We start from the raw sequence: 72,089 nt of genomic DNA, 5'->3' as shown, positions 1-72,089 counted from the left end.
GGCAGGACTTAGGTTGGGCAGACTGGGAGGTAGCGGTCGTTGAGCTACAGCAGGGTGGATTGTACTGTATCAGGTTTCCATTTGTGAAATTTAGTGTTACTTTCCATGGAGTTGCATAACATTTTGGGGCCGGTTGTATTCTTTCCAGTAGTTTTAGTTGAATTATTTAAGTTCTCGCTGGTTTATTTTGATTATTGTGTTTAAGTTATTTTGCATGCTTAAGCTTTAATTGGTTAGTGATTCGGGGAAGGATCACTACATAATCTTCCACTTTCTCCGCAACTCAGCATTTTGTGGTGTATCTTCTGGAATTTCAACATCATCACCAGAGATAAGATCCCACAAATCCTGCCCTTGTATATATATAAGCTTCCATGCATAGCTTCCAGCAGTAACTATAATTGTTACCAACAAGCTTGACTACAGAGACACAATTCCCACCATTCATCTTTGCTGAGTAATTTAATCAAACACTTGATAGGCAACCTGGTACCATGTAAGAAATTATAAAAAAAGAAAAAATCAATGAGAGAAGATGTGAGATTTATTAATCTAAAAAACTTTATTATTCTCTAAAAGTATAAACCAAACTCTGTAGCTTACGTAGTAAAAGATGTCCTAAGAAAGCTCAATAAACTCTAACGTGCATATAGAACACCAAAGCCACTAACTCCTAAATAAATGGAAATACTATCAGAAAATGAAAACTAATAACAAACTAGAGTTATTTGTAAAAACTAATTCAACAATATAGATTTTACCGTAAGTTTCACTCATTTTCAACATTTGGTTCGACTCTCAACCTGTTTAACGAATCCCGGATCGAATAGGACTGAGTTCGGATCAATCCGATATAACCATCAAGAGATGAAGAAGAATATAAATCAGTCCACCTTTTTTGTCAATTATTTTGTGGTACTACCACCAAATTGATATGTATTACTCAGATTCTATGCAGTCAGTTTCATACTTTGCGCGATTGTCTTCTTTCTTTCTTTCTATTTATTTATTTTAAAGTGACGTTGAGTGTCTTCTATGTAGTACTATATTCTAGTTACTATTGAGCGAACGTGTGTATACAAACAAATGTATGAAAATTATTTTTGGTTAGATTTTTATTAAAAAAAAATTAGCGGTTACGTATAGGATAATCATATAATTTCAAGTGCAACATGTAACCCCACGTGTAATTCTCCGTGTACATGTAGCATTATCTTTTTACAATAATTGTTCTCCCATCATTGTCGCCTTTATTCCAATGTATGGAATCCTTGCAAAGGACCACGAGGTGAAGACCAGCGAGCACATTCAAGATGCTGCCTTGTCGTAAAACCTGCACACTATAAAACCTAAGACGTACGACTCCCTTATTTCCTCGTACCAACGCATTAAAGCTAGCTAGCTACTTAAATTTGCAATTACCAATTAAAAAGCAAATGGCTCAATTAGTGAAGGTGGAGTCAGAAGCACAGATAAAATCTCCCCCTTCCAAATTCTATGGTTTCTTCAAAGATAACATGTCTCAACTCATGAATGTTTTTCCTGAAAGTTTCGAAACCGTTCAGTTGCTCGAAGGAACTGATGGTTGCGTCGGGAACGTCAAGCTGTTTAAAATGCTCATGGGTACGATCTTCATCAAAATCATAGATTAATTCTGTTCATATATATCGTTATTTAGAATTAATCGCCCCTACTAATTATTGACTGGACCGAATAATCTGCATGAATTAATAACCGAAAATTATGTATGTTCGTATATATATACCATATATGTCTTATTTCAATACTAGTAGGTCGATATGTCGATCGAATAATACTTGTACTTGATCACAGGGAAGAGAACAGTTACCATGAAGGTGAGGGCGGAAGAACTAAACGATGAAGAGAGAATCATAATCTACAATGCCTTCGAAGGGAATCATACGAAGCTGTACAGCAGTTTGAAGTCCATAATTAGTGTCCGAAATGGTTCGGTGAAATGGGCCATCGAGGTTGAGAAAGCTAACGAATCAGCCCCAAACCCAGATCGTTATCTTACATTTTCGATTCAATCGGCTATGGCTGTGGATGCTTATCTCCTCAATCATTGAGAAATTTTATAATGTTTGTGCATGCATGCATCCAGTCGTGGCTCATGTACGCTGCGATTGATTAATAAAGGCTATTTGTATATATGTTCTGATTAAGTGTATGTGCGGTGCCTAATCTTGTGTACTATTTTCATGTAATAAAAGTTATATTTGGAAAATGGACGTGTGCTGGAAAAATGATTATATTTCCAACAAGGATGTAAACGAACCGAATGATTCGCGAGCTATTCGTCGGTAAAAAGCTTGTTTGAGCTCGTTTGTTAAGCTTATCGAGCCGAGTTCGAGCTTGATTTCGAGCTCGATAATTTTACGAACCGAGCTTGAGCTTAAGGATGTACTCGGCTCGTAAGCTCGCGAACATGTTTGTTAATGGACTTAGGAACTCGAGCTCGGGCTCGGCTTGTTTAGGAGGCTCGCGAGCTCGAGCTCGAGCTCGGCTTGTTTAGGATGCTCGCGAATATGTTCATTTAATTTATATGGTTTGCAAGCTCGAATTCGGTTTTTTTATCTAGTTTGAGATTGATTCTTATATATATTCTGAATATGCTATATGGCTAGTGAGAAAGCTCATGTTCGGCTCATATGTTGAATATACAAATAAAAAATATTATTAATATTAATTCAATGACATGATTATAACATAATATATAATTTGTTGAAAGAAATATGAATTTACAACACATAGGACGTAACCACAATTTGCAATTTTTTTTAACTTGAAAATCATTGTATTAAAGTACTCTTAAAAACACAATAAATAAAATATTTATACGTGCACCAATTCCTCTCTTCTCTCTCTATTCCTAAGTCTTCTAACTCAGATCTAGGGAGATATAGGCGTCCTACGGGAAATCCGAAAGTGGCACAGCAATCTAGGCGTCGTAGCGGAGTTGTGGTCTATTTTTGAGGCTATCAACAGCAAAGACTAACGACGGACGCATGTATAGCTTTGGCATCCTAAAAATATTTAGGAGTATGCATTAGCTTAGATAAGGCTTTTAGAGCATAATTAATGATGCATGGGTATTTGCATTGTAGTAGCAGTAGACTGGACTAGTATGCTTGGAGTCTAGACCAGCGGAGCTAGGTTTGACCAGCAGTATTAGAGGTACGTAAGTACTGACCGAGATAGCCGGCATGATATATATACTTATATGTTGCATGATTATGTGCTACGTGTTTTACCATGTTTTACGGATTTAGCACATGCATATTTTTACGACAGACTGCATCTGGTATGATTTGAGTCATGACAAGTTTCCATCGGTGATGAGTTACTCCTTATGGATTCTTGTATGGGGACACTCAGCCCCTGGTTTTTCTATCACTAGGAGCGACCACGACGGTGGAGTAGATGCTATAGTGGATAGGGGAATACACGTACGAGTACCCCGCGGAGTAGCTCTCTTAGCACGGTACTGTGTGTTCATGGCGCCCTGAGTAGATTGTTTTACCTAGTGATTTTAAATCATTTGTTTGCTGCATATTAGTTTATATATCATTGCTTCGTATTGAGCGTTTTCGCTCACGCCCCTGTGTATGGTATTTTTGGTATACCTTGTGGCGGGGCAGGTTTGAGGATGGACGGTCCAGGAGGCTTTCAGCAGGAGTGAGGTCCCGAGAGTGTGGAGTTTTAGAGGGTATAGATTTGTTTACCCTGAACCTTCAATTTGGTTGTATAATGGTATTTATACACTTGTGTTATCGTCGGTTGTATTCTGCTGACTGGATTTGTTGTACTTTTATCTATCCGCTCCTTACGCTTTATGTTTTATGCATGCGCTTAATTATAACTCTGATTGGATAGTGGATCCAGGTTGGGTCACTACACTTTTTGGTATCAGAGCGCATTGCACTGGGAATTTTGTAAAGCGGATTAAGTAATTATCTGTTCTCATGCAACAGATGGCAGATTACGATGAGAGCCACGATAGCGGAGGCGGCGGTCGATGGGGCGATCCGAATGAACGTATACGTCGTCGTGGACAGCCTGAGGAGCGCAAACGAGTGAGCATGCGCAGGTTTAAGGAGGTTAGCCCGAAGCCCTTGATATGAGGTGAGACGCCTGAGGAGGCTGAGGATTGGCTTGAGAGGATGGAGCAGTGTTTTCAGGAGTTTTGTTGCATAGACGAGGATAGGATGGAGATTCTTGCCTTCATGCTTGAGGGTCAAGCGAGGAAGTGGTGGAGATCTACTTTCGCACCATTCATAGCGGCGAGGGGAGCAGCTACGTGGGCCGAGTTCCGTACTACTTATCAGAGGTTGTATTTTTCTCCAGCTTTGCATCAGGTGAAAGCCACCGAGTTGCTGAGTTTGCGACAGGGTACGATGACGATCGAGGAGTACCAACAGAAGTTTTTTGATCTGCTACCTTATTCTCCTCACGTTGCTGATAGTTCTATGGCAAAGTACGACCATTTTCTTCAGGGTCTGAATCCGGAGATTCATTGGATGGTTGCTGTGGGCGGTGATGGGACTTATGAGGACTTGGTGGACCATTGTCGCCAGGCCGAGGACAGTATTCGGAGGAACATGAGAGTCTTCTCTTCTTCTTCCAGGCCAGCGAGTTCTAGTCCTTTGGGTTCGAAGGGCCAGTCTTTCAAGAAGCCAGAAGGTACTTCTTCTTCTTCATATGGATCTGGAGGAGTGCATAATTTTGGTGGACAGAGATCGAACCGATGTCGTCAGTTTAGGCGCAAAAATCTTGCAGGCCCATGTCCTCGTTTGAGTGGAGCATGTTTCCAGTGTGGTCAGGAGGGTCATAAGAAGAGGGATTTTCCGTTACTGATGGGAGCAGCGAGTGGTTCTGGAGGTTCTCATGCAATTGTTCAGCCACCTCAGTTCCAGCAGCCACCTTATCAGCAGCAGTATTCTCAGCAGCACCAGTAGCCGTAGCAGTCTCAGCGACAGCCTACTCAGACTCCTTCTCGGGGTCATTCTTCTTTGCGGCCACGTGCTCAGGGTCAGGTTTTTGCGCTTAAACAGGAACAGGCAGAGGCTGATAGTGATCGGATGATCGCAGGTATATGTAGTTTATGTGGTTTTCCTGCATATGTTTTGATTCATATCGGTGCATCACATTCTTTCGTATCAGCACATTTTACTAAGAGGTATAAGTTTCCATTTATTCTTTTAGACGTCTTTCTAGTAGTTTTTACTCCTATGGGCAGCGAGGTTTTAGCCAAGCTTCTAGTTATGGGTTGTATTTTGGATTTTGAGGGGCATCAGCTTAGTGCTAACCTGATGATTCTAGCCATGGAGGATTTCGATTGTATCATTGGGATAGATCTCCTGACTACCTACCGAGCGAAAGTGGATTGCTATCAGAGATTTGTTCAGTTCCGTCCCGAGGATTGCGAGTTTTGGTATTTCTATGGTGAGGGAGCGCGACCCCCGATGCTAGTGGTTTCTTCTATGAAAGCCCGACGTGCTTTAGAGTCTGGCGGGGAAGGCTACCTTATCTACGCCATTTACTTATCCTTAGGAGAGCCAGATATCCAGGAGATACCAGTGGTTCGTGATTTTCCAGATGTGTTTCCGAAGGAGATTCCAGGTTTGCCACCAGTGCAGGAGATCGAGTTTGGCATCGAGTTGCTGCCAGGGACTGCACCGATTTCCAGAGCTCCTTATCGTTTGGCACCGTCAGAGATGAAAGAGCTACAGAAGCAATTGCAAGATCTTCTTGATAAGGGCTATATTCGACCCAGTGTTTCGCCATGGGGAGCACCAGTGCTGTTTGTCAAGAAAAAGGATGGTTCGATTTGGTTGTGTATCAATTACCGTCAGTTGAATCAAGTGACAGTGAAGAATAAATATCCTCTTCCGCGGATAGATGATCTCTTTGATCAGTTACAGGGTACTTCTGTCTATTCAAATATTGATCTTCGGTCTGGGTATCATTAGTTGCGAGTTCGGCAGGAGGATGTTCCTAAGACAGCATTTTGTACGCGGTATGGACACTACGAGTTTCTAGTGATTCCGTTTGGTATGACGAATACTGCAACTATTTTCATGGATCTGATGAACAGGGTATTCAGTGACTTTCTGGATAAGTTTGTGGTTGTGTTCATCGATGACATCTTAGTGTATTCTCGCAGCATGTATGAGCCTGCCTACAATATCAACACTGTACTTCAGGTCTTGAGAGAAAGACAGTTGTACGCGAAGCTGAGCAAGTGTGACTTGTGGATTGACCGAGTTGTGTTCCTTGGTCATGTCATTTCTCAGGAGGGCGTATCTGTTGACCCCAGCAAGACAGAGGCAATTCTGAATTGGTCGCGTCCGATTACAGCTTCTGAGATTCGTAGTTTCCTTGGTTTGGAAGGATACTACCGGCATTTTGTTGAGAACTTCTCTAAGATAGCTAGGCCTTTGACACAGCTGACGAAGAAATATGCTTCTTTCGTGTGGTCTGATGCTTGAGAAGATAGTTTTTGCGAGTTGAGACGTCATTTGATGACAACTCCAATTCTTGCTTTGCCGTCTGGATGGTGGGTTTGTAGTCTTCACTGATGCTTCTCTCTAGGGTTTGGGGTGCGTGTTGACTCAGAACGGCCACGTAATCGCGTATGCATCCAGACAGTTAAAAACTCACGAGGAGAACTATCTCGTACATGATCTAGAATTAGCAGTCATTGTCTTTGCTTTGAAGATATGGCGTCACCATTTGTATGGAGAACGATTTGAGATCTTCACCGATCATAATAGTTTGAAGTATATGTTCACTCAAGCTGATTTGAACATACGATAGCGTCGTTGGATGGATCTGTTGAAGGATTATGATTGTGAGATCATGTACCATCCAGGTTTTTCGAACCCCGTTGCTGATGCGCTTAGTCGCAAGGTCTATGTGAGTTCCCTTCGTACCAGTTCGGTTTCGAAGGCAGTGGAGGAGTGTTGTTTTTTGGGATTCACTTTCCGTCATAAGAAAGAACAGCAAGGGATTCGTGTTTCTTCTGTGCTTGCAGAGCCAGCATTGTATCGACGAATCCGAGAAACTCAAAATTCTGATCTCAAGACTCAGAAGTTGGCCCGTTTGGCTGAGGGTGATAATACTTCTGGTTTTCATCTGTAATAAGACGGTCTATTGTGTATTTCTGGTCGAGTTGTGGTACCCGAGGATTCTACTTTGAGGGATGAGATCTTATCGCAAGCTCACCGCAGTCGATTCTCTGTACATCCAGGCAGCATGAAGGTGTATAAGGATCTTCACACTCGATTTTGGTGGAAAGGGATGAAGCGCAGCGTTTATCGATTTGTATCGCGATGCCTTATGTGCCAGCAGGTCAAGGCAGAGTTTAGATGACCCGGAGGGTTACTTCACAGCTTAGAGATTCCTTAGTGGAAGTGGGAGCATGTTACGATGGATTTTTTCACCCACTTGCCTATGTCTTCCAGGAATTGTGATGCTATTTGGGTTGTCGTGGATCGATTATCAAAGTCAGCGCATTTTCTTCCCTATAACCGCGACTTTACCTTTGATTGGATGGCGCAATTTTATGTGCGGGAGATCGTTCGATTGCATGACATTCCGTTGAGCATTGTCAGTGATAGAGATCCGAGATTCACCTCGAGATTCTGGAGTAGTTTCTAGCGAGCCCTTGGTACTATTTTGAGCTTGAGTACGGCTTATCATCCAAAGACGGATGGACAGTCCGAGCGTACTATTCGCACTTTAGAGGATATGCTTCGCGCAGTGGTGATAGATTTTGGTCCAGCGTGGCATGACCATTTGCTATTGGTGGAGTTCGCTTACAACAATAGTTTCCATTGCAGCATTGGCATGACACCATTTAAGGCTCTTTATGGACTTCGTTGTCGTACCCCTCTCTTTTGGGACGAGGTTGGCGAGCGTCAGGTTGAGGATCCTCAGATGATTTAGCAGATGACTGATGCAATGGAGTTAATCCGACGCAGGTTAAGGCGGCCCAGGATCGACAGGCTAGTTACGCAAACGCTCACCGGAGGCCGTTACACTTCGAGGTGGGAGAGCATGTATTCTTGAATGTGTCACCTTTTTGAAAGGTGATGAGGTTCAGTCGCAAGGGTAAGATGACACCGAGATTTATTGGTCCTTTCGAGATTCTCGAGAAGGTTGGGGACGTGGCTTATCGTCTAGCTTTTCCACCAGATCTTTTGGGGATCCATGATGTGTTCCACGTGTCCTTGTTGAGACAGTACGTGGCGGATGAGTCGCATATCTTACATCCGACCGAGGTATAGTTAGATCAGGATCTGTCGTATGTGGAGAAGCCCCTGCGGATTCTAGACAGGAAGGACAAGGTACTTCGTAACAAGCGTATACCATTGGTGATGGTACAATGGCAGCGAAGAGGTGGAGAGGAAGCTACTTGGGAGCTAGAGAGCCGAATGCAAGCCGAGCACCCCGAGTTATTTTGAGATTTTGTATTCCATTGCATCAAGTTTGTACTTGTTCAGTTGTAATAAAGAACATTAGTGTTGAGTTCTGTACTTTTCCTCTGACTTTAATTTCGAGGACGAAATTTTTTAAGTGGGGGAGAATGTAGTGACCCGTATCCAAAATTATTGATTAATGAGTAATTAATCATATGATTATGTTAAAATTAAGTAAACTTGGTTAAGAAGATTCCAAATGGATTAACGGAGTCCAGAAATGGATTCACGACACTCAAAAATGGTGGGCATGGTTTGGGAGGTTCGGACGCTCCGAACTGGAGTTCGGAGGACCCGAACGTGAACGGAGTCAGGATCGGAGGTCCAAGGAGTTCGGACGATCCGAAGAGGAGTTCGGACGATCTGAAGAGAATCGGAGGCTCCGTCGGTGAGATCGGAGGGCCCGAACAGAGTCAAGGTACACGTCATCGACTACGTTAACAAGGTGACGTCATGTCTGACAAAATAAAGGGCGATCGGACGCTCCGAAGGTGGGATCGGAGGATCCGATCGTGTTCGGACGGTCCGAACCGGGTTCGGAGGATCCGAACATCGTCTATAAATATGAGGGCCGGGAGGTCATTTGAGGTGCACCAATTCCTCTCTTCTCTCTCTATTCCTAAGCCTTCTAACTCAAATTTAGGGAGATCTAGGCGTCCTACGGGAAATCCAGAAGTGGCACAATGATCTAGGCGTCGTAGCGGAGCTGTGGTTTAGTTTTGAGGCTATCGACAGCAAAGGCTAACAACGGACGCATGTATAGCTTTGGCATCCTAAAAATATTTATAAGTATGCATTAGCTTAGATAAGGCTTTTAGAGCTTAATTAATGATGCATGGGTATTTGCATTATAGTAGCAGTAGACTGGACTAGTAGGCTTGGAGTCTAGACCAGCGGAGTTAGGTTTGACCAGCAGTATTAGAGGTACGTAAGTACTGACCGAGATAGCCGACATGATATATATGCTTATATGTTGCATGATTATGTGCTACGTGTTTTACCATGTTTTACGGATTTAGCACATGCATATTTTTATGATAGACTGCATTTGGTATGATGTGAGTCAGGACAAGTTTCCATCGGTGATGAGTTACTCCTTATGGATTCTTGTATGGGGACACTCAGCCCCTGGTTTTGCTATCACTAGGAGAGACCACGACGGTGGAGTAGACACTATAGTGGATAGGGGAATACACGAGTACCCCGCAGAGTAGCTCTCTTAGCACGGTACTGTGTGTTCATGGCGCCCTGAGTAGACTGTTTTACCCAGTGATTTTAAATCATTTGTTTGCTTTATATTACTTTATATATCATTGCTTCGTATTGAGCGTTGTCGCTCACGCCCCTGTGTTTGGTATTTTTTGTATACCTTGTGGCGGGGCAGGTTTGACGCTGGACGGTCCAGAAGGCTCTCAGCAGGAGTGAGGTCCCGAGAGTGTGGAGTTTTAGAGGGTAGGGATTTGTTTACCCTGAACTTTCAATTTGGTTGTATAATGGTATTTATACACTTGTGTTATCGTCGGTTGTATTCTGCCGATTGAATTTTTTGTACTTTTATCTATCCGCTCCTTACGCTTAATTATAACTCTGATTGGATAGTGGATCCGGGTTGGGTCACTACAAATTCAATCAATAAATTTCTAACAAATTGAAATAAAAACTTTATTTAAAATATCTTACAAGAATTAGAAATATATATAATAGATGAATGATATTCAAAATTTTAGTTAAAAGAAATTATGAAATTATCTAAATTAAATTTGTTGAGTTAAAACTTGTTAACTCAATATATGTATATGCACAACATTTTAATTAAGTTATAAAATATCATTAAATAAAATGTTTCATATACTGACAGATCTTGTCACAGGTAATGCTTATATCTCGTTAAAAAATAAGAATGTAGTGGTTTTTTTAAAATTTTTAAAACATATAAATTAAAATTTTTATGAAATTTAAAATATATATATTATAATAATTAAGTCATATAATAAATTTTTATATACTTGTGAACTAAACATATACATTGTTGATTTTTTTTTTCAATGGTAAGTGCTCGAAACTTGAGTTTAGCATTTTTAGTTGGGAGTTTAAGATATTATTTGAAAGGTATTAAGAAAAACGAAGCTTTCATTTTGAGTTTATTAATTATTTGATCGTGTGATGAAATTTTTGGAATGATAAATACTACTTTATACTATGTAGAATAGAAGAATGCACATTGAACTTATACAGTTTGGACTTATACAGCTTGGAAGCAGGCGAAGGTTTGTGGCTAAAATTTCATCTAGAATTTGATCTGTAATAAATTCAGATATTTCGGGATATGACATGATTTAAACAGTTAGTAATTATGTTGTAAATTCATAATGATTGAGAAATTTGATGAATGAAATTGGTGGATTTTTTTGAAATTGGGTTGGGTTGGAGGTTGAAGTTTTAGATCATGGTAAGGTTGTTGGATATAGTCAATTTTATCGAGAAATTATAATCCAAAAAATCAAATTCAAGCTCTGTTGTAAGCCTGACGTGCTATAACAAGAGTTTGAAAACGATCATGTTATAACCGTGACCTAATTTATCGATTTAACTAAACTAAATGAAGATTTTATTTTTGGTGTCTAAAATTTGGTACTTCTAACACATATAATAACGGTTTTTACAATATATTTTACATTCAAACAAAGTACATTGTTTAAAAATAATACTAATTTTGTTAAAATTAATTTCTAATAACAATTATAATATAATATTAATGATTTTTAATTTGAGATTAATGTCCTATTATTAGTTTTTAATTTGAAACATTTCTTTCATTAATCATCTTCAATGATAAAATTAACCTCATGTTTTCAATTGAGATTAATGTCCTATTATTAGTTTTTAATTTGAAACGTTTCTTTCATTAATCATCTTCAATGATAAAATTAACCTCATGTTTTCAATTGCATTATATCTAATTATTTTATATAATTATTGTTTAATTATTAATTAGGTTTTATGCCTCAATTAATCATAAATCCCCACATCTTTTGAAATTCCTAATTCCTCCAACCATGAACCTCACGTTAGAGGTTACCATTGTATTCATTAAATTATATTATTCCTCCTAAAGGGTAGGAAACCATTCTTTTATATATATATATATATATATATATATATATATATATATATATATATATATATATAATATGAAATTATTACTATTTAAAAGTTGTAATGCATTTACATAAATTCCTTTCATTGTGATAATAATTTCTCCTAATTAAATTAGCAACCTTTCATGTCCTTTTGTATAGTATATAAATCATTCCCAACCCAATTTTGTCTAACAGCCTAGAAAAGCAATAATCTTAGAAATCAAATAAAATATCTTTTATATTTGCACTCACATTGATCGGTTATCACAATTACAACTCATGAATTTTGAATTAAATGATTCATCATGTTGCCAATAAACCTAATTGGTAACTACCGATTAATGGCCATTATAGGTGACCCCATTCTAGCATCTATAAATAGCATATAAATTATTTTAGTTTAATTCACTTAAAGTAAGGTAAAATCGAACTTGTTCAGTACATAAGGAAGGAAATCTAGGACTTTAGAGGAATTTCAAACCGATTCTTATTCCAGAATCTGAAATTGATGTAAGTGGGATTTAAGTTTTAAAATCTTATGTATGCTTTAAAATTTCGATCATTCATATATATTTTGAAATCCTTGTTATGCACTTCTATTTGTGATACGATTTTTTAAAAAGTGTTATTGGTACTGTTATGACTCGAATTAGGAGTGGTAAGGAAATTTTTGAAACATGATAAGATATGATAAGTCCCTGATGCAGTGGGTTATAATAATCGATTAAGGCCTCGTCCCCTTAGAGGAGTAACAACTAGGGACTGATTAGTTAGCCACGAATAAGGAGATGAATTTAAGTGTCAGGCCAAGTTAAGTTCAGTCATGTCAAGTTTCGTTATGATGTTTTTGCTATGCCATGTGTTATGATAATACATGTTATGATATGATTATGTTTTGAAATATGAAATTCTTTAATCCAAGTATGAGTTTTTCAAATGAATATACATATATATATATATATTTTGTATGATTGATCGGCCCCCACTTGCTAAGCGACACCTAGATCGCTCACCCCTTACTCAACTCCCCGGATAAAAATGAAGAAGAACTTGAAGATGAAGAGCCTAGCTAATATTGGACTGATATATGAAAAAGGAGAAATTTAGAAATGCTGCTATCATTTGAGTTCTTTGTCCCTATGATGATAAGTTTTAGCTTCCGCTGATGTATTTAGTTTATGATTTTCTTTATGGGATGCAAGAACAAATTTTGTCATGAAATAATATACTGGTTTTTGGTTAAAGTCTGTACTATGAGGCTTGTTATTTTTTAATGTTATTTGAAAATAACGCCCATGTCGACCAACCCCTTTCGGAGCATTACATAAGTTAGTATCAGAGCCGATCTCTCTTAGTACGGTATGGTTCGGGGACAAACCAGGTGGAAGCTTGTGGACATCTGATGCCCGGGGCTAATAAGAGGGCGGGGAGTGATCGCCGGTGCCCAAGAGGTTGCACAGACAAGGAGCGTCTCCTGGCAGGCTTCTATGCGAAGGGAGACATGAATGAACCGAGCCCGTGCCGAAATGAGAGGGATTTTGAGACTGTGTAGGTATAAAACTGCACAGTTGAGGAGGGTTTAAAAGATTTGATAGGTACTACTCATATCACAAAGGTGCATCTTCTTTTCAGGAGCTAATCATATAAGAACTCCAAAGCTAAGCGTACTTGACTTGGGACAATTATAGGATGGGTGACCCCCTGGGAAGTTTCTCTGGGTGCATGTGAGTGAGAACATAAGCATGCTGGAAAGACTCGTCTTGATACAGTGAGGATAGTCGTCGAATCTGGGATGTTACAGATCCTGCTTAACAAGTTTGGAAACGAGCTCGCTAACAAGCCTGCTTAACGAGCTCTCTTATGAGCCTGAAAATGAGCTCGCTTAACGAGCCCAAAAACAATTTTACTTAACGAGCTTGCTTAATAAGCCTAAATACGAGCTCGCTAAGGAGCCTGCTTAACGAGTTTACTTAATGAGCCTAAAAACGAGCTGAACTCGACCCAGGTTCGTTTAACATGATAAAAGAGCCGAGCCCAAGCCTTTATATATACTAAACAAGTCGAGCCCGAGCCTTATGATAAAAGCTCGGACCAAGCTTGTGTCGTGCCCTTATATATATGAAACGGGCCGAGCCCCAGCTTGATACTGTTTGGCTCGGCTCAATTACATCCCTAATTTTATATGTATTTTAAATTAATTTTCAAGTAGTAACAATGTAACATTTAGAATCTGCTCTGCACGAAATAATCAAACAAAATCCTGATATTTGGAAATTTATTTGGAAGTAGTAGTATTCTTACATTTATGATATGTGCGCGGAAATTATCAAAGAATAAATTTATTTTAAGACAGGATATACTGGGTCAACTAAATCAGTCCTGCTCAAACTAGGAGCCATGAGTGAGTACCATCTGAGGTCCAATCCGCTGGGTAGCTCACACACTTGTCTAGATCAACGTAGTGTCAGTACCAGTCATACAACGAATCGTGATATCAAATTATATACCGCAAGTGTAGGGTTGAGTGACCCTACTAAAAAGCTATCTTGAAGGAGATATTGACTCAACATGATATATACACATACAACATATGATGGCACATAAAATATAATACATAAGTATGCATACTCAGTTGAATATCTCATTCAGTACTCACGTACCTCTAGTAGAAAGGTCTGGAAAACAGGTTCTACTGTCTAAGCCTATAGTCAAGCGAATAATATATCACTATAACTTGACTAAAAGCCTTTATGTAACTAAGCTAATATCTACTTCCAATAACTACTAAGAGTTCAGACTTATACCTATGTCTATAGTTAGTCTGCTGATGTCGAAGACCCCGAAGCTTAGAAACAGCTTCGTTACGACCTTGTAAGCATCTCGTTATCACCCCACCCTCAATTATATGGCTATAAAAGCTCAATATAGACTGAATGACATAGAAACCTCTAAATTTGCACTTGGAAATGAAAATCCTCACGCTTATATGAAGGCTGAGTTTGGACAGTACGTTCTAGGGTTCGGATAGTACATTCTAGGGTTTGGACATCTGATCTTGCATGTCTTGACACATCTCTGGACACCTATCTTCGGACGCTCAGATATTTCTTTTGGACGGTCCCGGGCCCCGTAGCCTTCTGGACGTCTGGAGCTAATTTTTTGACCTATTTTCATCTAATTATGCCCCCTTATCATGTTTCACCAATTTAAATATGTAAAATAGAACTCGGATCACTACAAAAACATATAAAATTACAATGGAGAGAGTTGAGATATGTTATGTAGTTTTTCATTTTCTTCATATTTTCCTTCCATTATTGTGTAGTTTTCAGTTTTTACACACAATGCATATATGATTTATTGCTTCTATAAACTTTTTTAATTTCGTTTTGTGTATGGAAGGAAAATCTTGCAAGCTAACAAGATTCACTGTTTTCAAGTGATTTTGAGGGTGTTTGGCTAAACTTATTATAAGATCTATGGGTTTATAAGCTTTTTCTGGAGAAGTGGATCTTATAAGCTGTTAGGTCTTATTTCAAAAATAAGTTGTTAAAGTATATGGATGAAGTTATTTTAAACGTACAACATAAAGATTTTGATGTATTTGATATTAAAAGATCTTTTACTACCAAAATTACCAAAAATAGTATATAATACGATAAAAATAATGTAAATAATTATATATATATAGAAAAATTTTCAGCTGCCCAACCAATGATGTTCAACTCGTCCCCGACCACTAAAACCCTGTACCGTGTTTTAGTTATGCGAAAAATAAAAAAAACAACTAAAACCCGATACCGAGTTTTATTGGTCGGGGACGAGGTGGGAAAATATTATTGGGCAGCTGAAAAATCCTTATATATATATATAGTAGGGTGCAGGGGAATTTGGGCGCCAGCTGAGCTGGCAGCCCAGCTGACGCCCCATCATTTATTAATTTTTTTTTGATTTTTTTTTAAAAAAATTTGGGCCCAAATTTAGGCCCAATTTATCAATCGTCTTTCTTCCTTCTCTGGAATTCATTCATCGTTCGCACATTCCCCTTTTCAAAATCGAGCGGCCGGGGTGATTTGTGGTGACGGGTGGCTGGCCGGGGTGATTCGTGGTGCTGATGGTTCTCGGACTGGCGTGGTTGGGAGTAGTCGGCAAGGCGTGGTCGGGCATGAGGTGGTCAGTCGCCTTCGGTGTCGGGATTGGGGTGTCAGCTGAGGTGGAGGTCTCGGTGGTGGTGCTGGTTGGGGCGGCGAAGAGGTGTTGGTTCAGGTGGTACCAAAGGTGGAGGTGCTGGTGGGGCGGCGGGCATGGTGCTTCAATCGGCGGAGGAGGTGCTGGTTCAGCGGCGGCTCTGGTGCTTCGACTGGTGGCAGAGGTGGAGGAGCGGGTTGGGACGGTGGAGGAGGTGCTGGTTCATGGGCGACGGTGGTCAGGCTTGGAAAGGCGGCGGCGGCAGATTTGAAGATTGGAAGGGAGAGGATTGGGAAGAAGACGATTGCTTTGGGCCCATATTTTTTTAAATAAAAAATTAAAAAAAAGAAAAAGAAAAATACAAAAAAAAAAAAAGAAAATTTATGTGGGCGCTAGGGGTGCAGGGGAATATTTCTCGTATATATATATATATATATATATATATATATATATTGGTGAAAGTAGTACTCTAGGATGGGTGACGAACTTTGATAACCGATGGTGGTGTCTACATTTTATTATAATTGATGTAAATGAAATTTTCTTGTTGATTGTATTATATAATCTAAGGAAAATAATTTTTTTTGTCTAATAAGTTTTCAAAGTTTGAGTTTGGTACAATGACTTTGATTTTTTGGGCTTTCAATCTTATTCTATCGGAGTGCTGACGTGACACTGAAAAGTGTTGAAGTGGTGTCGGAAATTTCTAACTTGTTCGATGCCAGTTCGCCAATTGTTCAAATACAATAACTCCTATATATGAGACTGTCTCACAACCCTATTTTGTGAGATGAATATCTAATCTGATATAACTTATGAAAAAATATTAGTTTTTGCTGCAGATATGGATAGGATCGAAAGGTGAGACCATCTTAAAATAGACATTATATATAAAATGAGAGTGGGGATTTACTTAAATTCAACCTAACTAACTAAACAACCAAGAAACATATGAGATTTGAACCCAGATTAGGGGTGTCAATTCGGGTGGATTCGAGTCGAGTTTACGCATTATATTACTGAAAAATTCATCAATCCGAACCCGAATCAACCTGAAAATGGGCAACCCGAAATCGAATATGTCTAACCTGATCAACCCGAACCAACCCGATTTTTTAAAATTGTTTTATTTTTAAAAAAATTAATTAAATAAAAATTCATGTCACACAATAATAATATTAGTAATATGTAATTTAAATACATACTAAAAATTTCTAAGCTTATATATAATTTTAATTTTAATTTTAATTGTAAAAAATTTAAAGTATATTTAATACAAAAAATAAAAAATTATTTTAAAAAATCAACATTATCTTACTATCTTATTAAAGAAAATTATCATTTAGTAATCGAATTAAAATTAATTTGGTGAAGCCAGTAGAGATGTCAAAATGGGCTAGGCCCGTCGGGTTGACCCGCTCCGCCATACAAAATAGGTGGGTTGGGTTGGAAATTTCCCAACCCGCCTTAAAGGTGGGCCGGCCCGCACCGCCCCGCCTAATGGTGGATTCGGGTGGGTTGTAGGTTGGCCCGCCAAAACCCACCAAATTATACATAAGCCCGCCGGATTGGCCTGCCTCGCCACTTAAAATAGGTGGGTGGGTTGAGGTTTTTTCAACCCGCCTTAAAGGTGGGCCGACCCGACCTGACCTACCTAATGGTGGGTTGCGATGGGTTCCCGCCAGCCCGTTTAACACCTCTAGAAGCTAGCGACGAAATTTCTAAAATATCCTAAAAAAAGCAAAAAACGAAAAAAGGGGGTAACAAAATCTCTCTCTCTTTTCAAAATTTATTTATCCATGATTTTCTCCATTTTTTGCCTTTATTTTATTTTCAAATGATTTGAAACAAAAAAGTAATATATGTATAAAATAAATAATATTCATATTTTAATCACACACGCAATGCGTGTGCAGGCGCGACTAGTGCAAAATAAAATTTAAATGATGAAAATCTATTATATCAACATACAATAAATATTTTTCAAACATACAATATATATAAAATATATCAAATCTTTCTTAATTTTTTTATAAAAATAATACCCGATCTATTAATTTTTCGGGTTAGCTTTCAGATCAAACTCGATTCAACCCAAAACCAAAAACCCCCAATCCAAATCCAATATTTTTCCGATCGATTCATGCTGGGTTGACGAATTGAGTTTATTTTTAACACCCTAATCCAGAGTCCAGACCCACCCATACCGCCACGGTAAGGGATTCTCGACAAAATGTGGAATAATCAGTGGACCAAAAATGCATAAAAAAGTAATTATTATTTTTTCTTTACACAATTTTGAAAATTTTACTTAGAAATGCCCATAATAATATTTTTAGCATTTTCACACTATCTAAATCAATTTAATTGTTATAACCATATAAATCTGTATGGGTAGTAAATTATACAGAGCATCATCTATGATATCCATATCATATGATATGAAGTAAAATAGATGAGATAGAATATTAATCCATAAATATATATCTCCTTATATTATCATCGCATTTTCCACCTGTCAAAAACATGATAAGATTCCACTTTAGGGGGAAAAAACATGATAAGATTCTGATTCAACTTCATTTGAGTAGCTAGTAGCCTAGTACGAAGTTGTGATGAAAATGAAATCTCAATATGAGGTTTATTGTTGGTGATTAAATTATAAGTTTTGGTGATAACAGATCAAACAAAACCAAGTGCAAAAATAAATAAGATTTTAAGGACAAACGGAAATTGAAGTTCAGATCAATCGAAACAAATGGATTCATACAGATCGAACTTAACAAAGTTGTCCAGATCAAGTTTCCGGCGAAATTGGATTATTTCGGAAAAATAAAGCATTTCATCTATGTTCCCTCGAAACTATTTTACTTCAACAGATCAAATGACCATCCTCTAGAAGAACAACCCAGATCAATCAAAATCTTATATCTTATGCCAGATCGAGTTCAAATCATATTCAGTCAAGATCAAATATTTATATTTCACCCAGAACAAGTGTAAAAATCTTCAATCCAAATCAAATCAAACAAATGGTTGAAAGCATCAGTTGCCGAATTTGTTGAGCTAGAAGACAAACTCATTAAATGAAGTTTTGAACGTTGGCTAGATTTTCTTAAAGTCAAGATTTGTGAGCCAATTTATGAGATATGTTGGCGGCTCATTCTCAAAAGATGTTGGCGGGTCACTGGCTAGTTTTGAAAGCTATAAATATGTGATGATTCAAAGATTCAAATCAAGGAGTGAACAATACGAGAAATCACGAATTCAAAGTTTGCTTTCTAATTCATCCGAAATGCCAAAAATCCTTCACTCTGTATTCTAACTCAGAAACTTACATCACCAGATCGAAGTTTTGAAGCTCTGAGTTAGATAATATATCAAGATCGATCGAGCTCAAAGAGATATACTTCATATCAAGAACGATCCAGATCAAAGCCATCTATAGCTTTCCAAATCAAAGTTCCCGAAGCACATTTTGTGGCTTCATCTTGTAGCTCAAGCAGAGTGTTTGATCTGCTTTGAGAGAAGTGTTGCTAGGAGTTTCTCTCCAAAGGGTTGATAGGATCGGATTTGTACAAAAGTTGTATAAATCAAATTCTTCTAGTAGAATCCTTCTGGAAACGGAAGAAGGGATGACGTAGGAAATTAATGAACATCCATAAAAATTCTGTTTCTTTTACTTACTGCACTTACGTTATTTTGATCTGCCTTAGCTTTCTCAAAGTTCAAACCTGCGAGGAAGATTCTTTCGCCTGATCTTATCGGATCTTTCGAGCAAAACAAAGTTTTTAAGCAAATAAATCTTCTGTCTAGTTTTTCAAAAATCAGATCGAAGTAACTTTAATTTTTAAAATAGTGTATTCACCCCGCCTCTACATATTTTTCGATCCCAACAAGTGGTATCAGAGTGGTTCTTGCTTATGACCTGAACCGTTTCTAAGCTATGACATCTTTTAGTAAAATTCCTATGTTCTAAAAAAAAGACTATGACGATTGGAAAATTCGTATGCAGACACACTTATCAGCACAAGATGATGATATGCGGTTCATGGTTACAGATGGACCCATGAAGATTATGAAAACCAACACTTTCACTGCCATCTCTGCTGGTGCTCCACAAATGATAGAAAAGTCTCGAGTTGAATGGACTTCTGAAGAAAAAAAGAAAGCCAATCTAGATAATGTTGCCAGAGATATCTTATACAAAAACATGTTTAGCAAAATCAAGAGCTGCACTACGGCCAAAGAAATATGGGAAAAGCTCAGACAACTATGTGAAGAAAATGACCAAACAAAGGAAAAAAAGCTTATGGTGGCCATTCAAAAGTTCGACAACATAAAGATGAAACTAGGAGAAACAATGAATGAATTCGATGAAAGATTCAGCAGCATTATGATCGAGCTAAATGCACTGAAAAAAAATTTATAGCAACAGAGAAGTAGCTCTAAAAAGTCATGAGATCTCTACCTCGTGAATGAGATGTGAAGACAGTAGCCATGCAAGAATCCAAAGATCTCAATAAGATCGAATTACATTATCTATTTGCATATCTCAAAACATATGAATTCGAGCTGGGAGTTCGAACTGAAGAAGAGACATCAATATCACAAGTTACCAAAGCTCTCACTACAGCAGATGAAATCCCAGCAACCAAAACCACAAAACAAATCAGTAGTGATGCATTGTCACTATTTATTAAAAAGTTTGGAATATTCATGAGAAAGAATCACAAGAATTTCCAAAGAACAAATAGATCAAGTTTCAAACTAAAAGTACCAGGTCGATGATAATCGAGCTTGCTACAACTGTGAAAAAGAAGGACACTTCATAGCTGATTGTACCAAACCAAAGAAGGATGAGAAAAGAACATCACACAATAAAATTTCCAGAGAAGAAAGGAAGAGATTTAGTAGAAAGAAAGAACAAAAGACCCTGTTAGCAGATGAAAGAAACAGTAAGTGGGCTGAATCAGACTCTAACTCATCTGATTCAGAGACATCATCAAGTGAAAGTGAAGATGATGTTGTTAAGTGTCTAACAGCTGATGATTCAGATATTCTAGATGATGGAGAGGTACTTGACTTTACTTCTGATAAATTTAGTAGAGAAGATCTTATTAATGTTTTAAATGAGATGGTTAATGAATATCGTATAGTATCTCACAAGTTTGATGAATTCAGATTAAATGGAAAAATTCAAACAGATAAGTCAGATCAAAATAACTCAGATGAGTTAAATGACAGTATAAAGACTCAGATAAATTTTTTAATGATTGAGAACAATGGTATGAGAAGTAAACTTCAAGAAACTTTATCTGAAAATCAGAGATTAACAGATCTAGTAAATTCTTGGAATAAATCATCGATATCCTTAGATAAACTTACTGAAATGCAAAAGCCAACTTGAGATAAATCAGGCTTAGGCTACAACATAAATGAAGGAAGTTCATGTAACTCAGCAACCCAATCCTGTCTAGAAAAGAACAACTTTAAATACATGAAGTTTGTAAGATCCAGCAGGATATATGAACCAGAGATTCCTATTACATATTCAACACCTCAACAAAGTAAACTCTTACACAGAGGGCTGGGATATGTTGAGACAGATAGATCTATGTCAAGATGGACTAAACCTAGATCAAATTGTTCTAGACATAGTCTTAAAAGACAAAGAACTTCATCAACCCAGCATAGACCACATTTTAATAACTCTCCTAGAAATTATTGGAAGTCAAGCAGGAACAATCGATCTGATCACTACACTTGGCACACACATCACAATGCACAAAGAGCATCAGATAGAACTGCCACTCCAAAAGAACAATACCATGGAAAGTTTGTAAAGATAATCCAAGTATGGATTCCAAAGGGATTAATCCAGCGTGGACCCAAGTTGGAATGAGTACCATAGTTATTTTATCTTGTTTTTGCAGGTAAAAAAGAAGTGAACTGATTAAACAATCAGTCTGGTACTTGGACAGTGGGTGTTCAAGGCATATGACTGGAGACAGAAGAATGCTATCTGAATATATACAAGGACCAGGACCTAAGATCACCTTCGGAGACAACTCTAAAGGTACAACATGGGTAAGGGTAAGCTTATCCATGAAAATATTAGCATTATTAAAGATGTTTTACTTGTAGAAAATTTGAAATAAAGTTTAATTAGTATCAGTCAATTATGTGATTATGATTATTGTGTAGAATTTCAAAATAAGACTTGCACCATAAAAGATCAGTCTAGACTAATCATTATGATAGGAGGAAGAAGTGGAAACACTTACAAAGTAAATTGGTCAGATCAACCAATCACCTCAATCTGTCTGGTTGCTACAAAGAAGAACCAGAACCGGTTATGGCACAAGAGACTCAATCACTTTCACTTCAAAGCTTTAGCCAATTTGAGTAAACATGAATTGGTTACAGGTCTGCCTAAGATCGAGTTTTCAAAATATAAAGTTTGCACTGCTTTCCAGTTACGTAAACAAATCAGATCAACTTTTAAAAACAAATTTTGTAAATCTTCTTCCAAAAGCTTAGAACTATTGCATATGGATCTTTTTGGTCCTATAGCGGTAATGAGCTTAGGGTGAATGAAATACACGTTAGTTATTGTTGATGATTTCTCATGATTTACTTGGGTGATATTTTTAAGATTCAAAGATCAAACTGCCACCCAATTGATTAAACTTCATTTAAGACTTCAAAATGAGAAATCTCAAACGATTGTTAAAATTAGAAGTGACAGAGGAACCGAATTTACAAATCAAACTCTGTTTACTTATCTGGAAAGTCTTGGAATCAAGCATGAATTTTCTAAAACTAGAATGCCACAACAAAATGGTGTTGCAGAAAGGAGGAATAGAACTCTAAAAGAAGCTGCTAGAACAATGATTGCTGATTCAGGTATTTCACAAAAATTTTGGGCAGAAGCTGTAAAAATAGATTATTATACTCACAACAGATCAATGATTAATAAGAAAATTGGAAAAACACCTTATGAGATCTGATATGGTAAAGTTCCAGTGATATCTTACTTCAAGGTATTTGGTTGCAAATGCTTCATTTACAACAATGGAAAAACTCATTTGACTGCTCTAGATGTCAGATGAGATGCTGGTTTGTTTCTCGGATACTCATCTGTTAGTAAAGCTTATAGAGTCTTTAATTCTAAAACTCTAACAGTTGAAGAATCAGTTCATGTTGTTTTTGATTAAACATCTGTTACTAATGAATCTCCAAGCTTGAATGATCTTAACAATAGAATAGAAGATTCAAAGTTAGATACAGATTATGAAGAAGAGATCCAGATCAGATATAATAGAAAAAATCCATGCGAACCAGAACAAATTGAAGAACAGAGACAAGAAGAACCACCAATTGATAATGAGGTTCCAACAAATATAGATCACGTTGAAAATCAAGATCTCACTAGTAGAAAAGTCGCAAAAGACTTCGGTTATTAACTGAATTCGTAGGTAGATAATTACCGAAGTAGTGTCACGTGAAGTAATAGGGTACTATTTTACTTTGCGTTATAACCGAAGTCTTAGCCATGAAATTACCAAAGTCTTTGACCGGTTCATGGAGCCAAAACCGGTTCATGATTGGGTCGATGCCGAAGTATCTTTTACTTCGGCAATTTCATTAATTAACGAAGTAAAATAGAGTCGTTTACTTCGTTAATTTCATAAATTCTCGAAGTAAAAGATATGATTGTACTTCGTCGATTATTGAAATTGCCGAAGTAAAAGCTTTGCTTTTACTTTGGCAATGACACTAATCGACGAAGCAAAAAAATGTTTTGTACTTCGGCAATTTCACTAATTGACTAAGTAAAAGACATTTGTTTGCTTCGTCGATTAGTAAAATTACCGAAGTAATAGAAGACATATGACTGCAGCATTTACATTGATTGATGAAGTAAATATTCTATTTAACTTCACAGGTTATGTATTGTAGTGAAGTAATTTATTCGAACGACTTCATTGCTACGGATTTATGGGGAATTAAATTATTTATTTAACTTCACCATTGAAATTTAGTGAAGTAAAAACATATTTTTTACTATATTAAAATTTAGATAATAATGCCACAATAAATATATTTTTGAAACTTAAAATAAACTATAAATATTCATAAATTATTCATCCCAAAACGACGAACATCCATAAATCTACAAGTATATCCACCAAAATAACTCAAAAATATGCATGTATCCACAAGTATTTCCACAAAACTAAAATTGTATCCGCAGAGACAAAACAAACTATTATCCCAACGTGCATTACACATTTAAGCACCTACATAGGAGTAGATGAATTCAGTAAATTCACTTCTAACTTCATAAAATTGATCTTGGCTGTAACGTTGGTTCTTGATGGATCATGCAAGATGAAATGTAAAAATGGATAGCTCGATGTCAATAAGAATGTCATCATCACAGGAAATAAGTAAACAACCCTTGTTTTCTTGGTGAAGTCACTTGAATGTAAAAACATCTATGATACTGCAGGATTGATACAAGCTATTTAGCAAACAAAGAATTGGACAAACAGAGTTGAAGATTATGTTCCATAAAAACACATAAAACCAACTATACTATTATAATCAATGCACAAGTAAAATGCAAGAAAGCACTCTTTGAAAAAGACATTCCCTTGAAGGAGATTGAAAATCAAAATCTTTGTACCTAAAATATAATCATTAAATAAAGCCTTTAGTCATTGACAAAACTAAGAAAATTTCATCAACAATTATACCATTTGCAGCATAAGCAACACACAAAATGTTTCTTACAAAATTAGGAAGTGAACCAAAACTTGCTCGACTCCCATGAGTTTGACTCAAAACCAAAACTTTCTTCCCCGATGGACCTAGACATAAATAAAATATTTCAGCAAAACTAAAACCCATTCCTCAATTCACTATAACAGAAAGACTCTACTTCCACCTCACTCCCTACTTTAGTGTGATAACATTTCCTCATTATCAAGAAAATCCAGACTCTGGTGAAAAGAATTAATTTTTTTTTCAGATACTTAATTTCTAAATAAAGTTTTGAAACTTACTTTCATGATCCATGATCCAGCCTCTGAGCAAAACGCTTGGGAATTGGCAAGATCCATGACCTGTTTGAAAATAAAATGGGACATAATTTCAAGTTTACAATATGCTTTGCTCCATCCAGTGAAAACAAGAAGAAGAGAATGACAGTTAATAAACAAAAACAGAGGTATTCATCCCCTTTCTCCTCAAACAAAACACTATGAGAAATAGTAAACAAACGATAGCATACTACAAATTAAAAAACCGAAGCAAGAAAATCCTACTAAATTAGCGATATTCCCTTCTAACACTGCTAAATTCTCACATCAACTAACTGTTTTGATCTTTAAAATTTATCTCGATAGTGTCAATCATAGGGAGACTTCTGATCTTTACCAAATGATATATGAAATTTGTCTAACAATTCATAGATTGACATTTGAGGCTAGATAACTCTTTACTGGTGCACTAATGAATTAAGACCGAGTTGAACTTTGTAAGCCAATAAGCAAGAAAACGGGCTGCTTTAGCTACAGGCTGGCTTGAAAATGTTTCATAAGACCACCCGAGCTTGAAGAATAAATTATCGTTTAGATGCTCAATCCAAAGAGAATTTTGAACAAAACTGACATCCTAGAAATTTTTCATTTATCCAAAACATATTTGCAGTTGACAGACCTCCCTAAATTGGGAAAAAAACTAAACTTCTCAGACATATTAACCTATTACAAGATAAATTGAATAGCTCTGTAAAATGAAGATTAGGAACATACCAACCTTGTAAAAAGGAGGTACAACCAAAACAGTACGAATAAACAATCGCCTCAACTCAAAGCTAATACAAGATGGTCGAAACAGTACGAATAAAAAGTATGCAGAAGATTTTTATCTTAAGAACCATACTTTATTTTTCACTTTAATTTCTCAAAAAGCGATCGAGAAGTAAGGACACACAGAAGAACATTGTGGAGCTACTGTCTGAGGAATTGAAGCTGCGAGAAGCTGAAACTTTAAGAAAACATCAGCATGCAGATATGACACTACTCGATGCTAAGAAAATGACATCTCAAAACAAGAAAGAGGCAGACAAGTGCACTTATGGAATGGAAACATATGAAGAGGCAAGAGAAAAGGCTGAAGCAGATTTATTATCACAGAAACCATTGATTGCTAAGTGGGTACTGAGGGCTAGTGAAAGAGGTTGGAAGGAAGGAATAACAAATCAACATCCTAGCCTTCTGGTAATCACAGACTGATGTAATATGCGAAAACCTCAATATTTTTCATTAACTCTGGTTGTTTGTATGAATACTAAGTGTAAATTATCTTGGTAACCTTTAGAGTATAAGGTTTCAACAGTAGCATCTGAGATTATACTAATATAGAACGTGTAACCCTCCCTAATTTCTAGGTCAAGTTTAAATTAGAAAAACTCACTCAAATTTGCACTCAACTGTGAAGTACATGTATAAATTCTCAAAACCTAATTCAAATCATAACCAGATTCAAAAGAAATACCTGCAAGTGCTTTTGCCAATACCTGTGCATCAAGTTACAAACAATTTGAGATAAAGAAATCACGTATTGGTCAATATCCTAGAATATTCTCACCAAGTTCAACACTTTACTAATTTAAATGGCAACTTCATAATCAATAAAAATTTTCACATTAAGGAGCAGTAATGAAGGTTTTAATGCAACTTGGAAGAAAAGTTCCTGATTAAATGCAGAGTTGATGACCCTGAGAATGTTAGTCTCCCCAGCATTTATTGGAACTATGGTTGTATCAGTATCAAAGTAGGAACAAAATATTTGGGTTTCATGTCACAATCCTAGGATATATATTTCACGTATATATGCACTCTGAATATCATATAAATGGTAAATTTTTTTTATCAAATGGATGCATTTTTTTATATTGTATTAGAGAAAAAAAAAGTCTAGAAATGTTCTTGCCAAGAAGAAGGGGAGTATCTCTAGTCGGCTTGGGGAACAGATACGAATCCCCTTCTTTGGGCCGAATTATCAAAGCTCCATAAATTGTAGCTCTATGCCAAGAACTGTGTGCATGCCACCAAAGTGTTCCTTCTTGTCCTTGGATTGTAAATCGGTATGTATAATTCCCTCCTGGCCTAATAGGGAATTGAGTCACAAATTTTGGTCCATCTGCCCATCTAGTTCTCATTTGCTTCACTCCATGCCTGCGTAAAATCGACAAAAACTGAATAAAAAGATCATCAACTTTGCTCAAAATTTCATTTGTGACCTTATCACACGACATATGCATTTAATATCAACACAACATGAATAGAATAAAGCTTAAATATAAGAAATTTTGAGCCCAACATTATACTAATTCTTGCCTGCAAGGGCTGCAAACATATATAAGTGCATAGATATTACTATTGATATAAGTGCAGTAAAACCTTTCAGAAGATTTTTTGCGCATGGCACCGAATCTGCACCGTAGTTTTTGTACTCACGTGCTCTGTAAAGATGATGAAACACAATTTCAAATTTCACCAATACGAAGCACCAAAAGATGCATTTACAGAGCACCATTTCAAACAGAAAAGCACCTTCAATTCTCCTCCACGCTCGACCATATAGTTTCAGTGCCTCAAGAAACTTTTTATGCTCCTTTTCCGTACATTGTTCCCTTTGTTTCGTGATCGTATACCGCTTCCTCACCTATTTTAACATATCGACAAAAACAAAATAAGCTGTCAAAATGCAAGATAAGCTGGATATTAGAACCAAAATTGTTATGATATATACCTAGGGAGAAAACTCTTCCCCATTATGAAACTTCTCCTTCTAAAGGGCACCAGCAGGTGTACCCATTTCTAAAAGAGGCTTATATTTGGTGCCTGACCCCGTGCCCCCATCTTGTTCCTGTGGTATGAGAAATTGCAGCGACGTGACGGTATCCAAAACCGGTGTATTCAATAACATTTTGTTTCAAAATATGGAAATCGATGCTGAGGTATACTCCACAGATTTCCAACAAAAACCAATATAATCCTTTGCAAGAGGACCATAAACCTTTTCCTGACATAGTTGGCCTCTCCGAAGCTGCACTGGACCGGTGGGATTTGTCCTCAAAGTGGAGATCGAGAATGAAGATCGAGAGAGGAACCATAAAGGGAGATAAGGAGAGAATGGGTTTGGCGACATAAAAAGAGGAAAAAAGAACCGGTTCTACCTATGACTTCACCAATTATCTATTATAAATTTAATTTGGCCATTTTTTACTTCATCAAATAAATAATTCGAAGTAAAATTTAACTTAAAATTGTAAGTGAAGCCCGTGTTTTTTATTCAACGAAGTCTAATATATATTTTACTTCATTAATTTTATTTTCGAAGTAAATAGATATATATTACTTCGGCAATATTAATTGCCGAAGTAAAAACTGGCGAAGTATATTCCAGATTTTCTACTAGTGAGATGATCAAGATCAACAAGGCAATACAGATCAACTTGGTCCAAATAACAGATGGACCAAAACTCATCCGCCAAACTTGGTAATAGGTAATTCATATGCACCTTTGAGAACCAGAGGTCAGATGATAAGTGAATTAATGCATGTTGCTTTTATTTCTCAGATAGAACCTAAAAAAGTAGAAGAAGCCTTGATTGATAATAACTGGATAGAATCTATGCAAGATGAATTGAATCAATTTGAAAGAAATTCAGTCTGACATTTAGTTCCTAGACCATCTGATAAATCTGTAATAGGAACTAGATGGGTATTTAAGAATAAACTCAATGAGAAAGGTAATGTAGTAAAAAATAAGGCTCGTTTAGTAGCACAAGGTTACAGACAAGAAGAAGGAATAGACTTTGATGAAACCTTTGCTCCAGTAGCTAGACTTGAAGCTATTAGAATATCTCTTGCTTATGCTGCCTTCAAGGATTTTAAAGTGTTCCAGATGAATGCCAATAGTGCATTTCTTAATGGTTTTCTTCAAGAAGAAGTGTTTGTTGAACAACCCCTTGGATTCCAAAGTCAAGCTCATCCAGATCATGTGTTCAAGCTAGATAAAGCTCTTTACGGGTTAAAACAATCTTCACGAGCTTGGTATGATACTCTTTCACTTTTTCTTAGTGATCATGGTTTTTTTATTGGTTCTATGGATAAAGTTTATTTAAATTTGTCAAAGAAAATCATACTTTATTAGTACAAATTTATGTTGATGATATTATATTTGGGTCAACTAACCCTAATTGTACAAAACGTTTTCTAAGATGATGCAAGATAAATTCGAGATGAGTATGATGGGAAAATTGACATTCTTTCTGGGATTACAAATCAGACAAATGGAAAAAGGAATATTCATAAATCAGGTCAAATACACAAAGGAACTTCTGAAGAAGTTTGGAATGGAGAATTGTTCTGCTGCTAGTACTCCAATGAGTGTTTCGATCAAACTGGATAAGGATAAAGCTGGAACTTCAGTAGATCAAACTCTATTAAGAGGTCTTATATGATCTTTACTCTATTTGGCAACAAGCAGACCAGACATTATGTTCTCAGTTGGTCTGTGTGCAAGATTTCAATCTGATCCAAAACAATCTCACTTCATTGCTGCCAAAAGGATTTTGAAGTATCTAAAAGGAACTCAGAATGTTGGTTTGTGGTATCCAAAGGACTCAAGTTTCAATCTTATAGGATATTCGGATGCAGATTATGCAGGATGCAGGATTGATTTAAAGAGCACAAGTGTGACTTGTCAATATCTCGGAGATAGGCTAATTTCTTGGTTCAGTAAGAAACAAACTTCTATTGCTACATCTACACGTGAATCAGAATTCTTAGTCGCAGGAAGTTTTTGTGCACAATTTCTCTTGATTCAACAACAACTCAGGGATTATGGTTTTGATTCATCTGAGGCACCTATCTACTGTGATAACACAAGTGCAATTTCTATCACTTACAACCTAGTATTACATTTCAGTACAAAACACACTGACATTCATCGCCATTTCATCCGAGATCGTGTTCAAAATAAAGATGTTTGTATGGAATACATCTCAAATGATCTGCAAGTTGCTGATATCTTCACAAAGCCATTACGCGATGCTAAGTTTTTTTATTTTCAAAATGTTCTTGGTTTGATTGATATTGATTAAATATGCTTATTTTTAGGGGAAACTTGTTTAGTTTTTCAAACTCATCTGCCATGAATTTTTTCTTTAAACTCGTTAAAACTTATCTGGTTAAAACTTTCTCTATTTGTATGTCTTTTGATCTTTATGCCTATCTTAACACACTCATACATATGCACATTCATTCACAATTTGACATACACAAAAACACAAGATAAGCAAAATAATTTCATTTCATTTCATAATAACAAAGGACATTACTTTCGTTCAGTAGCATGCATTTTTTTGATTATGTTCACTTCCTTTTTCCATTTAAACAACCACTTTCTGAGTGGTGGTTCAAATGGTTTGAACTTGTACTCACCTGCATTAAGTAGGTAAGTGAGAATATGCTCCTCCTTATGGAGAAGAGGATAAGATATCCCATCCAAAGAGAAGACATCCTCATCGTTTTGGGACCAAAGTATGTCCCGATACTTGTCCTCCGGTCCTCTAGCTCCCATGCCTCCTCCTGTTTGCGCGGTGGAAAGAGGGCATAGTGCCACATTTGTATCTCCTCTATCTTGAACCATGTCTTCATGGTCCACTGGAAAACAAAGTTTTGAAGATCCTTCTGACATGCTTCGAGAGTTTGATCTGCATTCATCTTTGCTATCTGATTTATTTTTTTATGAGTGTAGAAAATAATCGAACAATCGATCTGATTAGTTTATTTATAAAGGGATTTTTGTCGTTTTGTATTCTCGAGACCAAATTAATTAATTATTATTTTTTCCACGTGATGACTCAGCTTTCTTATGCCGTAATTTTTTTTAAAATTGAAAGTTGCTTACGTCATTTGTCTATGTATTTGGGAATATTTTTTTTAACCAACTAAATCACCTTCTTTGGCACTTACAATTTGAGCCCCAAGATTTTTTCTCGTAAAAAACAAATTTACTCTCACTCTTTTCCTCTTTAATTTGCAGGAAAACCATGTTTCCGATTACCCAAAATGTTATTCTTATAAATTTCCACACAGTCTTCGATTTTCCAGATCAAGGAATGGTGACTATCGAAGCTTCTGGGCTGAGGAAATTCCTGGAAGGCAAGAAAACCATCTACAATCAGGCCATTCCAAAGTTCTTTCAGACGGCAAAGCTTGAAGATGCAGTTATATCCAGTTCTCTGGGTGGAGAGTTTGTGAGGATTACATCTGCTTTGTTTGCCTCTTCATTTGATCTTCCCAGACAGGGGATAACTGATTTCTCAGATATTTTTGCTGAAATGAAGAACCAAATGAAACGAATGTACTCTCTGACTGACAACCCAATCAGAGTACTTTGCAAGAAAAAGGAACGCAAGATGGAGTTCAAAATGCTGCACGACATTGTGGCCAAATCACTTCTGGCCAAAGCAGGTTCTTTTGATGCTATTACAATTGAAAAGTTTGAAGTTATGGCTGCTATTTCTGCTGGTATTGCAGTAAATTGGTCAATTGTTCTGTTTGATATTCTATCTGCAATGATCATTGCTCCAACAGTCCAATCTCAAGGTTTTGCAATTCAAATCGAAGAAATCTTGAATGATTTGAATGTCCATCTGGGACCCTCTACCAATCTTCATCCGCACAAGACATTAAAAGAGAGGGTCATTGAGGTGTACAAGGCCAAGAAGTTGATCGTATTCAAGCATAGTACACCCAATCCAAATGAGATTGAATACTTTACTGTACCAGATGAATCAAAGCTCCAGCAATTCAAGCTGCCAAGTCCACTGCAGCTCCAAAGCCATCTGTTCCAAAAAAGAAAAAATCAGTAAAAAGGAAAACACTGATTGAATCTACTGAGTCAAAAGAGACAGATTCAGATCAAGTGAATCTAGCTGAGATTGTTCTTCCTCATTCTCAAAAGAAGAAGAGATCTCTTAGATCTCCTTCCCGAGTTCCAACAGCAATTCAATCTGCTCCAATTCCATCTATACCTCTGTCAAGAGTTGAAAGTGTTGTTCCTTTAGTGACACAGATGAATATCACAACTCTTTGGTCTGGATAGCCCAGTGATACATTTAATCCTTCCTCTACTTCCAATGCACAAAGGACTATTGATCAAGCTGCTCATCACATCATCAAAAGTGCAGATGAAAAGATGAAAATCTTTGACAGATGGGTATTCCACCAGACCAAAAATCACTTCTCAAATATTAAGACTTTGAACAAGCTGTCCAATATTGCTGCTATTTAAGACAAGATTCTTGAGTGGGATGAAACTCAAGATATCTCACTTGAACTGAAAAGAAGAAAATTTGTTGAACTCAGATGGAAGGAAAGTCTTCTACGTGTTTATCTGAGACTGAAGAGAGCAAAGTTCAATCCAACAAGTTTGGATGTTTTTGATCAAACTGTTGCAATAAGTCAACTGGAGAATGATGATCTTTTAATGACTTCTACTGCTCAAATGATGAGACAAGATTTCCCTGTTGAGGTCTCAACAGCTCAAACTAACTCATCTGGGACTATGTCTTACACGGAGGATTTTGATCCGATCATTGACATTCCTTCTGATGATCATGTCTCACCACCTCTCTCTCCTGCACAAGCTTATTCTCCTCCAAAGGAAGCTCTGACGACTAGATTTGTTCTTGAAGAACCTTTGGTGGAAGAGTCTTTAATTGAAGAACCCTTGATTGAGATTCAGGTTGAAGAGCCATCTGTTAATCAACCTATGGATGAATCTCAAATGGAGAATCCACCTTCTGAAGACTTGTTCATTGAGGATGTTTTTGTTGAGCCTCCAGAACAAATGTTGGTTTCAACTTATTCTGAGGAAATCAACTTTGATCCAAACACATCTATAATTTCTTTTTGTTCCAGCTGTAGAACGATTTCAGGTTCCATCTGTAGAATCTTTGAATAGTAAACCAATTTTGGAAGCAGACAGAGTGTCTATATTGGAACTTCCTTCTATCTTCAAGGCAATCAAACTTGATCCAATTCACACTCTGTTAAATACTATGACCTTTGTGTTTGAAAAGGAATTGGAAATTCCTTCTGCAAAGATATCTAAGATAACAATATCAAGTAAAGCTGCTCTTCCCCTAAAATCAGTTCAAGCTTCACCAATCCTTATAGAAGAGATTGATTCTGAGCCTCCTTTTGATGTCTCTCAAGTTCTTAAAATTTGTAATTTTGCCTCCTCTCAAGATGCTGCTCCTTCTCTTCAACAGAATGATGTACTGCCACCCCAGTTTTTATTTGAATCTTTCAATCAACTGTTCAATCTGGTATCTGAGTTGCAGACATAAACAACTCAAACTTCTACAGATTTGAAAGATTTCATGTCCAGTATGCTGAAGATTGTCAGTGATATATCTGAATCTGTGCTGCACATGCAAAGAAAACAAACAAGGGAATATGCTGACATTCTTTGTAAACTCGATAGCATACAAGCTTCAAATGAAACCAACAATCAAAAGCTACATGATACCTTTGGTACCCAGCTAACAGTCATTCTTGATCTATTACATGAGGTTGGTGATGCCAAAAAAAATAGGAAAAGACTACCTCATCCAAAATGGCTAAAGGAAAAGGGAAGAAATAGCAGATCAGAAGAGTTTGAAGAAGATCAGAAGAGATTGAAGAATTTTTTAAAATATTTTTCTGATCAGTACTTATTATTATTCAAAACTATTATTCGAAGCAATGAAAGAAAGTCTTTTGATCTACTTCCTTATATAAGTCTGGATAATTGGAAAATGTGACTTGTTTTTTACATCACTAAAATAGGGTGACATTGTTGGTGATTAAATTATAAGTTTTGATGATACCAGATCAAACAAAACAAAGTGCTAAAATAAATAAGATTTTAAGGGCAAACGAAAATTGAAGTTCAGATCAATCAAAACAAATGGATTCATACAGATCGAACTTAACAAAGTTATCTAGATCAAGTTTGCGGCAAAATTGGATTATTCCGGATAAATCAAGCATTTGATCTATGTTCCCTTGCAACTCTTTTACTTCAACAGATCAAATGACCATCCTAGAGAAGAACAACACAGATCAATCAAAATCTTATATCTTATGAGAGATCGAGTTCAAATCATATTCAGTCAAGATCAAATATTTACACTTCACCCAGAACAAGTGTAAAAGTCTTCAATCCAGATCAGATCAAACAAACAGTTGGAAGAATCAGTTTTTGAAACTGTAGAGCTAGAAGACAAACTCATTAAATAAAGTTTTAAATGTTGGCTAGCTTTTGTTAAAGTCAAAATTTGTGAGACAATTTAATGGATATGTTGGCGGCTCATTCTCAGAAGATGTTGGCGGATCACTGGCTAGTTTTGAAAGCTATAAATACGTGGTGATTCAAAGATTCAAATCAAGGAGTGAACAATACGAGAAATCACGAATTCAAAGTTTGCTTTCCAATTCATTCAAAAAGCCAAAAAGCCTTTACTCTATATTCTAACTCAGAAACTAACATCATCAGATCGAAGTTTCGAAGCTCTAAGTTAGATAATATATCAAGATCGATCGAGCTCAAAGGGATATACTTCACATCAAGAACGATCCAGATCAAAGACATCTATAGCTTTCTAGATCAAAGTTCCCGAAGCACATTTTGTGACTTCATCTTGTAACTCAAGCAGAGTGTTTGATCTGATTTGAGAGAAGTGTTGCTAGGAGTTCCTCTCAAAAGGGTTGATAGGATCGGATTTGTACAAAAAGTTGTATAAATCAAATTATTCTAATGGAATCCTTCTGAAAATAGAAGAAGAGGTGACGTAGGAGATTAAGCTCCGAACATCCATAAAAAATCTTTTTCTCTTTTACTTACTCCACTTATGTTATTTTGATCTGCCTTAGCTTTCTCAAAGTTCAATTCTGCGAGGAAGATTCTTCCGCCTGATCTTTCGAGCAGAACAAAATTTTTAAGGAAATAAATCTTCTGTCTGGTTTTTAGAAATCAGATCGAAGTAACTTTATTTTTTAAAATAATGTATTCACCCTCTCTACATATTTTTCGATCCCAACACCTATAAAACTTCACTTCCCAAACCATTGAAGTGGATGAAGAGCTAAAATTTTAAATTAATTGGATGATTAATTAATTCCATCAATAAATAAGAGGAGTTGAATGTAAAGATGAGTTTAAGAGTCACCTTGCACCTATAAATGTTAAATACCATATCAAAATTCATGCAAAATGATACAAACAAAAACCTCAAGCAAATGTATTAAAGCAAGACAAAATGAAACGAAACAAAAAAAAACAAACAAACAAAAACTTCACGAAAATATCGTATAGGACTCTGTGGACTACGAAAAAGGAAATCTTTTGAAGTGTTATGCTCCAAACGTTCACAAACGCTTCTGGAGCTCTTTAATAACTTTTGTAAGTGGTCTTTTTTTGTTTTAAAAGATAACTGATCGAGAAACCACCGCCCAAATTAAGGTTCTTTTCGGAAAGCCGGTCACCGATGCATGGCTAAGATCCTTTGCATATTTTATGCAAATTAAATTATATTATATTTACATTTGTATTTTAAAAATATGAACTTTTTTTTTCCAAAATATGATGAATTACTTTTTTCGCATTGAGTAAATATGAACCGAGTAATAGAGATTTATCATATATATATATATATATATATTTGAAAGAATAGATATTCATATTTTGAATGCTAATTGATTACCACTATCACTCCTGACATGAGTAAAATCGAAAATATTGTTATTTTTTTCATCTATTGTTATCTCTAATTAAATTATTTTAATTTATGTCAAACTCTGCCATAATATATGTGTTGTTTTCAAATATTTGGAAGATTCTCGCTCTCACTTGCTGAGTAACGTCATATCACTCACCCATTCATACCCTTCAAGTTAAGAACGAAAATATGGAGGAGAACAAGAACAAGATCGAAGATAATTAACATCGTTTTGTGATGATAGATATGTAATGTTTAGTGTGCAGGGCCGGATATATTTATATATGGGAAAACTGCAATTTTTGTCCTATATGTTTCTCATTTTGCGATTTCGTTCCTCTATGTTTTTATATTTCAGTTTTAGTCCTGCATGTTCTGCATTTTGGCAATTTCAGTCTTTTTTCTTCGAAAATGCTTGCGTAGTACTGTACATGTCAGCTTCACATCAACACTGCATTGGTGCCACATCAGCGCCACGTCAGAAAAAGGGCTAAAATTGCCAAAATAATAAAGATAGCGGACTAAAACTGAAATCTGAAAATATAGAGGACCGAAATCGCAAACTGACAAACATACAAAACCAAAAAAACAATTTTCCCATTTATATATATATATATACATATACTATATTATAATACTTGAGAGATATATAATAACCGTATTTGGTATGACAAGAGGACACCATGTTTTTTTTCCCATTTTACCCTCACTTTAACTTTTTTCTCACGTTTTACCTCCATCTCCTTATTTCATTCTCTCTCCCACCTTCCCATGTCTCCATAACAACTTTTTTCCACAAAGTAGAAAAGAATTCAATAGTCCAATTCTGAAAGCCATAATATCAAGTAAAGATAGGAAGTTTCTTCTCCAATGCAATGGTGTATTGCTACTGTTTTTCTTTTTTCTCTTTCACATCTCAGTCAAATTTTTATACTTCATTATAGTGAATTTATTTGATTTCTTATCATCTATCTAATTTTTTTCTACAATTGATATTATCACATTTTATTAGTTACACACGCATAGCGTGTGCCACTGTAGCTAGGTTGAGTACTAACCTCAGTTGTTCTGCAGTCCTTGTCACCAAACCCGATACTAGTTTTGTCTCCTATTGGCTTTTGTGACTCTTGCAACTATGTCAACAAAACAGAGGACTTATTCCATGTAGTGACCCGCACCGTGATCACATACTAATCAAAAACTTAGGCATGCAATTAAACAATAAATAATCTAGATCAGATTATGCGAAAACTAAAAAATGGCTATACCAGAAAGGTAAAATCTAGTGGCTGACCCCGCAATCCCGCCTTGGTAACCACCTAATTTCCAAATCTTCAGGAGAACTACCTGCAACTGCCCCATCCAATGGGGTATCCATACAACATAAAATAACTGGACGTGAGCATAAAACACTCAGTATGAGAGTATGAGTGTACAAATATTATATGTGCATGTATGCAAGTGTACGAGTACCAAGACACGAGGTCAAGAAATCCTGCTCACAGGCCGGGCCCAAGGTATATAGCACTCTGCGCCGTCGCACTAGGAGGTGGCTCATATACCCGAAAGTGGATTTTACCGATGACCTGACAAGAGTCAACTTGTGCAACCATCAATTACAAGTAGGGTGAGCACCCTACTACCAGCTAACTCAAGAATACATGATCACTATGCTTATGGATGCAATATAATATTATGACAGGTATATACAGATAAAATCATAACATATAATCAATGCAACACATAATACATGCATACTCAGTTAGGGTATCTCGAACAGTACTTTCGTACCTTATTTACTAGGCAAGCTATATCAGCTCTAAGTCCAAGCCTAAAGTCAGCACTACAATTCAAAATACTCATGCATCAAATTCTTTCTCTAAAAGTTAACTAAGCTATAACATACTCCCTAAATATTTATACGGAACTTAGGAATACCTCCGTCTGTCGTCAGCCCGCTGATGATGAATGCCCCATAGCTTAGGAACAACCTTGCTACGACCTCTGGACACCTCTCCAAAGCTCCGCTGCTTGGCCATTACTACGAACATTGTACGTATTTATAATAATACTACTACCTACTCCAAATCTTTATAAAAGAGTCCCGAAGCCCTTAAAATAGAGCCATTACGGGAGAGGAGAGGTTTGGAGTGCATTGAAAATGAGCCATCTCGACCCCTATTTATAGGCATCAGATCGGACGCTCCGTTCTCCAGATCTAGCGGTCCGATATGCATGTCCCACCACGTGTCGCGATCTTGTGAACATCTGTCTTGCCAACACATCGGACGCTCCGTTCCAAGAACGCTCTGTTCCAAGAACGGACGCTCCGAACTCGCCCGAGTTCAATTTTTCAATTTCTTTAATTAAATCCAATTTAATCCCTTAGTACCTTCCTTAATCATATTCAATCAATTAATCTTGTAAAATGGGACCGAGCTACTACATTCTCCTTCTACATAAGATATTTCGTCCTCGAAATTACATCTTAAGTATGCAAAACAAGATATTGAATATCATCCTTTATTCAAACTGAATATTTTACAAGATACAACTGAGATAAAAATCAATCAAAACAACTCTGGGTAGTCTGCACGCACGCGACTCTCAAGTTCCCAAATGGCTTCATCAATGCCTCGGTGCTGCCACTGAACTAGAACAAGGGAAATAAATTTTGTGCACAACATCTTAACCTTCTGATCTATAATACGCAATGGTCGCTCCACAAATGTCAAATCTGTATCAAACTGAACCTCAGATGGCTGCAAGATATGGGACTCATACTCCACATCGTGGATATTAGACAAATATGGCGGCAAAGCCAATCTGTAAGTAAAATCTCCAACACTTTCCAAAATCTCAAACGGACCAATGAATCTCGGAGATAGCTTCCTTTTGAGATCGAATCTAAAAATCCTGCAAAATGGTGAAACCCTCAAGAATACCTTCTCACCCACCTCAAACTTCAAAGGTCTACGCTTAACATTAGCATAAATAGTCTGTCGATCCAGTGCAGTTTTAATCGGTTTCTAGATCCGCCCAACGATATCAATATCCTGCTGGACTAATTCCGGTTCCTCTAGCTTTCGCTTCCCAAATTTATTCTCAGAACATTGGAATACGACATCTTTGTCCGCACAACTTCTCAAATGGTGCCATACCATTACTGTTGTGCTAACTGTTGTTGTACGCAAACTCAATCAATGATAACTGAACTTGCCAAGCTGGACTAAAATCCATAGTACAAGTACGTACATATCCTCAACATTAAAGGTATTATGTTCTAACTGGTCATCATTCTCCAAATGATAGGCGATACTCACATTGAGATAGTTCCTGAGACATGCTGAAAACTCCCCCAGAATCTGAAAACACATCTGGAGTCTCTATCACTAACAATTCTTACTTAGTATGCCATGAAAACTCACAATCTCCTGAAGGTGTAATCAATCACTACTGTCAAAATTGAATTCTCGATTACACAGAAATAAATGTGTTGCATTGGTTAGGCGATATATCACAACCCTGATAGTATCATAATTCCTCAAGAATACTGGCAAATGAGTCACAAAGTCCATTGTGATAACTTCCATTTCCACTTAGGAATCGATAACTATGATACAACTTCCAGATTGTAGATGTTCAGTCTAAATCTATTGACACACCCAATATCAAGAAACATACTGATACATAAAGCGCTTCATACTTTTCCACAGAATCGAGTACTCAAGTCTTTGTACACCAAAAGAATTCTCGTACTAATGACTAACACTTTGTCATAACACATGAAACAATATCGTTGTCCACAATTTTTGATTTGCTGAACCCTCCAGGTTCTCACTGATTCCTTACTCTCTTATCTAGATGAACAAACTAGTTCATGCCAAATTTCACGAAGTTCTCATCTCAATGCGATCTAGCTACTCTTGGACCGAATCTGCCAAAACTGCTATATCAATGGCCTAGAAAATCCAAAAGACATCCCGGAATATTAATGACAATAATCACGCCAGACCCGAAAAAAATATGGATCTCAGCTGTTGTTCTTTTCCCACGTCTAAACATTTGATGTTATCCTGCTAGTACCCATTGAAATCCAAAAACTTGCTAAATCAAAATCTGACAATGAAATTCCAAGAATATTGTAGAAACATAGCTGAGTATCTGAATATCTGAGTACTGTACTCATCCTATCAGTTTTTCTCAAAAATTAACTGTTCAATTCAGTTTCTAGTCACCAAGCAATGAACAATTCAAATCGTCCTTTCTACAAAAGAACATTCACCTCCCCCATTACTGGGTTACAACATATGTATTTGCCACAGATAAATTTAGAAGTACAACTTCTTATCAATTTTTCTTAAGCAGAAGGAAACCCAAAATCTGAACTAGCACATTTTTGGAAATTCCCCAAACACTGAGAAATGCTAAATATATCTCACAGACCATGTTCTTAAACATATAAGCTTACAGAAATGTCTCAAATATTTTCTAATCAACAACAACTCAAATCAACACTGATTTAGTCTTAACGACCACAACAATCATTCTTGATTTACTGTAGCTCACACTTAGACCAAAAGAATCAATCAATATAATTACCACTTACTAATTTCTCGATTACTAGAACCTTACACTGATGATCAACAACTATGATCTCTGTGATTATGTTTAACGAGAAATTATCTAAACTCCAAAACACTTGGAATCACAGGATTCCCATACTGAGTTTACTACTTTATCTCTGATGGTGTCAGACAATAATCAAGAGTAGTTACTTGGCACTAATCCTGTACCAAGCACAAAACATTAAAATTTACTTAGTAATCCTTGGACTAATCCCAATTCCAATGATCATCCTCTATATTGAACAAGTTTTGTTGTCATGTAAATTCCATTCCATATCTCTGACGAAGTTAGATGATAATATAGTGATCACTGATCATTAACATGGCTCGATCAACAAATCTAATCTCGTTGCCATAAGTATGCTAATTCCTAATACTTGGAATTACAAAGTTCACATTGAACTCATCATTCCTATCTTAGACAGAATCAGACGATAGCTAAGAGTAGTAACTGGCATCAGTCTCGTACCAGTACGGACCTACTACTACTGCCTATGTCCACACAAGATGAACACCAAGATGAACTAAGCCCAAAGCAGATTTTTCTCTGTTTCAGTATCTTCGATCTTCCTTGCCCCAAGGAATATCAAGTTGCATCTCTAACGAAGTCAGACGATACTCTGAATAACTACTGGTAGAAATCCTTCCATCTATTAGATCTACCCATTTAGGAATATCATCATATTGAAAACAAAACCTATATGCTCATAATGATCACTCATCAAGGAAAATCCCTTCCAAGACTAATTCTGACAGCAGAATTCAAAAATCTGTATCTCTGACAAAAGCTAGATGATAACTAATATCCTTGGACACTAAATCTAGTATCAACTAAATTTCCACGAGAGAATCCAAATGTCGAATAACCATACCCATACTGTGACTGTTGAGAAACACTAGACTGAGTTAGCCTCCCATTGAATAACCATCTTAAGCAAGAAAAGCTGTCAGACATCCTCTGAAGCACGAAAGGCTCCCAGAGTAATACAAGCATAGGGTCGCGCCTCCTCACGTCTAGTCCCGATCACAATACTCAACTCTTGGTATCATTCAACTGGCACCCTGATGAAAAACCCATCATCACATGGCCACAACCTAATAAGGTCAAAACAGACAACTGTTTTAAGGAAAACAGCCTACGACAAAGCACATGCCCCTGATGAATCACCTCACACATGGTATTAAATAAAGTCAACCGACTAACTGGATCATTCTAGGTAAAAAATCTAGAATTTAGTCATTCGAAATCATGCATAAGTATAACCCAATTATACAAGTATCATTCAATTACTGGAGTTGAATACTGATAAACTAACCATTGGAATAAATCAAGATAATCCCGAAGATTAAAATTACAATACTTGAACCACTAACCCAGGTTTTATAAAATGTTTATTACAAACCTGTGTAATGAACAACTTATCCATAAGATTAAATAGAAAAGATGTACAATACAACAATAACTAGTACATCTAATAGCTGAAATCTTTAATACACACTAGTAGAAAAGTCGCAAAAGACTTCGGTTATTAACTGAAGTCGTAGATAGATAATTACCGAAGTAGTGTCACGTGAAGTAATAGGTATTGTTTTACTTCGCGTTATAACCGAAGTCGTAGCCCTGAAATTACCGAAGTCTTTGGTCGGTTCATGGAGCCAAAACCGGTTCAGGTTTGGGTCGATGCCGAAGTAAAAACATACTTTTTACTTCGCCAATTTCATTAATTAGCGAAGTAAAAGAAAGTAATTTACTTCGTTAATTTAATAAATTCTCGAAGTAAAACATATGCTTGTACTTCGTCGATTAATGAAATTGCCGAAGTAAAAGATATTCTTATATTTCGGCAACGATAGTAATTGACGAAGTAGAAGAAAGTTTTACTTCGGCAATTTCACTAATCGACGAAGCAAAATAATGTCTTGTACTTCGGCGATTAATGAAATTGCCGAAGTACAAGACATTATTTTGCTTCGTCGATTAGTGAAATTTCCGTTCTACTACATTAAAATTTAGATACAATAATTACACAATATAAATATATTTTTGAAACTTAAAATAGACTAATAAGGTTCATAAATTATTCATCTCAAAACAACGAATATCCATAAATTCACAAGTATATCCACCAAAATAACCCAAAAATATGCATGTATCCACAAGTATTTCTACAAAACTAAAAGTGCATCTATAAAAAATAATCAAATTCCAACTCTATAAACACTAGGGAAAAAAACTATACATTAATTCATCCTTCAACATAGGATCTATCATATTTGCAGGTGTTCCCTCACGCCAATGCCTCCAAGCCAGAATCAATCCAGAGACATATCCTTTATCCTGAAATGTAAAAAATAAGATAGATCAGATTGAAATTCAATTACAGAAATCAAGAATCTCATGTAAACACACACATCTCCGGTAAACACAGCCAAAACAAGAGCCCATAAAATTCTGAAAATGAAAAGGTCTCAGCTATCGAATTGCACTCATTTCACATCAACTTTGTGCATCGAACATAAAGCAAGCTCTCACCAAGTCAATGTACTGAAACTCCCTTTTCTATGTTAAAAAACGAGAAAGTTTAAGTTACATCAAATAATTTAGCTAGGGGGCAGAGTAACTGAACAGATCAAGTTAAAGCTGAGAAAAGTCGCGAAGATGATGCATAAACAAGTCCAGTGAATTAAGAAACCACCACTTTTCTTCTCACAGTTCTAAAATGAAACTTGGCTTAAAATAAGATTAATGGATAATAGTAAAAACACAAGATTGAAATCCAATGACAGATTTCAAGAACAAAACAAACAAGCCCACCTCCACTTCACTGAAAAAAATGGAAAAAAAAGGAGATAGAACAAGCTTTAGTACTATACATGATAACAAACTTTTGTGCAAACAATCCCGATAAAAAACAGTGCTATGACAAAAATTTTGGCTATGAAATAATTTTTTTTTTATAGGACCTATGAAATAATTTATTTGAAAACAAGGCTCGAGATTTATACCTTTAAATATGCCTAGAGTATCATATAGCTTGAAAACAACCTATTCAGAGCTGAATACTTGAATTGTGTTGTTAGTACCTAAAATATGAAGAACACCGTGAAAGAAAATGGGAAAAGAGAAATGAATTATCTTCTTACAATACAGAAACTTTCTATCTTGATTTTAAGGTGTTCCTTAACAGAGCTAGGGACCACGAATTCGAACCTTAAGTGCATACTCACTGAGCAAGACTCCTGTATTTAATTCCTTCAATTCCCAAAATGCAGTAAGTTCTAACTGTTGCAAAGTTGTTCAACTCAAGTTCCCACTACACTAACTTTCCTGTACAAAAGAATGAGCTTTGATCACATAAATTTGATCAAGTGCAAAACAGAAAACTACACCAACAAATATTCCTCAAAAATGAAAATTTCAGATATTAAAGTGTGAAAATCCATGAAATATCACAAATCAAGATAGGAAATAGTCAGAGAAGAAAAATGAGCTGCAAATATCACATTTTGGTGACTAAAAATTGCAATCTGGAATACATCACAGCTTAAGCCTTGGGAATAAAAATCTGAAAGTTGATCCAGAAAAAGTGAGAAATATATAAATTAATAAAATTTAACACATAAGACAATGGTTTGAGAATAAGACATGTTTCACACAATACACAACTTCTGGGACTCAACAAATATCCATCAAGATACCCCGAACTCACTACACATACACTTATCCTATTTCTGAAGAAACCACCATTAGTTCACTTAAACACAATTTTCTAGACATATAAAATTTGCTGTCAAAAGTATACTTAGTCCATAGATTGCCATTGTAGTCCAGCTATACAAAAACGAACAAGATACTTACTCGAGGATTAGATATGTTAATCTTCTTGTGCTTCAGACCAACTTTTAGCCCCAATTCTCCAGACACGCTGGAAAACCCTGTAAAATTACACTAGTAAGACTGAAGCACGGTTTCATAGAGATAACTGCCTGTCAATCGCCGTGATTCTACATCACAAAAACTAATCAAGATTACCTCAAAATTTTGTTTTATATATGCATTCCCGGGAGTCTTGGAGACATGAATCCATAACTCATTGTTAGATGAACCAAGGTTATTCAAGCAAATAGCATAGTCAATAGTTTCACGTAACCTTTGATCCAAACTCCGTAGCTACTATAAAAGATAGGTGTCAAATCAAAATTTGGCAAAACACGCGGCATACGAGTGTGAAGGATAGTAAGAAAATGTAAGAAACGTGAACAAACATGGTGGACAAGAAACACTTGGGGACCGTTTTCAACTTATTTAATATTTTTATTTTCAATCATGATAAAGCAATGACTGTAGATCTATGAATCATGGCTTGAACCCTGTTCGATTCACCATCTATATGATTATACATGTATATATATACATGAAGTAATCCATAACCATAACGGAAATAGGACAAGTAACCCAACACAGGGAGAAAAGGGGCCAGGGAAATCACCAACCAGACGTCTTAAGCATCACTATCATTTGAATGTTGCCACCTAATATATGCAGGCTAAAAATCTAAAATTCAAACTACATGCACCACAAAAATATTAAACATAGTAATAAGAAATAACATTTCTCGAAGCACAATAATTGTTCTCAACCACTTTCAAGCATCCATCTCTCATGGGAGCATTATAAGCAACTATAATACTTGCATAAAAATTAATTGGGAATACAGTTCAAATAAAAAAGCACTGCACAATGATAAACAAATCGTAAACCACTGCACTTGTATGGTTGTTACTCCATCAAAGAAAATTCTACATTTCGATTCTTCCATAGAACTCTATCTTACTTTGCCACATGCAGCATGTTACTTCATTGCCATTTTTCTCTCATCTTCAACACCGAAACATCACATACATGATAAATGTAAAAAACAACTTTCTCCCGAAGTTCATAAAAAGAAACATTGTTCTAATATGTTAGTTGAGTGAACTTTGGAAGTGCAAAGCCTGTAAAATCAGGAATCATTGATTTACTCCGAAACACTAAATTGAGGTCAATAGCTCCGTAACATAATGTCTTAAAAAGAAAATGAAACAAGTGTTAGAAACTTTTGTCAAAACTCAAATCATTCTGCGTTATAATGCTCTCCATAAACATTAGCCATGTCTCAATTTGGACAAGTTGGTTGATAAAATAGCTGAGGTGATGGAATTGCTGAAGGTTTAGAAATGCAAACTGACAGTCTGTGAAATTCCCCACTGCCAGATGACCACTCTTTATGTAAATTTAAAATCGAGACAAAAAACAAGAGCAATTAACCAGCCAAGCACGATGATATGAACTTTTCGTAAGGACAAATTTAAAAAATACAATCAGCAGTTTCACAGCAATTTCTAGAATGGGATACACATGCCAGGTGCTTGGTAATTACATATATTACCATCATTGTCACTCAGAAAAGAGAAATTTGGTTGGGGCGATACATAAAATCCAAAACAACTTTAATTTGTCAAATGCTTTACGAAAGTTCAATTATGCATCACAAGTTCATAACAACAGTCAAATGCCACTAAAGGTAGTGTGAACCATCACATTCACTTTGCAAGATCTCGGTAATCTGTTTCCTCTATAAAAGCGAAAGCAGAAGTTTTGGACGTACAACTTACCATACAAATGTTTTCTGATTTAGGATTGCAACCTAACTTATTTCTCTCGCGCATTCATCATATGCCAACTCTAACTTGATTACTAGCAAACCTTTTATTTTATGTTAAAAAGTTAAATCATATTAATCATAGCCTGAAAGTACCAAACTGATATCGTCTCAAAATTCATATAAATTTAGTTGAAAGGTGATGCTATAAGCCTCAGATAAGATGAACCCACTAGATTCATACCTCAAAAAGCAGCGCTGGCAGCAAAAAACATTAAGAGGGGTGGAATCTGGGGAAAAAATAGGTAAAGGTGAGAATGCTACTAGAAACGTGAACATAAGACATTACGCGTATTCATGAAATTTAAACAGCAGATAACAGAGATGAAGAAATATACAAAATGATAAGAGAGTAGAAGAGAAGAGATGTATCATGCCATACCGTGGACTGCACTAAGCATCCCTCCAAGTCCAGAACCAGTCTATCAAAACATAGAAAAGGATACGAAAAAAAAACTTTCAAGCTCCAATCAGCTCATTGAAATTGGACTACATCGGCAAAGAATCCAAACTCAGGACCTGAAACACGAGAGGGAGAATTCAACTCACAGGAAAAAGACAAAAGATCTTACCCCAAGGAATCATAATCTCAAATACACCAACAAACATCTTTCTTCAATTGATAATAGGAATACTCGGAGAACTTTAGAGTTGGCAGGAACCTTAAAAGCACCTCAACTGATGAAGGCAGAGAATTGCACTGGAAGAAATTTAGTATCGCTGAATGCAAGATTACAAAAAAATCTACCAAAGAGAGAAGGACAATCCAATGCCACTGTCGCCACTTCATCGGACTCTGGTAGGGTCAAGTGTTATTCCAAAAAGAAAATCATAGAAAAATGTTCGCAGAATGATTTGGTGTCATAAATGGATGAGAATAGAGGATTATACCTCTTCGTTATTTCTACCAAAAAATCAGCCATTCCTTTCTTTCCTCCAGAGGCTGCTCCAACTTTAGCGGTCACGGTCCTTCCACAAAAATTCTTGATGGAATCCTCTTCGATCGGAACATCGACCAAAGAGAAATGAAATTCTTTCCCCCTTTTAGATCGATATGTTGGGAAGCCCTAGGCCAGACGATTTGGACAGAATCAATCGTCGTACCTGCATCAAGTTCTCACACCGAATTGATACCAAAATAGAAGGATTCAGACCTTGGGTTTTCGAATTATGGCATTGGCGAGCAGTTTTCGGCGGAGGTGGAAGGCAGAAGATGCATATCGGCGGCCGCTTGGTTTGAAGAAGAAAGGGGATAGCATTTTTTTTCTTTCTCGAGAAGGATCAGACTCAGAAAGAAAAGCGGTGGAATTTTATTTTTTAACATTTTACTTCATCAAAACTAATATACTGAAGTAAAATATTACTAAAAATTATTAGTGAAGCCCGTGTTTTTTAAATTCTGAAGTAAAAAATGAGTTTTTACTTCGTCAATATTATTACTGAAGTTGATTGTTCCTTATTACTTCGTAAATAATAATTGCCGAAGTAATAAGTAGCGAAGTAAAAAGCCAAAATCCTACTAGTGACATCTGATCACTACAACAAATATATTAATTAACCACACTAAAAAGACAACGGTTTTATACACAAACTATTGTCTTTTGGCCTTTAACAACGGTTTTTACAAAAACCGTTGTCTTTAGCCCTTTTTTAATGAAAAACAACAATGGTTTTTAAAAAACCGTTGTCTTATATGTGTCAAAGACAACGGTTTTAAAACCGTTGTCTATGAGCGGGTTTTTTATGGCCTACGACAACGGTTTTTTAAACCATTGCCTATGTGTGTGCTTTTGGAGCTCTACGACAACGGGTTTTTTCAACCGTTGTCTTTGTGTATTTTTTTTAAATTCAAAGACAACGGTTTCAATAAACCATTGTGTAAAATTGTTGTGTTTGTTTTTTTTTTTAAAAAAAATTAAACTGAATATAAAAGAGAAAAAAAATAAATTGAACAAAACGTTCCTCTTCTTCTGTTCATTCTCAAACAATTTCTCGTCAAACCCTAACCACATCCCAAATCTGCCCGTACACCGCCGGAAACAGGCTGGAGATCTTCGTGACTTTGTAGTCCAGTCCTAGGCGACATCAACCAGTGGATTTCGACCTCATTTGTGTAGTTTGTTGCTGGATTTGCTTAGTTCTCTTTGCCATTTCCCCTTCTGCTATTTCACGAGCTGCACAAAAATGGGGTGATTGCGCAAGTGAATTATGTGGCTTCCCAAGGCTGGTGTACAGCTTGGGTGAGATCATTTGGTGGTTTTGAGGTGTTCTTGAAGGGTGTTAGAGCTCGAGAATTGCTGAGTGCATCTGCTGAACAAAATCGCAGCTTTGCATTTTAGCTTGCATCGAGTTGGTGTTCTGGATTTTCCCTTGGTGTCTGGAGTTTGTAGGCTTCTCGTGGGTGTTTGTTGCATTGTTTTTGAGTTTTTTTATGCTGTTTTGGTACTGGATGTGGTGTCCTTTTGCTTTTGATTCGTGATTCAAAATTCTGGCCACCAAGTGTTTGTCATTTTGCTTGTTTCGAATTTGCTTCCTTCTTGAGGTAACTGGCTGCTTCCATAAATTCTTGGATTTAGTTTTGGGTATTTCTGAGTGCTTTTATTCCTTCTCGTGCGCTGGTTCTTGTGGTTGGAGGGTGGTTGGAGTTGGTTCTTGGTTGTGGTTGCATCTCTGTCTCTACTCTTTACCTACTATTGAATTGGCACTCGCGAAGTGAATTGGCACGAGTTGTGTTCTTCGCAAATCCTGTCGATATTTTGCCGATTGTTCTTTTTTCAAAAAATAAATTTTTGGAGTCTTCTCCTTGTGATCATCTCTGGATGCATTATTCTCTCCAACATACTTATTCCAGCATCTAAGAGACAGAAATTGAAGATTATAAAGGAAACTTAGACATGCTTTGTATCAGTTTTACATTCAGAAACTTTGAAAAGATTTTGATTATCTTTGAATGTCCTAATAATTGTTGTGAAGACAGGTTCCAGTAGTTTGTCTCATACCCGCGATTCATCGAGCTTTTTTTTTTAGAAAAAAATAATTTTCATTAGTGTGAAATTGCTTTATTGCTTGTGTAATGTCATTCCAGTCTCTGATATTGCCCTATTCTATGAATTTTTCTGGCAAGGTACTGCCTGATGCATATTAACTGAGTTGGAAGCTGGATCTTTTAGGTTCATCGAGATAAAACATGAGTTCATTGGATGTCACCAGAGCAGAACTTGCTCTTGCTGTTTTGTATCTAAACAAAGCTGAAACCAGGGATAAGATATGCAGGTCAATACAGTATGGTTCGAGATTCTTGGCTAATGGGGAGCCGGGAACAACACAAAATGTTGAGAAATCAGTCAGCTTGGCTCAAAAAGTTTTACGTTTTTTCAAGGTCAGCAGAATATATCGATCATGTCTAGGAAGCAAACTCGAACATAAAATGTCTATGGTCTTGACCAAGTTTCTCTCCCTATGTTTTATAGCTCATCAATGATCTCCATGTTCTCATTAGTCCGAGTGCTCCAGGAACTCCAATTCCTTTGATTTTGTTGGGAAAGATATTTTTACTCTTTAAACTATGGTTTTCTGCTCAATCCGTTGTTTTATTTTATCTTCGTCTTCACCTTCTTCTTGGTTTCCATTCCAGTCAAAAAATTCCCTTCTATCAACTTTCCTGTTTCTGGATTAATTTGTGTGGCTCGGCAGGTCAGGTATTTAAAAGGTATGGTTAATTTGTGTGGCTCGGAAGGTCAGGTATTTACAAGGTATGGTTTATCCGTCATTTGGTGTACATTATTGCGAATGTTTTCGTTAAGTAACCATCAGATTTTTTTGTCAGGTATTTACTAGGTATGGTTTATCCGTCATTTGGTGTACATTATTGCGAGTGTTTTCGTTAAGTAACCATCAGATTTTTTTGACATGCAGAACAAAGAACGTACTGATAGGAAGGATCTCTGTTTTTTGTTGGTTGGGTTCTTCTAGCACTTTGGTTGAGGTATATATGATGGCGACTTTACTCCTTTAGTACGGTAGTTTCACTATGACAACCACGTCGTCCTGTTTTTATATACATGAATTTATATGGTGTGCTTATTGCTCCAGATTGATGAAATTGGAAGGCTTTCGAATATCAGTTAAACTAAACCAATATCTTATCCTTGCATGCGACCATGACAAGTTAAATTATATATGATTATTTTTATGAATGATCTCATAACTCTAAAGCTATTTGTCGTTTGTTGTTATAATTAAAAACCAATTTGCATGCGAAATTATAACTTCCGTGAACGATTTGATGAGTACCATTCCATCAATTAATTTAACTTTGCCCAGGCTCGTAAAATCATTTCCTCCTTGATTGTCATATATGGACAGGCTGTCTTGTAACTATCCTATACAATCTTCAATAAGACTTGAGAAAATGTTTTCTCCCAAATTCGTCTTTGGATAGTGAAAAAATATCCCGATAATTTTTTTAAAAAAATTATGAAATCTCTAAAGTATGCTAAACTGAAGAAGATCAGATTTTTGTTCTTGGATAAACAGGAAGAACTAAGAAATTTTGTAAATAAGTAGTTTGAAGTAAGATGGTACTAAAATTCCTTCTTAATAACATATTTTATTTTCCATTGAAACAGGTGGAAAACCGAAAATTCATACAACACCTACTCTTATTTTTTTTTTTTTTTTTTTGGTATTTGACAAAATGATACTTTTTTCCTCCAATACTGTATTAAACAATACCTCAATAGATTAAAAATTCAATAAAACACGCAGCATGAGTTCTAAGTGGAAAGATTCAAGAAAAATTAATATATCGATCAGCACAATCAAATTGGTCGAAAGATATTGCTCAGCAGAGAAATGTTTGGTTTAGCTAGGTTTCACGAAATGAGAACTACGTGGAGGTAGAAAAGCGTCAAAAATATTATTTAAAACAAATAATGCTAAATGGACATTCAATATTGTATACATCGATCTTTACATCTGTTATATCGTGAGCTCTAGCCTTTGTTAAAGCAGCCTTGGATATAGTGGTTGCAGTTGGCTTGCTTCAACTGGCACCCAAGAAAGTCACCCCTCGCGTCTCAGGTGCTGTCGGATTCGTGAGCTCTCTTATCTCCTGCTATCAGCTTCTACAATCATAGTTTATACATATTTTTCATTTCATATTCCTCTAAGATCATCCAATGCAACTTAGTTATCTCCGCAGATTTCTTAGTTTTCATTTTATATTCAAGTACTAGTAATTTTCAGATTTTGATATAAAACTGATTTATATACTTGTCATTGAAACACACACAAACACAAAATATATATATAATATAACTTGGATTTGTCTTACATGTTAGCGGAAATTTAACGGCCAACTTGGCTACATATTCATTCCATGATCACTTTTCCTGGTGTTTTTCTGTTGTACGTGCTTCGCTCCTATTTTCAACCGTGTAAACTTATGATCTGAATTCACCAATGCAGAGTAAAAGATCACAGTAAGTAAAACAGCTGGATAACTGTTGTCTCTTCCAGGTGAGATATTGTCTACATACCAACTTTTTTAAACCAAAAATTATTGTCTGAACACTCACTGTGATTTCTCTAAATGCAGTGTTTCATAACTTCATTGCAGGTAAGGTAGTTACCTTGTCAAAGGGAGGCAGACTCCAAACTGTGATGATCGGATATGGAATTTATGGAGGTTTGGTTATTTCTTCTCTTGTGAAATGAGCTTCATAGCATAGGACGCCTGGACCTGTGATGATAGTTGAATTTTTTAACTTCCAAGTGGGGCTGTTTGTTTGTGATGGAAGAAGTACTGTTCAGGTGCCAGGAGAAGTGTTCGTGACAGCTTAGAAGGTCATGTGTAGTGTTTGTGTGACTTGCCTCCTCTGCCTCATTTAGAAGGTCATGTGTAGTGTTTCTCGCATCTCTACTTTCATGATTTATTCAGTTAGATGTTTTGATGGGTTTCATTGAGATTATCATGTTGTTTTGCTACGTACATTTGTATTGTTTTTATAATTGAGATTGCTTGCTTATATATTGAATGATTTGAAAAATATATTCTTATAATTGAGATTGCCACATTTGTATTGTCTAGCAAGGTAGCAAGATTGAAGATTGAAGATTGTGAAACGAGAGTTCCAAGTTTATCAAGATTAGTTCATAGCTCTATTTTCTAGTATGGATTGAATTAGAATTTGAATTTTGAGTGATTTGTAATACGAAAAATTGTATATTAAATTTTATTTTTGAAATTTTAAATTTTGATTGATTTATAATATTGAAAATTTGTATATTAATTTTTTTTTTTTTTTAGAAACGACAACGGATTTAACCTGTTGCAAAACCGTTGTCGTAAGCCTCAAAAGAGAACAGATTTAAACTATTGCAGAACCGTTGTTGTATGCCTCCAAAGACAACGGATATAAACTGTTGCAAAACCGTTGTGGTATGTTTCCAAAGACAACGGATATAAACTGTTGTCGTTGGGCATGTTTTTTACAACACCAACAGTTACAACGGTTTTAACCTCCCCTACGACAACGGATTTTATCCGTTGTCGTTTTCAGTTTTTCTTGTAGTGGATTCAAATGCTTAATAATGAAATACTGTTTACAACAAAACTTAATAAAATATTTAAATCCTTGCGGAATTCTTTCATTCCATCTACTGATCTTGAACGTGAAGTTTCCCATCTGTCACACACGAAAGCATTAATACTAGCATGTCAGCAGACCTCTTCCACGCAAGATCTAAAAGATCTTACTAATCTACCAGATCTTTCCAATTTTGTTGGGTTCCTTATCTGGTAGATGAGACAAGATCCTCCTGAAAATCTCTCAACTACGAGTGGAGAATATTCAGGGGCATCTATGGATGATAGGGAATCTAGAAAATCACGTCTTCCCACGATCCAATAGATCTCGAGAAGTACCTGGAGTTCGAGACTGGATATTTTCTTCCAGCTCCATCCTGTTGGGATTCACATAATACGATACTCTGATGTCAATCTTGGCAATGATGATTTTGGAAAAACCTAGGTATCTTGTTATTCCAAATTTTGTTATTGCTATTATCATCAAAACCAACTCATAACCTACAAAGGTAACCCAAATATCAATATTATTTCCCAAAGAATCTTATTGCATGAGCTGATACCATAAATGTAGTGACCCGCACTGTGATCACCTACTAATCAAAAACTTAAGCATGCAATTAAACAATAAGTAATCTAGATCAGAGTAAATGTGAAAAATAAAAAATAGCTTAATACCAAAAAGGTAAAACCTAGTGGCTGACCCCTCAATCCCGCCTTGTTTATCACCTAATCTCCAGATCCTCAGGAGAACTACCTGCAACTGCCCCATCGAATGGGTATCCAGACAACAAAAAATAATTGGATGTGAGCATAAAATGCTCAGTACGAGAGTATGAGTATACAAATATTATATGTGCATGTATACAAGTGTACGGGTACCAAGACACAAGGTCAAGTAATCCTACTCACAGATCGCGCCCAAGGTATATAGCACTCTGCGCCGTCGCATCAAGAGGTGGCTCATATACCCGAAAGTGGATTTACTGGTGACCAGACACGAGTCAACGTGTCCAACCATCCACTATAAATAGGGTGAGCACCCTACTACCAGCTAACTCAAGAATACATGATCAATATGCTTATGGATGCAGCATAATATTATGACAGGTATATGCAGATAAAATCATGCCATATAATCAATGTTGATACATGCATACCCAGTCAGGATATCTCGAATAGTACTTTCGTACCTTATTTACTAGGCAAGCTATATCAGCTTTAAGTCCAAGACTATAGTCAGCACTACAATGCAAGATACTCATGCATCAAATTCTTGCTCTAGAAGCCGTAACTAAGCTATAGCATACTCCCTAACTATTTATAGTGAACTTAGGAAAACCTCCGTCTATCGTCAGCCCGCTAATGTCCAATGCCCCAGAGCTTGGGCACAACCTTGCTACGACCTCTGGACACCTCGCCAATGCTCCGCTACTTGGCCACTACTACGGACACTGTCCGTTATTTATAAAAATACTACTAATTTAGTGACCGCACTGTGATCACCTACTAATCAGATTCTTAATCATGTATTTTAACTTAACAAATCAAATAATTAGAAATAACACCGGAAACCATAATCAGAAATTAAAATACCAAATAAAATACTGTCATACAATCAAATCGAAAACAAATTTATTATCCCAAATACATTAAAACAGTAAACTTAGACATCTCCGTTGGCCCTCCATAGCCTAAGTCCTCCTGGAACCACCCGCCTCATCCAAACACAAACCTGCCCCATGGAATAGGGTGTCCAGAAACAAAGTACGAGACGTGAGCATAAAACGCTCAGTATGAAAGTATGAGTATATGGTATTATATGTGCATGTATGCAAGTGAACTGTGTACCAAGAAACTCAGGTCAAGAAAAAAGCTCATAGATCGAGCCCAGTGTATACAACACGCTGCGTCGTTGCCTCAAGAGGTGGCTCATATACCCAATGGATAATGGTGACCTGATACTAGTACAAGTTTTCAACCATAACGGTAACCTGACACAAGACTTACGTATCCAACCATCCACAACTCGTAGGGAGAGCGCCCTACTACATGATATCTCAAGGATAAGGGATCGATAAGCTCATGTATGCAACATAAAATCATGACATGCTCGTATAAATAGAGGCATATAAACATGCAATCACATAATATATTCAAACACATAATGCATGCATACTCAATCTAGATATCTCGAATAGTACTTCCGTATCTCATATACTTAGGCAAACTAGACCAGCTCTAAGTCCAAGCCTACAGTCCGCACTACAATGCAAAGTACTCATACATTATAATCTTATTCTAAAAGCCTTAACTAATCTATAGCATAATCCATATTTACAATAAGAAGCTAAAGCTATACATGAGTCTGTCGTCTGCCCACTGATGACGACTGCCCCAGAACTTGAGCACCTCTCCGCTGCAACCCTAGAGCATCTCGCCAGCTTCCGGACCAAGCCTAGGGGGACTGAAAACACCCAAAAACACCTAGAATACACTAGAATAGAGAGAGAGAGAGAGATAATTAATTGGTGTGAAATTTTGATTCTCGTAGGGCCTATTTATAGGCGAAGATCGGACGCTCCGATCCTTGCAATTGCAACACGTCAGTGCATGCACAGTTTGGACGCTCCGATCCCTACTTTGGAGGCTCCGAACTACTGCGTGTCCGTTCAACATTGACACATCAACACTTGCATGGCCTAACTAAGATTGGACGCTCCGATCCTGGTTCGGACAGTCCGATCTGTTTGTAGCCTCCGATCCTGTGATTCATGCCTCCGAAGGGTTCGGACCCTCTGATCCCGAGTTCGTACGCTCCAAACTTCACTTGGCCAAAATTTCGAAAATTGTCCAACTAATTCCAAATTAAGCCTCTAATACATGTTTAACCATTTTATTCAATTAATCTTGTAAAAATAGAACCGGTTCATTACATTCTCCCCCACTTAAGATATCTTCGTCCTCGAAACAAATCTTAAGTACTGAATGCATTTAATACCGAATAAAATATTTTATTTAAACTGAAAATTTTACAAGATACAACTAAAATAAAACTCAATCAGAATAATTTTGGAAAATCTGTACGCATACGGCTCTCAAGTTCCCAAGTGACTTCTTCAATGCCTCGGCATTGCCACTGAAATAGAACAAGAGGAATGATCTTGTTACGTAAGACCTTATCCTTATGACCTATGATACGCAAAGGTGTCTCCACATACATTAAATATGTATCCAATTGTACTTCAGACGGCTGCAAGATATGAGAATAATCTGCCACATACCGTCGTAACAATGATACATGGAATACATCATGGATACTTGATAAATATTGTGGTAACGCCAATCTGTAAGCCAAATCTCCAACACTTGGATTTCAAATGGACCAATGAACCTAGGAGATAGCTTACCCTTGAGCCCAAATCCTGCGAAATGATGAAACTTTCAAGAACACCTTCTCGCCCATTTCAAACTGCAAAGACATGTTTTTAACATTCTCATAACTATCCTGCCGATCCTGCGCAGTCTTAATTTGTTTCCTGATCTGCCCGACAATATCAATAGCCTGCTGAACTAACTCTGGTCCCTCTACTTGTAGCTCCCCCACTTCTTCCTAGAACAGTGGAGTACGACATCATCGTCCGTACAATGCCTCAAACGGAGCCATTCTAATACAATGATGGTAACTGTTGTCGTACGCAAATTCAATCAATGACAACTGATATTTCCAAGCTAGACCAAAATCCAAAGAAAAGACTCGTAGCATATCCTCAAGAGTATGAATCGTGCTCTCTGATTGTTCATCAACGTCTGGGTGATTGCAGTACTCAAGCTAAGAGTAGTACCCATAGCGCGTTGAAGACTCCCCCAAAATCTGGAAGTAAACCCGGGGTCTCGATCGCTGACTATGCTCACAAGCATTCCGTGCAATCGAACAATCTCCTGGATGTACAAGCGAGCAATCCTGTCAAAATTGTAGTCCCGGTTATATGGAATGAAATATGCTGACCTGGTGCGTCAGTCCACGAAAACCCAGATAACATCACAATTCCTCAAGGACACCGGTAAATGGGTCACGAAGTCCATCGTGATCAACCTCATTTCCACTCAGGAATAGGTAAACAAAGAAGCAACCCTCCAGGTTGTCGGTGCTTTGCCTTGACCCGCTGATACACCAAACATCTCGAAAAATACTGATACACACTTCTATTCATTACATTCCACCAGAACCTAGTACGCAAATATGTGTACATCTTGTTGCTTTCTGGATGAATACTCAACTTAGAACGATGGGCTTGAGATAAAATCTCCTCCCTCAAAGTATCATCCTTCGGAACAACAATATGGCCAGACAAACAAAGGAAACCATCTGACTGATAATGGAATCCTAACGTAATATCATCTCTGGCTAAACGAGCCAAATGCTGGGTCTTCGGGTCAGACATCTGAGAATCTTGAATCTGAGAATACAAAGCTGGCTCAGATAAAATTGTAAACATCTGGATAATCTGCAACCTTTTTTATGCTTGAAGGTATAACCTGAAGAACAACAATCTTCAATGATTCTGGTTAAAGAACCAGTCTCGAGTGTGGACACTCGCACCTTGCGACTTAAGGCATCAGCAGTGAGATTAGCATCTCCTGGATGGTACTTAATTTCATATTCATAATCTTTCAACAAATCCATCCAACGTCTCTGTTTCATGTTCAAATCCGCCTAGGTAAACAAATAATTGAGACTCTTGTGATCTGTGAAGATCTCAAATCTCTCGCCATACAGATAATGACACAGATAATGACGCGAGATCTTCAATACAAATACAATAGCTGCTAACTCAAGATCATGTACTGGGTAATTGTTCTCGTGAACTTTCAACTATCTAAAGGCGTATGCAATCACATGCCCATTCTGAGTCAAGACACATACCAGTCCCTGAAGAGAAGCATCAGTCTACACCACATACCCTCCAGATCCAGAAGGTAAAGCCAACAAAGGCACAAAAGTCAACCGACTACGAAGCTCATAGAAATTTTATTCACATTCTGAAGACCACTCAAAATTCATGCCCTTCCGAGTAAGTTGTGTCAAAGGTCGAGCTAGCTGCGAGAAATTCGCGATAAAGCGACAATAATATCTTGCTAGACCCAGAAAACTATGGATCTCAGCTACCATCGTTGGACACGAACAATTCATTACAACTTCAACCTTGCTCGGATATATAAAAACTCCATCCCTGGATATAACGTGGCCAAGAAATACCACTCGATCCAGCCAAAACGCGTACTTACTTAGTTTAGCGTATAACTTTTTATCTCTTAAGTTCTGCAACACAAAACTAAGATGATACGCGTGTTCATTTACATCATGTGAATATACTAAAATATCATCAATGAACATGACGACAAACTTGTCCAAAAATTCTCGGAATACTTGATTCATCAAGTACATGAATACAGCCGGTGCATTAGTCAACCCAAATGGCATTACTAGGAACTCATAATGCCCATACCTGGTTCTAAATGCTTTCTTGGCTATATCCTGATCTCGGACTCTCATCTGATGATATTCAGATCTCAAATAAATCTTTGAGTAAACTGAATTACCCTGCAACTTATCAAACAAATCGTCTATATAAGGCAAGGGATACTTATTCTTGATTGTTACATTGTTCAACTGGCGATAGTCAATGCACAGACGCATAGGCCCATCCTTCTTTTTCACGAACAGAACAGGCGCTCCCCAAGGAGAAACACTAGGACAAATGTAACCCTTGTCCAACAGATCCTGAAGTTGTTGCTTCAATTCACGCATCTCTGATGGAGCCAGACGATACGGTGCTCGAGAAATAGGCAAAGTCTCTGGCATCAACTCTATTCAAAACTCAATTTCGTGCACTGAAGGAAATCCTGGAATCTCATCTGGAAACACATTTGGGAGTTCATTCACAACTGGAAAATCTTCTATACCAAAACTTCCAACGGATGTATTGACTGCATAAATGAGATAGCCTTCCCCACCAGACTCCAGAGCTCGACAAGCTCTCAAAGTGGATACAAAAGGCATATGAGGTCGCGCTCCATCACCATAGAAGAATCAGCTATCATCACCAACTGGATGGAAACACACTAGTCTATGATAACAATACACTGAATCTTGGTATGTTGTCAACATATCAGATCCCAGAATGCAATCAAAATCTTCCATTACTAATATCATGAGATTCGCCATCAAAACATTCCCTTTGAACTCTAAAGGGCAACCAAGGACTAAATGCTTAGCCGATGCAGACTGTCCCATCGGAGTAGAGACAACAACCACTGTGTCTAGAGATATGTATGGCAACTTATGTCTTTTAACAAAATGTGCAAAAATGAAAGAATGAGATGCACCAGTGTCAATGAGTACAAAAGCACGTATATTAAAAGGCAGAAAAATACCCGCTATGACCTTTTCATTCTCATCCACTGCCTAATCATTCCTCAAGGCCAACACCTGACTGGAAGTTCGTGGTTTCAGATAAGAACCTCTTGTCGACTGTCTCTGTGGCCTCTGCTGCACTGATGCCTGAGAACCAGAACCAGAACAAGCTCCCTCGGTCTGTGGAGAATCCTTCTTCAGGTGACCAATCTCCCCACATCAGAAACATGCCCCTGAAACTTTCCGGCACCTGTTAGTAGGATGACTCCCACCACAATTTCTACAAGGTCCCTGATTCTTATTTGCAAAGCTCATCACTTCCCCGGATCGTGAGGAACAAGAAGTAGAACCAGACTTCTTGAAAGACTGATTACGGGGACCCAAGGAAATTTCGAGTCTAGAAGAGAAGAAAGATCTGTTATGGCGGATGATGTCCTCTGCCTGGTGACATCAACTCACTAATACCTCGTAAGTCATGTCATCTCCCACAACAACTTGGTCGTGGATCTCTGGATTAAGGCCTTGGAGGAACAGATTGTACTTCGCCCCGGTGCTATCAGAAATCTGGGGACAATAGGGCAGCAACTCAAAGAACTTCTGCTGGTACTCATCGATCTACATCGATCCTTTCCTCAAGCCCAGCAACTCACTTGCCTTCGCCTATCGGAGTGTAGGAGGAAAATGCAACTTATAAAAGGCTGTGCAGAACTCTTCTCAAGTAGCTACTCCTCGAGCTGCAATAAAGGGTGTAGATGCAGAAATTCGCCACTTCCGCGCTCGCCCTTCTACAGGGAAATCAAGATTTTCCATCTTTTGTTCCTCAGTGCATCGAAATTCACGGAAACAAACCTTCATACGCCGCAGCCAGTTTACAGCATCCTCCGGGGTTTCTACTCCGATCAATGGTTTAGGTCCCATTTGCATGAACCTGTGCATGCTGAAACACCTACGATCATCATGGCGATGGTGATGATGGCCCCGACGATGCTCTCGATCGCCCTGATAACCCCAGCGTCCACCTACGCTTCCATGACTAATTTCGTCACCAAGTCCCTCCATCTACATGATGATTAAAGATTAATCCCAAGACAACAATCTAGATCCCAAGATTACTATGCATGTTCAGATATCATAAATATAGTGACCCACACAGTGATCACCTACTAATCAGAAGCTTAAGCATGCATTTAACTTAACAAATCAAATAATCAGAAATAACAACGAAAACCATAATCAACAATTAAAATACCAAATAAAATACTATTATACAATCAAATCAAAACCAAATATATTATCCCAAATACATTAAAACAGTAAACTTAGACATCACCGCTGGTCCTCCATAGCCTTAGTCCTCCTGGTACCACCCGCCTCATCCAAACGCAAACCTGCCCCATGGAATAGGGTGTCCAGAAACAAAGTACGGGACGTGAGCATAAAACACTCAGTACGAGAGTATGAGTATACGGTATTATACGTGCTTGTATGCAAGTGAACTGTGTACCAAGACACTCAGGTCAGGAAACAAGCTCATAGACCGGGCCCAAGGTACATAGCATGCTGCGTCGTTGCCTCAGGGGGTGGCTCATATACCCAGTGGATAATGGTGACCTGATAATAGTTCAAGTGTCCAACCATAAAGGTGACCTGACACAAGACTTACGTATCCAACCATGCACAACTCGTAGGGAGAGCGCTCTACTACAGGATATCTCAAGGATAAGGGATCAATATGCTCATGTATGAAACATACAATCATGGCATGCTCGTATAGATAAAGACATATAAACATGCAATCACATAATACATGCAAACACATAATCATGCATACTCAATCTTGATATCTCGAATAGTACTTCCGTACCTTATATACTTAGGCAAGCTAGACCATCTATAAGTTCAAGCCTACAGTCCGCAATACAATGCAAAGTACTCATGCATTATAATCTTATTCTAAAAGTCTTAACTAATCTATAGCATAATCCCTATTTACAATAAGGAACTAGAGCTATACCTGCGTTCCTTGTCAGCCCACTGATGACGACTGCCCAAGAACTTGGGCACTTCCCCGTTGCAACCCCGGAGCATCTCGCCAACTTCCGGACCAAGCCTAAGAAGGTTGGAAACACCCCAAAACACCTATAATACACTAGAATCGAGGAAGAGAGATAAGGTATTGGTGTGAAATTCTAATTCTTGGAGGGCTTATTTATAGGCAGAGATCGGATGCTCCGATCCTTGTATGAGCAACACGTCACTGCATGCACAGTTTGGACGCTCCGATCCGTACTTCGGAGGCTCCAAACTGCTGCGTGTCCGTTCAACCTTGACACCTCAACACTTGCATGGCCTAACTGAGATCGGACGCTCCGATCCTGGTTCGGACGCTCCGATCTGTCCGTAGCCTCCGATCCTCTGATTCATGCCTTCGAAGGGTTCAGACCCTCCGATCCCGATTTCGGATTCTCCGAAATTCCCTTGTCCAAAATTTCAAAAATTATCCAAATAATTCCAAATTAAGCCTCTAATCCATGTTTAACCATTTTATTCAATTAATCTTGTAAAAATGGAACTGGGTCATTACAACTACCTACTACAAATCTTTATAAAAGAGTCCCAAAGCCCTTAAAATAGAGCCATTACGGGAGAAAAAAGGTTGGGAATGCATTGAAAATGAGCCATCTCAACCCCTATTTATATACATCAGATTGGACGGTCCGATCTGCATGTCCAGCCACGTGTCACAATCTTGTGAACATATGTCCTTCCAACACATCGGATGCTTCTATCCCAAATCGGACGCTCCGATCGTCGCCACGTGTTGATCCAAAGTTGACACCTCATTGGATAGCTGGAGTTGGGTTCGGACGCTCCGTTCCAAGAATGGACGTTCCAAACTCACCCGAGTTCAATTTCCAATTTCTTTAATTAAATCCAATTTAATCCCTTCATCCCTTCCTTAATCATATTCAGTCAATTAATCTTGTAAATTGGGACAGGGCTACTACATTCCAAGTGTGAATCAGTTTAGTCATCCTCAGATTTTCTGATTTCAACTGTTGACTCTTAACTTGTAGCTTATCATTATCCGTCTTAAGCCTGGCAATCTCTGTCTCTAGACTGATATTCTGAACCAACATCTCCCAGTCAAGTTTATTTGAATAGTCTGGCAAGTCATTTTGCGTTGCTTTAACTTCTTCATATGCTAAGAATAGTCTCTGGTACTCATTAGCCATGTCATGCAATGACTCATCTAACTACTGTCATGTAAAATTATTGGAGTTAAGGTCTAATACATGTCCACTCGTGGAGGGTAGCTCTGATGCTTGATCACTAACTTTCTCACTGATGGAAGTTTGATCATCATGAGACATGAAGCAGTTTTCTTCATTTATATTTGTGTCTTTGTCTGAGAAGAAGAGTTCTTCAATGGGCTTAGTTAATGGACTCCTGCTTTCTTTAGTTTTTATCTCCTCATCGCCTATCTTTATCAACTGCTGCCAAATATTATTGGCATTTGAACATGCCTCAATCGTCTTGGCAGTGCAGTTGTCAACAGTTATGTACCAAAATCTCTTAGTGATTCCTCCGAGTGCATCCATTGACAAGAGTTCAAAAACAAGAAGAGATCTCGCTCTAATACCACTTGATAGGATCGGTTGAGGGGTGATCGGTTGGATTAATCGATTTGCACTATAGAATTTGACCTCTTAATCTTCTTGATGGAGTTCAATTGAGGATGGTCAAATGAATCATTTCCTTCTTTCGTGTCTATGTTAATCAATCAACCTGAAAAGTGCGGAATGAGATCGACTAACATATTAGAACATAGATCAAATAGAATCGTGATTAGGTAAGAGTGATGAACTGAAAGTAAGAAACACAAGGCTTTGTTTATGGATGTTCGGAGATTTTAAAGTCTCCTACATCACCCCTTCTTCCACCTCGGAAGGATTCACTCTAGAAAACTCTGACTATTACAATCAACTTGAAACAGCTCACTCCAAGACTAGGACTTACACACAATATCCTATCCCAAAACTCCTAGACTAAAAGAACTCAACCATAGAATGATTCTTGTAACAACGAGATTTGCAGCACCTCAACTGATAAATTACAGATTCAACACTTGCTAAAACTCAATAGTTAGCAAAAAATGATCCTCACTGATCTGATATACTTGAAGAGAGTGCTTGTGTTCTTCGACTCTTGATAATAAGCTTTGAAATTTTTCTTCTTGTTTTCTCGACTGAGTGTTTGAGTTGATAAACTGAAAGAATTCAATTTACCTCTGATGAATTCATTATATGTGCGAGAATTCTTAATTATTCGGATCATTCCTAAAGATTCCCGAATGTGTATTTATACTTGGTGGGCAACGACTCTTTCAAACTCAAATCAAAGCCGTTAGCTTGTCTTTTCCTCAGACATTATCTAACAACGTCGTACACTGTTGTGCTTGTGCTTTTACGACGTCTGGTCTATACGTTTGATCTTATCCACAAGGGTCAAGCTGATCAAGCAATCACTTAGTCTGATGTATGATTTAGTTGAGCTTTTAGATGGTCTTCGGTTGAGCTTTGAGGTAGTTTTCTCTGATCAATTGACACAGTTTAGCTTATATGAAACTAGTGCAGTTTAGCGCCCTAAACTGAATGCAGTTTACATCATTCACTTCCATTGAGCTTTGATCAATGGTCAACTCAGTTGATGTATGCAGTTTAGCTCTGAGACTTCAGTTTAGCTTCGGAGACTCGTTCAGTTTACGTCTTTTTGTGCTCGAATCTAGACAGGATTAGTTGACTTGTGAATTTGCCAAAATCAAAACTCCGTAAGTTCCAACATATATAATTCACGTTTTCATTTTTATTTATCACAAATATATAGATTTGTGCGATAATTAATATTCTTCTTATTTACTAATATACTCTTATTTAATCAGATTTGTTATTGAATATATTATTTATTTTTTCAATAATTTTACACCATATAAGTATTCATAATCAAATAGGGGTAAAATTGGAAAATTATTTACCAATTTGACATTTCTAAAAAAATTATTAATATGTATGAGAAAAGAAGTAAGTCTATATATGGGAGACGGGGGGAGTACTATAAAATAAAATGTTGCGTGCATATTTTTTTGAAGATATATATATATATAGTAAATAAAACGATATATTTAATTTAAAACAAATTAATGGGAAGGGAGGGATTGGGGAACAATAAATATATACGACTTTGTTTTTATAATGGTCATGTTTTTGTTTACTCTTCTAGTTTCTACCGCTACTACAGAAAATATCATTTTCAGCCATAAATCTTGACAAAACTAGGTTTCAAAACAAAATAAAAGAATGATTTTCTCTTGGATGCATTAATGATATGTATTGAAAATAAAATGTTAAAAATCTTTGTATTGATGTTATTGAAAATTTTAATGAACTTAAAATTTTTTAAATTTATAAATATTTGTTCAAAACATATCATTGATGACAAATTATTTAAATATAATTGGTGTTGTAATTTGTCTTTTATAGTTTAATATTTTACCTAGCTTGTAGGCGGCCCTCCCATAGTCAAGATCCTGGATCCGCCCCTGATGTTGTGGATTTGCTATTGATCTTAATGAAATAATTATGCTGCTATTTTATTGAGTTATATGTTGTTTTTTGTTTATGATGTTATGTTTGATAATTTCGGAATGTAAACATAGTATTTTATTGATTTTACGGAATTAAATATTCTTTTAAAAATTTAATTCTATATTACTGAGGTTTGTTATTTTCAAACTTTTATTGGAAGACAACACCAATATCATTATGTCTGGGCTCGAGGCTTACACTCAATAACACGCATCTTAGAAGCAGGGGCGGTCCAAATAAAAAAGAGGCCCGGGACAAATATTAAAATAAAAGTTTCTTACATTAATTTAAAAAAAGATTTGAAATTTACGCTCCATTTTTTGTTATTTACATTCCATTTATGAATAAATTTGCACTACATTCTATATATGAAGTGAAGTGTAGGTAACACAAAATGAAGTATAAATATCAACTCTCATTTAAAAAATCAAATATAATAGAGTTATATGACATTATCTTCATATTTTGTGAATATAATTATGAAATTATGAAAAAAAAAAATCACATTGAACCACCAAAACTCACAATTTAAGTGATAATTTAATTTAAAAGCAGTTAATTTATCCAATCAACTATAGATTAAATAAAAATTCCAAATTTCAAAATTAAGTTTTGAAATTCGTACTTTCAATCCATAAATTTTCAACCACGACATTAAATTAATTATAAATATTAAAATCTAACATTAAATCAAAATTAAATTTAACAAGTCATAAATCAAATTTTAACGCACACAGAGGCCGAGAAGAAATTGATCGAACATCAAACTATAAAACTTAAAGCTAAGAAAGTCGGTAATCAAGGAGAGGCAATGGAAAGTATCGACGAAAAACAACACCAAACTAAGAGGTGATGAACGAAGCAAAAATTGAATATCAGTTTAGGTGATAACTTTGTTGTTGACGATCATTAAATATTTTTTGATTTTTTAATAACTATTATAATATAATAATTAATTGAACAACATAATAAATAATATTTATAATATATATAATAAATTTTTTTAAATTAATTTGGGGCCCCACCAATTGTGGGACCCTGGGCTTGGCGGGCAGGGCCGCCCCTGCTTAGAAGTTTGTTGTTTAATAGACTTAACTTTTTAAAGAACTATTTTTTTAATTTAGGTCAATTTTTGAATATGGAGTTTTGGACCGTTGAAACTTGTTTACACCTAGCTGTATAAAAATCAGTGGTAAACGTCAAATCCATCATTATCATGTTCGTATAGTATTTCATGTTAATTAATATGTATTTCAAGCTTACTTAAAAATGAGGTCATTCATTCTTCTTTATAACTAATGTATAAATAAGTAATGCATGAATATGGAGTTTGATCTATTGTTTCACTAGAAAATTGCACGTGACAACAATACTATTTGGTTGAGACTGAAGTTATCAAATTTTATCTTAACTGTTTAGCTTTTTAAAATCAAGTGTTGTACTTTTTACGGGTAATTTCAAACTTCGATCACTATGATTCAATCTCTAATTAGCTATTGAAGCGGGTATTACATCTTTAACTTTCTCTTTTGTGATATTTTTCGGTCTCTGATCGACGTTTTTCTCGTAATATATCGCATGTTTATAACTTGAATTTGATTTATTTTTTAGCAAAAAAATTTAAAGCAATTACTTATGTTATATATTTGTTGAAAAGTGTAAAAATATGTATATAGATTTTGTTATATATAAACTGTAGGATCGATATCAAGCGATTTACATTTTACTAAAAGTTATAGTTGGAGGTAATTATGCAACTCAAATTAATCTTTTAAATCGTAACAGTAGTTCAAACGCATGTAGATTGTTCTACCCAATAGGAGGACAATGATTGCATCCCATCAATCACCTTATCAATAATTCTGCTTTCAATCAATGTGAATCGAAGCCATGACCTTGACTCCTATATCAATTGTATGACCCAAAGCTTATCGCTTTACCAAAATTTATAGTTGATGGTAACAATACGACTCAAATATTTTAAACCATACAAAATCTTGTTTCGATTGTTTTATACAACAAAAACTATTATTGCAACCCAGCATAAGCAGTTTATGTTAAATAATAATTTTACTTCTATTTATTTTTATGTAAAAAAATAGTAATTTATTTCAGAAAAAATTATTTTTTGGTTCATTAACTTGTCTAATTTTGAGTTTTAGTACATCGAGTTTTCAAATTTTGGTTTTGGTATACTAGCATTTAATTTTCGATTATTGTAAGTCCAACTGCTGATGTGATATTTGACAATTCAACAATTTTTGATGTTACTCCATCATCATGTTAGCATTTTTCAATGTCAAATCAGTATTTTTCAGTGTCGTGTCATCAATTAGGCAAAAAAGCCTAAAATTAAAATTAAGCATACCAATAGAAAATTTATCAAGTAAATCTAAAGCACATATTATTTTTACATCTGGTAAACCATATTAATCATAAGAAAATTGTTGCATATTTTTTTTTCCCAAAGCCGCCTGTTGTGGCGGGAGGTTTGGCGGACCCCTACCAGTTTATTAGAAGTAAAAAAGATAAATACAAGAGAGGGGGACTAGACCAAAACCTCTCGAGAAATTACAAGAGCAAAAACGCAAAAATCAGCAATTAATTAAAAATTGTTCGAGTTGGCCCTAATATAAGGAAAACCAGCCCTATCTAATCTACAGATCCCTTTCAGTTGCCCCCGAATATGTTCTGGTCGAAGTGTAGCCATCCCACGCTCAATGCCTAGATTCTCCAGTTCATCTGCCGCCGCGTTTGCTTCTCTGAAAATGTGAGACTTGCGCACAGTAAACCCAAATAAAATTTTGTTGTATTTGAGTAAGAGTCGACCTCAGTTCCCAACTAGTTGTATTTTCTTCAATGATGTTTAACGCTGCCATAGAATCCACTTCCAGCCATAATGGAAATAAATTATATAACCTGCAAATTTGAAGGCCCTTTAAGATCGCTCGAAGCTCAGCCCGAGTGTTCGAACCATTCCCAATATGCTCGTGAAATGCAACAATTGGTCTCCCCAAATGATCCCGAACAATACCTCCTCTTCCTGATTCTCCTCCGCCTTTCGAGCAACCATCCGAGTTAAGCTCGAAATAACCAATCGGGGGAGGAATCTAACGTACCACCCAAACATAGACATTCCAAGTATGCTCGTGAAATGCAACAATTGGTCTCCCCAAATGATCCCGAACAATACCTCCTATTCCTGATTCTCCTCCGCCTTTCGAGCAACCATCCGAGTTAAGCTCGAAATAGCCAATCGGGGGAGGAATCTAACGTACCACCCGAACATAGACATTCCAAGTAATACATGGCTTCAACCCAACCGATTAGCCAAAAAACTGCAATCAACCCAATGATCAGCCCACACAGAACCTGCATGATCAATCAAAATAATATAATCATCAATTTGCCTAATGATTCTGGAAGCCAAAATACGAATCCTCTATGTTTATGCTCATTCCTTTCTTTCCAAAGTAACCAGATAAGAATAAAATGGATTATCTCCTTGATATGTCCATCCTTTCTCCAAGCCAAGAACACTTTCCAATTATTAAAATTATGAGGATGTTGAATACCAAATTATCGAGCATAATGCCTCCACACTGTAGTAGCCGTAACACTCGAGAAAAATATATGATCAAAATTCTCCTGCCCCCGACAACACTGACAAATTGACACCATGGAAATAGCTTGACTCTAGAGGATATAATCAATTTGCAGCCGCCTAAAGTACCATCTCCAACAAAAAATAGAGATGGAAGGACAAAAAAGCTTGGACCAGCAACCTTTAAACCAATCAACAATTGGTTTATTATGACGCACCACCTCCCAAGCAGATTTTGCGGAAAACCTACCTGTAGTGGACTTCTTCCAAGTAGCCCTATCCAAATCCACCGGATGAATTGGAACCTCCAAACTAAGCCAAGCTACCTCTTCCGGAACAGCAAGAAGAAGCTTATCTAAATTACAACTCCTTCCATCACAAAACCAGTTCACTTTCCTGTCAAGCTGCCACTACACAGGAATCATCGAAGCCACGGGCCCATCTGACATCCAATAACCAAACCAGAAACAAATATTTCCATCACCAATGACCCAACCGAGGTCCCTCTCAGCTCTACTCCTGATCTTCATCATCCTCCTCCAAGTGGGAGAGACATTCTATAGAAGATTACTGCAGCATATGGCGACCTCTTGCAATATCTGCTGTGTAAAAAACTACTCCAGATAGAATCCAATATTATCCAAAGTTTAATAGAGAAGGCCGTCACTGAATCTTTTAATCTCCGGATACCCAGACCACTTTTTGAAACAGGTAGAAAAATCTTCTCCTAGGAAATTCAGTGAACTTTCCACTCCCCTGATTTAGATCCCCATAGAAATTTAGCACACAACATTTCCAATCGACGGGGAATTGTTCCAGGGGTTGTAGCACTTGAAATAGATAAATTGGAATGGAACATAACACACTTTTAATTAAAACCAGTCTACTCCCAAATGATGACATTTTCGATTCCCTTCCCTGAAGCTTCATGTTGGCACTAGCCATTAGATTATCAAAGTAGGAGCTCTTCCGAGGCCCCAAAAACAACAACGCCCCAAGATATCGCAATGGTAAGTTTCCTTCACCAAATCCTGTAATTGAATAATAACATCCCCTCCTCTCCGCTGTGAACTTTTTCGAAGTGATGATGGAGCTTTTTGTATTATTGATGAGTTGGCCGGAGAATTGCTCATAATGATAGAGAAAGTCGCGCAGCAGCTTAACACTGGTAACCGCACCATTGGAGAAGATGATAAGATCATCTGCATAAGCCAAGTGAGATAATATGATCGGACGTCCCGTGTGTTAGACTAGATTCTTGTGACGCTGAAATAGATTGTCCACCCCCCGAGAAAGAAACTCAGAAGCTAGAACAAATAATAATGGAGACAATGGATCATCCTTCCTGAGATCTCTCTTAGAAGAAAATAAACCTAACATATTGTCGTTGATATTTACCGAAAACCAACAATTAATGATATAAAGCTGGATCTGATTACATTCCCCTCCCGAAAAACCCAAAGCTTCCAACATCTGCAACAAAAAATCCCACTGAACTCTGTCATATGCTTTAGCCATGTAAATCTTGAGGAGAATGCTACCTCCCCCACCCCCCCCCCCCCCTCCTTGATTTTTAGTTGAGATTATTCACCATCTCCTGAGCCATCAAAATGTTGTCAGAAATCACTCTACCAACAATAAATCCACTCTGAGACGGTGATATGATCCTGGATAAGATAGGCTGTAACCGCAGAGTGATAATTTTAGTGATGATTTTATTACTAACATTGTAGAGACTAATCGATATAAACTCAGACCACTGTTGCGCATCCACGCTCTTGGGAATCAAAACAATAGTAGTAGCAGTAATACTTCTGGGAAGTTGAGAGCCATTGCAGAAATCCTGAACTGCATCAATAATATCTGCCTTAATGATCTCCCAACAACCTCTATAAAACCCAGCTAACAATCCATTTGAACCTGCACCGTTGTCCTCATGGATAGAAAAAACACAATCCCGAACCTCTTCCTCAGAAATAGGCTTCATAAGAATATTGTTATCCTCTGCAGTAACTAGAGTGGGAATGTGATCGAACTCCGCTCTATTTTGTGGTGAATATTCTCCTATCAATAAGTTCTCAAAGAATCTAGCCCCTGACTCCTGAATATCCGGCTGACTCTCCAAAGGAATCCCAATATCCCACACTCTGTAGATTTTATTTTTAGCTTTGCGTCTGTTAACTAAATTTTCTCTCCTCTTCCACAATCCACCTTGCAGACGCTTTCTGTTTTCATAAGGCTTCCTCCATATATAATCCGAGAGCCATCTTTGATTTGGCTAAAGAAAGCAATTCTCTGTGATTTTCCGAATGTAAACATTCAAAGGCCTCCTCCGCCAGTTTAGCTACCGCATCCAGAACCTTGATTTTATCATGAATGTTACCAAAAACTTCCTTATTCCACCATTTAACATGACCATTAAGACGTTTAAATTTAATCACCAAACGGGTCAGACCCCTAGCAGGACAAGGGTTATTCCAATTTAGTCGAACTGTTTGAACAAACTTCGGATGCATGCTCCACATATTCTGAAATCTAAAAGATCCAAAAGTTCGTGGCATGGTAGGTGCCGAAATAAGCAGGGGTGAATGATCTGAAGAGCCCCGATGTAAATGCGTAACCTTGAAAGAATTAAAGTAGTTCGACCAAGAGGAAGATAAAAGCACTATGTCCAATCTCTTCCATATTCTAGAATTAGTCCAGGTAAACTTGGACCCAACAAAACCAGCATCAATAAGCCCAACATCAGTAATAAACTCTGAGAATTCATAAATACCCTCTGGACGACTAACAATGCAAAGATAATGTTCACTGGGTTCTGCAATAATATTAAAATCACCTCCAACCACCCAAGGACAGCCATCTTGAGGTTTACAATACAATAACCCCTCCCAAAGTAGACGCCTTACACTCCTATCAAAACTGGCATAAACGACAGACAAAAATATATCTGTCGGAAAAAGCCCAGATGAAAGCTTCAGATGCAAAAACTGATAATGATCTGTCACCACGAAAACCAAAACATCCGAAGAATGATAAAACCAGATTTTATTGCTAGAATTAGCCAGAACTGAATAAAACCCAAAAATCTTATTCCTCCATTTTTGATCAAGCTGTCTCTTTGGTTCAACAATATCCAAAAAAAGAAGATGTTGAGTTTCCTTTAGAAACTTGATCCGTCTCTGAGCTGACTTATTCCCAATACCCATAACATTCCAGATCGTACCAATCATTGAGAAATATCAGTGGGGTTAGTAGTAGGGTTATTTAAATTACCTCGATTTCTCATTGCAGAAACAGATCTCGTTCTCTAAGTAGGTCTCCCTGGCCCTCTCCTGATCGATTTTTGCCTCTCAGCAACAGGAAGATCCTTTGGAAAAGATTCCACAATAGTAATACACTTGGATACCCCATAATCACCTCACAAACTCATGTTATTTTCGAAAAAAACTGCCTCTTCAAGAAGATGTTTCTGTTTAGAATTCGGCAACTCGTCGAGAAGAGATTGCTGCTTAGTACAGTCATTAAAACAAGTATCTATTGGTTCTTTATTCACATCCTGCAGCTGCTCGTCTTGACTTGCTTTGATTCTCAACCATCTTGGTCATGCATAATACATTCAAATTTAGCTTAAGTTTATTTTTTTTCAGATTATTGAATAAATTTCTTTGCTTTACTTCGATGATAAAATTTAAACATACATTGAATAATGATTTAGTATTAAAAAAATAATCAATTTCCTAACAAAAAATACAATATAAGTGAAAATTAATATTTTTTCTAATATAAAATCTTTGTTTAAAAATATTAATT

At 36.8% G+C, this 72,089-nt stretch overlaps 2 protein-coding genes and 3 long non-coding RNA genes across 13 annotated transcripts; 2 read left to right on the top strand and 3 right to left on the bottom strand.

Moving 5' to 3' along the window:
* Positions 1–1,436: 1,436 nt before the first annotated feature.
* Positions 1,437–2,090, top strand: LOC140890147 (MLP-like protein 43). The gene is made up of 2 exons (XM_073297906.1): positions 1,437–1,623; positions 1,834–2,090. The coding sequence occupies exons 1-2, from the start codon at positions 1,437–1,439 to the stop codon at positions 2,088–2,090; spliced, it is 444 nt and encodes a 147-aa protein (XP_073154007.1).
* Positions 2,091–27,308: 25,218 nt separating this feature from the next.
* On the bottom strand, positions 27,309–27,926 carry LOC140886195 (uncharacterized). The gene is made up of 3 exons (XR_012151470.1): positions 27,662–27,926; positions 27,463–27,574; positions 27,309–27,371 (listed from the first exon to the last, which is right to left on the bottom strand). It is a non-coding gene; the product is annotated as an uncharacterized lncRNA (long non-coding RNA).
* Positions 27,927–42,471: 14,545 nt separating this feature from the next.
* LOC140893556 (uncharacterized) lies at positions 42,472–44,571 on the bottom strand. Its single transcript, XR_012153198.1, has 5 exons — positions 44,352–44,571; positions 44,178–44,254; positions 43,530–43,646; positions 43,325–43,402; positions 42,472–42,656 (listed from the first exon to the last, which is right to left on the bottom strand). It is a non-coding gene; the product is annotated as an uncharacterized lncRNA (long non-coding RNA).
* A 233-nt stretch (positions 44,572–44,804) lies between these two features.
* Positions 44,805–47,223, bottom strand: LOC140893260 (uncharacterized). Its single transcript, XR_012153076.1, has 3 exons — positions 46,912–47,223; positions 46,403–46,816; positions 44,805–46,250 (listed from the first exon to the last, which is right to left on the bottom strand). It is a non-coding gene; the product is annotated as an uncharacterized lncRNA (long non-coding RNA).
* A 797-nt stretch (positions 47,224–48,020) lies between these two features.
* On the top strand, positions 48,021–52,232 carry LOC140890459 (peroxisomal membrane protein 11E-like). Of its 9 annotated transcripts, none has more exons than XM_073298253.1 (7): positions 48,021–49,399; positions 49,714–49,772; positions 49,936–49,999; positions 51,034–51,116; positions 51,490–51,540; positions 51,641–51,915; positions 52,112–52,232. In XM_073298253.1, the coding sequence occupies exons 1-4, from the start codon at positions 49,208–49,210 to the stop codon at positions 51,043–51,045; spliced, it is 327 nt and encodes a 108-aa protein (XP_073154354.1). In that variant the 5' UTR covers positions 48,021–49,207; the 3' UTR covers positions 51,046–51,116; positions 51,490–51,540; positions 51,641–51,915; positions 52,112–52,232. The 9 variants fall into 9 exon arrangements, 6 of the variants coding, with proteins under 6 accessions (XP_073154354.1, XP_073154352.1, XP_073154350.1 ...); XM_073298251.1 differs by having other exon boundaries at positions 49,936–50,005; positions 51,046–51,102; XM_073298249.1 differs by having other exon boundaries at positions 49,936–50,005; positions 51,046–51,116.
* Positions 52,233–72,089: the final 19,857 nt, after the last annotated feature.

Source organism: Henckelia pumila, chromosome 3 (assembly GCF_033568475.1).
Source record: "Henckelia pumila isolate YLH828 chromosome 3, ASM3356847v2, whole genome shotgun sequence".
Lineage (NCBI taxonomy): Eukaryota > Viridiplantae > Streptophyta > Magnoliopsida > Lamiales > Gesneriaceae > Henckelia > Henckelia pumila.
This window is presented reverse-complemented; position numbering and strand designations above follow the sequence as displayed.

Bases quoted from the DNA above. Each gene is read 5' to 3' on its own strand.
- LOC140890147 (XM_073297906.1), top strand. From the start codon at position 1,437: ATGGCTCAATTAGTGAAGGTGGAGTCAGAAGCACAGATAAAATCTCCC. The intron at 1,624-1,833 runs GTACGATCTTCA...ACTTGATCACAG, and splicing joins GCTGTTTAAAATGCTCATGG to GGAAGAGAACAGTTACCATG.
- LOC140890459 (XM_073298249.1), top strand. From the start codon at position 49,208: ATGAGTTCATTGGATGTCACCAGAGCAGAACTTGCTCTTGCTGTTTTG. The intron at 49,400-49,713 runs GTCAGCAGAATA...GTGGCTCGGCAG, and splicing joins AAGTTTTACGTTTTTTCAAG to GTCAGGTATTTAAAAGGTAT. The intron at 51,117-51,489 runs GTGAGCTCTCTT...TCACCAATGCAG, and splicing joins TCTCAGGTGCTGTCGGATTC to AGTAAAAGATCACAGTAAGT.